The sequence below is a fragment of the Zingiber officinale genome, chromosome 10B (genome assembly GCF_018446385.1).
Source record: "Zingiber officinale cultivar Zhangliang chromosome 10B, Zo_v1.1, whole genome shotgun sequence".
Lineage (NCBI taxonomy): Eukaryota > Viridiplantae > Streptophyta > Magnoliopsida > Zingiberales > Zingiberaceae > Zingiber > Zingiber officinale.
In genome coordinates, this window is record NC_056005.1 from 53,639,894 (window position 1) to 53,711,982 (window position 72,089).

Genomic DNA, 72,089 nt, shown 5'->3' on the forward strand with positions numbered 1-72,089 from the left:
ATCCAATTGGTTCATCACATGAACCTAATCTCTATCCACTTGTTCTTTGTGTGTGACCCAATAGGTTCTTGTAACGTTGGCAATGTTTCTAAACTCCTTTAGAAACATAAGCAATGAGCGGCATCTAGCAATACATCATTGCTACCCAAGTTACAAGAATGTTGAGATCCAACATCACCTTGTGACTACTAATTGTGACTCCTCACAATATGTGACAAGTGTCCTTCTATCCTAGACATCTAGATTGATTAATGTGAGGCATAGACCGTGTCATCCTCTAATCAATCTAAATCTTGAACTCCAAGTAGACTCACTCGATCAAATGAGCTCAACATCTAATGTTGACTCATTTGGGCATGGCCATGCACTTCGTGGTCTCACTCTATCAAGAATAGCGATGTCGCTCCCGTCATATGGGAGGGATAGATCCCATCTACATCACTCACATCCTCTCCATAATTCGTTACATACCCGGTAATCACCTTTATAGTCCACCGATTACGGGTGACGTTTGACAACTAAAGTACATAACTCCTTATGTAGGGATCCATTGTGACTTCAGGTCTAAGGACTAATAGTCATACTAATAGCCACATGAGAAAGTATATGACACTCATATAACGATCCATGATACTTTCTCATGGCGGGTCATTCAGTATACATTCTCCAATGTATACCCATGTGTCAGCATGATATCTCTATATCCATGACTTGTGAGATCAAGTCATCGAGCTGACCTACATGCTAGTCTTATTGTATTAACATTGTCCCTGAATGTTAATACTCGACTAGGAATGATTTAGAGTAGTGTTCCCTATATCATCTCACTATCGATTCAACTAATCGATTGATATAGGTATGAACCTTCTACTCAAGGATGCTATTATACTTAGTCTATTTGGCACTAATACAAATAAGTATAATAACCAAACAAATGCCTTTATTAAGAATATGATATACATGAGTCCATACAATCATCAAATGATTGGCTCTAGTGCTCTAACTAACAATCTCCCACTAGCACTAGTGCCAATCAGTATAGGCTCTAAGGCCTAAAGACCTAGTGTGACCATCATGCTTCCTCTGTGCCAAAGCCTTGGTCAAGGGATCTGCGATGTTAGCCTCTGTAGGTACTCAGCAAATCTTCACATCTCCTCTATCGATAATCTCTCGAATGAGATGGAAGCGCCGTAGTATATGCTGGTGTGAGCGAGGTTCCTTCGCCTGTGCTATAGCTCCATTGTTGTCACAATAGAGCTCAATGGGGTCAGCAATGTTGGGAACCACCCCAAGTTCATGATGAACTGCGGATCCAAATCGCCTTCCTTGCGCCTCATGCGACAATGACTCGGCCTGTAGAATCACGCCATCCTGAACTCTTCGGTGACCCACCAATAATGCAAAATCTCGAACCCCTTGCGATCTATAGTCATCACCGATTCAAGCTAGCATCAGTAACCCTTACGCTTAGCTCATCATTGCCTCCATATATCAAGAAATATTCTTTAGTCCTTCTTAAGTACTTAAGAATATTCTTGACCTATCCGATGACTTTCACTGGATCCGGGAGTATCGATCGTCATGCTCAAAGCATACGAGCCATCAGTCGTGTACATAGCATGGCGTACATGATCGATCTCCTATGGCTGAGGCATAAGGGATCTGATCCATGCGGTCTCTCTCTCCTCTCTAGAAGAGGGATCTTCGAAAGACTCATGCCATGTGACATCGGCGAAATCCCTTCTTGGAGTTCTGCATGGCAAACCGAAGGAGTACCTTGTCAATGTATGTACTCGACTTAGGCCAAGCAATCTCTTAGATCTATCTCTATAGATCTGAATCCCTAGAATGCGGGATGCCTCATCTAAGTCCTTCATTGAGAAACAACTCCATAGCCAGGTCTTGACAAACTGAAGCAAAGGGATGTATTTCCTAATGAGTAGTATGTCATCCATACACAATATGAGGAAGACAATTATATCCCCTACAACCTTCTTGTAGACACAAGGCTCATCTTCGTTCTTGATAAAACCAAACTGTTTGATTGCATCATCAAATCGAAGATTCCAGCTCCGAGAAGCTTGCTTTAGTCCATAAATGGACCTATGCATACTCTACTAGTATGCTGTGGATCTACAAAACCCTCAGGTTGTGTCATGTACACATCCTCGAGCAGGTTTCCATTCAGAAATGCGGTTTTGACATCCATCTGCCATATCTCATAGTCATGGTAAGCTGCAATAGCAAGCATGATCCGAATGGACTTAAACATCGCTACTGGAGAAAAGGTTTCATCATAGTCAATACCATGAATCTGCTTGAAACCTTTAGCTACCGAGCGACCCTTATAGATAAATCCATCCATGTTAGTTTTTCTCTTAAAGACCCACTTACACCCAATGGGTTTTACCCCTTCAGGTGGATCAACCAAAGTCCATACTTGGTTGGTGTACATGGATTCCATTTCGGATCTCATGGCCTCTAGCCATTTCTCGGAATCTGGTCTCATCATAGCTTCCTGATAGGTGGTAGGCTCATCCTTTATGAGCACAATGTCATCATGGTCAGACAAGAGAAATGAGTATCTCTCAGACCTGCGAAGAGGTATGTCTACTTGAACTGGTTGTTGTTCCTCAACTCTTTGTGGAACAACATCATCCACAACACTTTGTGGTTCGGTTCAACTTCCATCGAGGCATCAGTGTTATTGTTTGCATCTTGAACTTCTTCAAGATCGACTACTAGTCTTTCTAGAAACAAAGTCCCTTTCTAGAAAGACCCCTTCCACCTGCAACTACCTTGTTGCTGGGAATGTAGAAGTAATATCCCTTAGTTTCCTTGGGATATCCGATGAAATAGCACTTGTCGATTTGGGTCCTAATTTGTGCGAGACTTGGCGTCGACGTAAGCCTCACAACCCCAAATCCTCATGAAAGACACCTGGGCATCTCTCCCAGTCCATATCCTATATGGTGTCTTTATCACGGCCTTGGATGGAACTTGGTTGAGAATGAAAGTTGCCGTGTCTAGAGCATATCCCCATAGATATGTCGGAAGATCTGTGTGACTCATCATAGATCGTACCATATCTAATAAGGTACGATTCCTCCTTTCGGATACACCATTCCACTGTGGTGTTCCAGGAGGAGTGAGTTGAGATAAAATCCCACACCCAGCTAAGTAGTCACGAAACTCATGGCTTAAGTATTCACCACCTCGATCTGATCGAAGTATCTTAATACTCTTGCCAAGCTGGTTCTGTACTTCATTCTTGAATTCTTTGAACTTTTCAAAGGATTCTGACTTATGTGTCATCAAGTACACATAACCATATCTACTGAAGTCATCAGTAAATGTGATGAAGTACCTATAACCGCCTCTAGCAGCGACATTGAAAGGGCCACATACATCACTATGTATAAGTCCTAACATATCAGTCGCTCTTTCGCTATGCCCACTAAAGGGAGTCTTGGTCATCTTGCCTCGTAGGCATGACTCGCATATCTCATATGATTCAAAATAAAATGAGCCCAGCAAACCATCCTTATGGAGCTGGGATAAGCGCTTGTCATTTATATGACCTAAGCGACAGTGCCAGAGGTAGGTTTGGTTCATATCGTTCGATTTGAACCTCTTGGTACTAACGTTATAGATAGGGCTCTCTAGATCTAGAATATAGAGTCCGTTTATCAGAGGTGCACTACAATAGAACATATCGTTTAAATAGACAGAACAACATTTGTTCTTTATTATAAACGAGAATCCTTTCTTGTCCAAACAAGAAACTGATATAATGTTCTTAGTCAATGCAGGCACATAACAACAATCGTCTAACTCTAGTATAAGCCCGGAGGGCGGAGATAGAAAATAAGTCCCTACAGAACAACAGCAACCCGTGCTCCATTGCCTACTCATAGGTCTATCTCCCCTTTGTCAATGCTCGCTATTTCCTGCTTGTACACTAGTACAAATGTCTTAAACATCCTGTATCTAACCCACGACGAAGAAATAGAGAGGTTGACTTCTATAACATTTATACCTGAAGTAGAAATCTTATTTCTCTTCTTGTTAAGATCTTCCATGTATCCTGTGAAGTTCCTCTTCCAGTGCCCTGCTTGTCCTTGATATAGTTGACAAAGATGTGCAACCATATCGTAAGCACCCATTAACTTATGTTGCTTCTGAAGCTCAGAGTTCATGGTCGCGAGCATTAGACATGACACATCTAATGCGTCATCTTGATGCTTCTTGTAAGCATCTTTGTCAGCTCGCGGGGCATTGGCAGGAGGAGCCTCCGGAATGGGCTGCTCCAGAACGTACAGTTTACGTTCCTGGGTTCCTGTACCAGTCCAGGAAATTTGCTCCGTTGAGCTTGTCCTTCTTAAGGACAGATCGCAGGGAGAAAATGTTCGTATTCGACGTCATGGCAATTCTACAACAGAAATAAATGCAGAAATAAGTATCATATTCTTTAAAATCATCTAATTAGGCCTTTAATTAAATGATGCTCCCACTGAATTCTATAATTCTTGTGGGACAAGATCCACATCATACTAACCCTTGAGTTAGCTTTGGCTAATACGCCCAAGGCTTAGTATGATCGGTAGGTAACTATTACCAATTACATCTCTATGCAACTCTTGTTTATAGAATCAATACCCGCATTTATATTAAAACTCGAGTTAGCTTTGGCTAATACGCCCGAGAGTTAATATAGATGTGATTTTGACCTATTCTTTTCCAACCGTTGGAATAATGCCTATAGTTGACTCGATCCAACCGAGTAACTAGGAATACTCAATCTAATTGAGTTTGTATTCATCTATGCGTTGATAGGCGGGACCAAGATTGTCCCTCCGTACCCTACCAAGATAATATGTATTGCTCTGCTTTGGCAGATTCAACAATACATGTGATCAAGATAGTGATAGGTATCACGACACGGTTAGGCATTTTGAGTTGGTTCGATCTAGATCTAATCTAATCGAGAAGGATGCATCTTGTGCATGACTTAGATCTAATCTAATCGCATGGGTGCATCATGTGCACGACTTAGATCTAATCTAATCGTAAGGCACTAATTAATTAATTACTTATTAAACATGCATCATATACATAAGCAATTAACTAATTAATATATTTGTGATTTAGTCATGGCCCTACTACGATCTTCTCAAGCCAATGAGAAGATCGAATGGTCAACCTAGGGTCAACAGCTTCTCCAAGCTCCTCCCTTTGACCACCTTGTGTTGCTCGTGCCCGCCTCGGAACTCCGTCTCGTGTGGACCCTCCACCGCTCCAATTTGTACATTACAATTTGAAACTCGAGTTACATTCGAGTCTAAATCTAATTTACAACAAGAAAATAAGAGAAGGCACGACGCGCAGGTCGCGAATATAATACAACAAACACATAACCGCACGCAGGCCGTATTATGAATTACAACACAACCAATCATATTGGGTTTTTGGGCCATGACTATCACAAAATTAATATATAATTCAAAATTATATATTTTCATAATTTTCTATAATTTTAAAATTAATTTTACAATTTTACGAGTAAAATTTCCGGTCCCGGTTTAGCGGTTTGAGGCAATCTCATGAGCGAATCCATGGGGCCAGGGCAGCGCCACGATCTAACCATCGTGAGGGTTCCTGCGATCCAACAGCGCCTAAACCCGCTGTCCCAAAACGATTTGGGCCGAGACATTGCCGCTTCGGAAAAATCTTCCGGGTTCGCTTTTAGCGATTTGGTGCAATCGAGCAATTTTGCGGGGTTAGGGGCATACCCTACCCACGATCTAACCATTGTGAGTTTCTCCTTTGAGATCTAATGGCACCCAAGCCCGCTGTTCCAAACGGATTTGGGAAAGCAAGCCGTTTTGGAAAAATCTTTCCGTGGGAAGCCTACAAGTGCCGAGACACTTGTGCTTCGCTTCTGGAAAAATTACCCATAAAACTATAAAATCATAATTTTATAGAAAATTACAGAGACTTTAGTTTTCATAAACCAAAAACAAACTCGTATTCGCTTGCACGTGGCTCGATACCCTAGTTTTTTCGGCCACGAAACGGATGGACCCCGAATCACCCAAAGCCGTAGATCCGTGCAAGGAAAAATTTCGAAAACACAAATACGAGTTTTATACTACAATATACAGTAGATCTACAAAGGAAAAACCATTTTACCTTCGATGCGTTCCCTTGCAAAATCCCGCTCGTCCAAGGTACTTGTCGGATCTCCAAAGTATCAAGGTAGATACTTCTCTAGTGATATCCACATGAACAAGGAGTGTCTCTCACACTCAAAGGATGGAGAAGAGAGCCCCAAGTGTGCTAGCACTTTCTAGAGCTCTCGGATAGGATTTAAATGGAGGGAAAAAGAAAGAAGAAAGGAAACTCTTACACTCAAGAAGTAGTCTCCTCTTTTGTGACCTTCACCCTTTCTTTCTTCTCTTGGAATACAACTCAACCACCTTCTCTCCCTTCATGGAACCCACGACCAAAAGAGAGGAGAAAGCAAGAGAGAGCTAAGGAGGAAGAAGATGGAATGAATGAGAATGAATTGCATTCACTCTCCTTCATGTGTGTGTAACCCCCTTCCCATTTAATGTGGCCATTAAAGAGGGGATTTGTAACCTCCATGAGGTGGCACACACATGTGCAACCATGATGATGTGGAGCATCATCAATGGTCCACCTTATGCCAACTCACAAATGAGGTGGCACAGTCAGAATGGGTCTCCGCTTCCTAGAGAGAGAAACTCCAACTTCTCTCTAGGATCTTCGGTCATCTTCCACACGGTGAGGTTCTCGGGTGGAGTCGGATGGTGCAGAGAAAATATCCTACTGGCTATATCGGGGTGTCTTCTCCGACATAGAGGTTATCTTTCACTAGTCTTACCGTGCTCGTTTCCGGTAAACCTGCTCCTATCCCCTCCTCCTCTACATCGGTTTTCTTTGGTTTTCTTTGGTTTTCTTCCTCTGACCCGGTGCCGAAGAAAGGTTGTGATATTTCAAAGGCTTATTATTTACACGTCATCGGAGGTTCGCCGGAAGTTCGTCGGAGTTTTCAAGCTTAGTTCAAGTTCCGGTTGTTCCATACAAGGAAGCTTTTGGGAAGATTATTCATCATTAATGACTAATTATTGGTTTACTCCTTATTTGGAAATTCTTGGTGGTATTCTTGGTGGCATCTAATTCTCTTTTGGCGTGGAGTAATTGAGCTTGGTTGGCACTTGGCGTCATTTATTTGATTTTCTCTTGAATTGGAACTATTAGATGGCACTTGGCGTGGAGTAATTGGGTCTTGTTTTGATTTGGAAAGCATTGGTGGACAATTAAGTTGGCGTGTACAGATTCAAAGCTTGCACACGGTTATCCATTTGGTGGCTTCTTGTCTTGATTTGGAAAGCATTGTTCGGCTTTTGAATTGTTTACTTGGTGACTTAATTGGTGACTTTTTCCTTTGACTTTGCTTCACCTTTTGTTGATTCACGTGGAGGACTCAAATGGGAAAGAAAAAGAAAGGATTCAAATATTCCCCTTTAAATTTACCAAGGGACCCACTTCCTATCTCATTTGAAGAGGATGAAGTTGTTATTATGGCAGATACTTCACATTTGGCAGAGCATGTTGAGGTGGCGGTTCAAGATGCTGAGGTGGTTAATGAGGTGGCATGTGATCCTCCAAGTCATCTTCTTTCTCTCCCTCAATCAGCTCCCTCACCTAACTTTGCCGAAGAAACTCACTCCGTCACTGCTGGAAATGTCGAAGCTGCTGCTGGACAAACTGATCAAGATCAAGTTCCATCTATTGATGAGAAGGCTACTCAAGCAACAGCTCCTCAAGGACAAAAGAAACATGTTTCCTGGGCCAACCTTTTCAAGGATAATCGTCGGACTAAGTTGGCGACTCAATTACAACAATCTCAACCAACCGGACAACGTTTGAATTTTGAGTATGGAGACATTGAAACTGTGGAAGATTCAATTGGTTTTTGTTTGGTTGGTTGTTTCATGGGAAGACATCCGGGAAAGAATGGTGTCTCCTTCATTGCTTCTAGATGGAAGGTGCCTTATGAATTTTACATGCACAAAAGTGGTTGGGTTGTATATCGTTTTGATACAATGCAAGATCGTGACAAAGTTCTACTTGGGGGACCATATTTTGCATATGGGATTCCTCTGTTCCTAAAGATTATGCCGCGTTGCTTTTTGTTCGATGAAGATGGAAGATACGTCCCCGCATGGGTTCAAATTCATGGCTTGCCACCAGATTGTTGGTCTCCCAAAGTTCTTGGACTCATTGGCTCAGAGATAGGAAGACCGATGTACACCGACAAATTGACCCGTACAAGGGAACGATTGACATATGCTCGGCTCTTGGTGGAGGTCTCAGTTCATGATGAAAGAATAAGAGAGGTCCCAATTACATTACCTACTGGTGCTCAACTTGATCTCAGGATCATTTATGAAGTCATGCCTGACTTTTGTGAAGATTGCCGAAGAATTGGACATTGTAAGAAGGATTGCATGATTTCTGGAAAACATCATCCCAATCGGCCACAACCTACAAGAGGTAGACAACAATTTCAATATCGGAAAAAACAATTGATTCCTCCTCAAGGGCCTTCACATGCCGTTGGTGAACAAGATCCTGTAGTGACTACAAAGGTTGTCGAAGAAATGGTCCCAAAGGAGATACAATCATCACCATTCCAAATGTACCCGATCCTCTTTCACAACCGGTTTTAATATCTCCTTCTTCATCAAAGAATAGTGTGACTTCATCATCAAAATCAACTAATTCTCAAGCCAAAGGTAAGGAGGTTGCTGCATATCAAGATCAAATTGATTCAAGTGAGGCTGCTTCTGTCACTCTAGGCACGGAGGACACTATCATTTCGGACAGCACCTTTATCCCTCATTTGATTCCGGGACCGATTGTGGAAGCGGAACCGCCCCCTACATCAACTCCAACTTCTACACATGCGGAGGTTCATCATAATGGGAGGATTTCACGGGTCAGAGCAGCCCGCCCATCTTGTGGTTGATGAAGATTGCATCTTGGAATATTAGGGGCTTCCATAAGCCTCTAAAACATGGGGGGGTCATTCATCTCCTCAAGCAAAAGGAAATTCAAGTCATAGCACTCATTGAAACTAAGCTTAATGAGGATTCCTTAGATGTTATCATGCGAAGAAAATTTTCAGGTATGGGGATGACAAATAATTTCATTTATTCTAATAGAAGTCGTATTTTGCTTCTATGGGATATGCACAGGGTCACCTTGGATGTCCTCGACACATCGGATCAATATATACATTGCCGTGTTCGTTGTTCTATTACGGCTCGGTCTTCTTTAGTGACATTCATATATGGCTTTCATTCTATTATGACAAGGAGACCCTTATGGAATTCTCTTACCCTCCTTGGTGAAACAATTGTTGAACCTTGGCTCATTATGGGAGATTATAACTCACCATTGGTGATTCAAGACAAAGAAGGTGGGGAACCGATTTCTAATTACGAAATACATGATTTGGAGTGCTTTGTTGATACTTGTGGTTTGGTTGATCTTCGCTCTATTGGGTGTCGTTTGACATGGACAAATGGACGGGTTTCTTGTAAGTTAGATCGTGCTATGGTGAACTCACAATGGCTTGCTTCGGACTATGAAAGTTATGTGGAATTTACACCCCCGGGTTGTTTATCGGATCACTCTTGTGCTATAGTTTCAACTTTTGCAAGAGAGGGAGTTTCAAATAGGCCTTTCAAATTCTATAATATGTGGGTGTTGCATGATGGATTCAAAGACTTGGTGGCAAATACATGGGAGGAGCCCGTATATGGCAATGCACAGTTTACTCTCAAGACAAAACTTACACGGTTGAAAGGCAAACTAAGGGAACTTGATAAGCTTCACTTTCAACATATCAAGGAGCAAGCATCAAGAGCAAAATCTGAGCTAGAGGTTGTTCAAAGAGCTCTTCTTGATGGTGGTGAGCCCCCAAGTGAATATGGCACAATAAGAAAGAAGGCGATTACACTAGCGGAGGCGGAAAGACTCTTTTATCAACAACGTGCCAAGAGTATTTATCTCAAGAATAGTGATCGATGCACCAAATTTTTTCATGACTTGGTGAAGAGAAACAACAAAAGAAATGCTATTACCACACTCATCAAACAATCCGGGGAACAAACAACTAGTTTGAATGAAGTCGCCATGGAGTTTGTGGAATATTTTCAAAGTCTCTTGGGTGAACCCGGTCAAAGCTCTCCAATTGATATTTCTTCTTTTCATGGGACTAAATTATCTCAAGCCCAAGCATCATCTCTTGAGGCTACAATCACGGAGGAAGAAATCAAGAAGGCTTTATTTAGTATAGGCGCCGATAAAGCTCCCAGTCCGGATGGTTACAATGCTAAAATTTTCACGGCGGCTTGGGACAATATAAAGGATGATTTCATCAAGGCGATTATGGAATTCTTCACTAATGGTCAACTCCTAAAACAATGGAATCATACTTTGATAGCTCTCATTCCTAAATCCGATCATGCACCAAGAGTTACGGATTTTAGGCCTATCTCTTGTTGTACGGTTTTCTACAAGGTTATCTCCAAAGTATTGGCGGCAAGATTGGCAAATGTTATGGGCATATTGTTGGATCCAGCTCAAGTGGCTTTCATCAAAGGCCGGTCCATAGGTGATAACATTCATATAGCTCAAGAATTATTGAGGAAGTATGCTCGTAAGCGGGTTTCTCCAAGGTGTATGCTCAAAGTTGATTTGCGCAAGGCTTTCGATATGGTTGATTGGAGTTTTCTTATGTCCACACTTGTTGGTTTTGGTTTTCCCCAACAATTTTGTGGATGGATAAAGGAGTGTATAAGAACGGTTTCTTATTCCATTAGTCTAAATGGTGGATTGCATGGTTTCTTTAGCGCAAGAAGAGGCTTGAGGCAAGGTGATCCTCTCTCTCCTTTGTTATTTGGTTTATGCTTAGAAGTCTTCTCACGTTCTATGAAAGTTGTTTCAAGATTAAGTGCATTTCATTATCATCCAAAGTGTAAAGAAGTGGAGCTTACACATATAGCATATGTCGATGACCTCTTGTTGTTTGCAAGAGCCGATGCTTCTACTCTTACTCTTATTATGGATTGTCTAACGGTTTTTGGTGATAAAGCGGGCCTTCGAGCAAATCCATCGAAATACAACTTATATATGGCCGGGGTTAGTGAACAACTACGAGAGGAGCTACTACACATAACCGGCTTTCAACAAGGCACATTTCCTTTCCGGTATCTTGGCATTCCTTTAGCTACGGAGAAATTGAGGATTGCAAATTATGGGGCTCTTCTTGACTCCATAAGGAAGAAGGTTGTCTCTTGGCCGAAGCACACACTTTCTCATGCCGGAAGGTTGGAACTTGTGCGATCGGTACTTCAAGGTGTGGAGTGCTTTTGGTTGTCTATTCTTCCAATACCAAGTGGTGTTATTGACAAGATTTATGGCATCTCACGTTCCTTTGTATGGTCAACAAAACATCCTCCAATCTCATGGGCTTCTATATGTCTACCCAAAGAAGAAGGTGGATATGGTTTACGTGATTTGCAAACATGGAATATGGCTCTATTATGTCAGAATCTATGGAATATTCAAAATCGACGTGAGTCTCTTTGGGTTCGATGGGTTCATCAACACTATCTCCGAAATATGGACTTTTGGCAATGGAGGAGTAAGCCTTTGGATTCTCCCCTTATTAAACGCTTACTTTTTATTCGTGATGAACTTGTACAGCGAACTACCTCTATTGGCGCCGCAAATATAAAAATGATAGAGTGGTTTGCGGGGGAAAATAAAGGGACAGCTTTGGCATATGAGTTTTTCCGTCCAAGAGCGGCTAAAGTGGATTGGTTTTCAGTGTTATGGAAGCTATATATTTTGCCCAAGCATAGGTTCACATCTTGGTTACTTGCTCATGGAAGACTAAGAACGGCGGACACCATCCCTTATGAGCCCAACAAATTATGTGCTTTATGCCACCAACAAGATGAATCCAATACTCATCTTTTCTTTGATGTGAGATTGTCAAGCCTCTACTTGATAAAGTCAAGACATGGATGGATATCACTTTTGACATCACCGATATGGCCTCTTATCTTGATACATTTCGACAACATTATAAAGGTAAAGGGCGACAAATGAAAGCAAGACATCTTGCCTTATCTTCCATGATTTATCTCATATGGAATGCACGTAACATGAGTCGATTTGAGAATGTGGTTCCTTGCTTTGAGAAGATATTCCACAAAGTCCAAGTTCATGTTTGGCGCTTTGTAGATATCAAGTGATTCTTTTGTAATGTGTGGTAATGCTTTGTGATATGCTCGGGTTTCATACAAAGTCCAAGTCATGTTTGGTACTTTGTAGACATTAGTGAGATGATGATGAGTGATGTTTGTGTAATGGTGTCATACAAAGTCATAAATCTCTTATGCACTTTGTAGTCATCATATGATTGTATTTTGTTCTTTTTGGGAGTATAATACATTTACCTTCCCCAAAAAAAAAAAAAAAAAAAAAAAAAAAAACAAATGAGGTGGCAAATGGTCAGGTCAAAATTGACCTTTGATCTTCCTTCTCAAATCAAGTCAAACTTGACCAAATCTCTCTCATGGTTGATCTAATCTAACCATTTGATTCAAGCCAACTTAATATAATGAATCTAATTCATTTAATTAAATTGATTCAATGAGTCAATATCCAAATTAGACTCATTTAACACATGAATCAACTTGAGTCCAACTCAATTAGCCCAATTTGGATTACTCTTAATCCAATTTGGTTCATCACATGAACCTAATCCAATTGGTTCATCACATGAACCTAATCTCTATCCACTTGTTCTTTGTGTGTGACCCAATAGGTTCTTGTAACGTTGGCAATGTTTCTAAACTCCTTTAGAAACATAAGCAATGAGCGGCATCTAGCAATACATCATTGCTACCCAAGTTACAAGAATGTTGAGATCCAACATCACCTTGTGACTACTAATTGTGACTCCTCACAATATGTGACAAGTGTCCTTCTATCCTAGACATCTAGATTGATTAATGTGAGGCATAGACCGTGTCATCCTCTAATCAATCTAAATCTTGAACTCAAGTAGACTCACTCGATCAAATGAGCTCAACATCTAATGTTGACTCATTTGGGCATGGCCTATGCACTGTGGTCTCACTCTATCAAGAATAGCGCGTCATATGGGAGGGATAGATCCCATCTACATCACTCATCCCTCTGCATAAATACCCAAGTAATCCTTGTCGCCTTTAGTCCACCGATACGGTGTTGTGAAAACTAAAGTACATAACTCCTATGTAGGATCCATGGTGACTTCAGGTCTAAGGACTAATAGTCATACTAATAGCCACATGAGAAAGTATATGACACTCATATAACGATCCATGATACTTTCTCATGGGCGTCATTCAAGACATTCATTCTCCAATGTACCCATGTCACGATGATATCTCTATATCCATGACTTGTGAGATCAAGTCATCGAGCCTCACATGCTAGTCTTATTGCATTAACATTGTCCCTAATACTCGACTAGGAATGATTTAGAGTAGTGTTCCCTATATCATCTCATCGATTCAACTAATCGATTGATATAGGTATGAACCTTCTCCAAGGACGCTATTATACTTAGTCTATTTGGCACTAATACAAATAAGTATAATAACCAAACAAATGCCTTTATTAAGAATATGATATACATGAGTCCATACAATCATCAAATGATTGGCTCTAGGGCTCTAACTAACACACCCGAGTTGATCTATTGCCGGTGCCCTAGCCACAGCCTACCCCTTCAAGTGGCGTCGACGCTGGCTCGCCACCATCTGAGTCTGGTAGCTCTCTAGTTGGACATCCATCGACCGACCATCTTTTCCTTTACTGTTGGATCCCTGTTCGTTCCCTCACCGGCACAGATCTGCTGCTGATATCTCAGCCACCGTCTATTTAGTCTTCGATGAAGGGAAGGTTGCCAACACAGATTTGGATCTGGTCGGATCGACACTAGCAGTGAACATCTGGTATAAACAAGGTAACAACTAAAGAGTTTGGATTTAGGGATTTTTCTTAGATTGTATTTGATCACTGGTTATAGTAATCTTTCAATCTGAGGTTGGGTCGCAAAATCCAATCAGTGCTGATTTTGGGTATTTGATGTAGGGATCAGTAATTCCAGGTAGTTGCGGCTAGAAATTTGGCAGTAGACTCCTCAGGAGTTGAGCAGCGCTGATGCATCAGAATTTGGGTAAGTTTCGTGTTGAGTTGTTATTGAACTAAATATTGAATTAGGTCTGGGGTAGAGGTAAGGTGTATAAATTTGCTCAGGTATTAAGTTTGTATTTGGAAGAGTTTAAGTTGATTTAGGTTTAGACCTAAATCAAATTGTATAGTGGAACGAATTAGGGTTCTAGTATAAAAGAAATTTCTTTACCTGTGTGACATATATGTAGCTAAATTAAATATGGCTATTACAGGATTTTTATTTGAGACGGTATCTCGACAAGGGATCTATTTCAGATTGGACCACTGCTATTTGAGGCTGGTACCTCTTGACTTATCTTTTATGATATTGTCAATTGGATATGCATAGTATTTTATAGCTACAAGCAATGATCATGTTTGCCTTTGGTATGTCACGGTTTGATACCCATAGCATGTTCTGTTTTGTCGTTTGTTATGGATCCATGTTTATACTTTGTGATTATTGCCATGAGTACCTTAGTTCCTAGAGTAACTGACATACCATGCTTTATTGATGTAGGACTAGATTCTGGATTTTTATTATCTGGCGTGTGTAACTTTATTTTTATATCATATCTAATATGTATACTTAAACCCTTTTGTTTTGATCCATGTACATTGTTGGTACATATTTTTGGAGGTGGATATGTTCCGGACCTAGGTTGTTATACCATAGAGGACCTGTATACCCTAGATCTGTGCATTCGACTTACTGGTACTAGGGTACACATTTTTATATATATATATGGATTGGTTCAGGATATGGTCATGCTTAGTATCATGCACCATTCATCTTTGCGTGATAATCGCTCCATTATTGTAGAGCATATCGTCGCATCCATTTATCGATGCAGGTGCCTTTAGTCAGCTCATGCGAAGCGTGTGTGTGCTCGATGGGTTTGATTTGACTTGGTCGCTCATGGGTAGTGTGATGATGGTGGTACGGGGATCCCTCCCGTCATAGTGTCTTAGGAGATGAGCATTGCTCCCCATTTATGATTTGGGGAGTAGAACCATATGTACTCAGAAATGACATCCATTCGATCACCTTCGAAGCGGTGGCGGGAGGTGCAGGTTGTCCTGACCCCTACCTCAGTCTCACCTTGTGTGTGGATACGACTAATGTCGGTGACATGTATCATTAGCGCAATGTTGCATTTGTTGTATGTTTAACACTTATATCGCATTTTGGTGGATCATTTGTTTTGACAGCATCTGGTTCGGGGCGTATTATTGTTTAACCCTTTTGTTGCGGATAGGGGTTGGTAGTGTAAAGCTTCCTCAGTCTTATCTTTCGAGTTTTGCATATCCTATATATGATTAGGAATACATATTCCATGTTTATTGCTGTTAGATATCTTACTAGGCATGTCTATTGGTATTCAGGTTGTTGAACTCACCCCGTGGACACTATCTTTAGTACCAGTTGTCTATATGGTAGAGTCTGAGTTTGATGTCCTTCTCACGTCCCCGGTCCCCACAACTCTATCGGTTCATGGTTGATTGTGTGTGTCGTGGTGGAGCTTTAGTTTGTGCTCTTCTGCTTTGTTCCGCGCCACCCTTGTTGCTGTGACATGTTTGATTGATTTGTTGGTGTATTTAGCTATGTGTCCAGGAAGTTTGCTGTGCTAAGAGAGTGTTGACGGTGGCTTGTGATTTTGTTTTAATGGTAGTAAGTTTTGCTGTTGGTCGCCATGTACATTTCATTTGACTTTTTGTGTGTTTTAAAGCGTAGATGGTAGTAGGTTGGTTGCATGTTTTTGGTTTAGATTGCATGGTCATCGATGATCAAGGAGGTTCGTGCGAGTATTCGTCTACATCCCATGTAATGATCTATCGTTCACGCTCCCAGGTAACATTTCATACTTTGATATGACAAGTGTATTGTCATGACCATGAGATTGACAGGGAGGTTGTTCGATCTTGAGAGGTGCGATTTGTGGACACAGTGATTCTTACATTGAGATACGGAGAGACCAATGTCTGGAGGACATGGAGGTAGGTTGTGTAGTTATGTTATCATGTTTTGTCAGATTTCATAATTTTTGCTGTTACTATAATGCTTGCAATAGCTGACATATTCAGTATATGGAGGTATGAATATATTATACTGTTGTGATACGTAAGATGATTGGATACTGTGAGACATGGATTTATATCCGCTTGTTTCGAGTGTTTGGTACATGGTCAAGCTAGTGGGTCAGTCACACAAAGGTGGTTTAAGTATCCTTCTTATGGCCCCCTCTATTAGTATTAGTTGTGTATCTCTCGTATCACAAGTATCAATCTAGGTAGTACCAAGTGAGTTATATTTCAATATTGTCGGTATCCTCTTGACTCGACGTGAATAATATTGGTTTATAAAATCGGTGATTATTTATATTGATACACTTGTGTGATATTGTGGGATTAGTGGTATGTGATATTTAGTTGCTAGGATTAAGGTGGATGATCTTGATTTGTAGAAGATGGTATGAGCTGTTGGTTCGAAATGGTCACCATCATCTCTATTAGAGGTTCGGTTCAAATTTTGATTATTTAGTTAGGTATCTGTTTGTAACTCCTCATCTGATGTTCTTGGAGGAGAAATGTGGAATATACTCAAAAGGCTTCGAGATATTATTGTTGATCAGGAATCATAGGACTATATTCATTCCATGTGGACTTTAATTTTTAGTTATGTATGTACCTAGTTGTTATGATTGCGTTTTCTGTATGATCTTTATGTTTGATTTTATTTAGTTTTACCCTAAACCATGAGTAGGTAGCATAGGGTTTGTGTGGTAGATTGGATTAAATATATTATACATACTGGTTATACACTTGATTATTATGTGTTGTAGGAGTTCATCGATTGAATCAAAATTGATAATCTAGTGAGATATGCTCGGTGTAATATTTGAGGTATCTTGTTCATTATATTTTGTGTACGTGTGTACACTCGTGTATTTTGATTTGTTGGAAGTATTCGTTGATTATACTCTTGACATAGTGTATATATATGTCATGTGAGTTGTTTGAGGTGTATTATCGAATATACCTATATTGATATGTGCTAGGGTTTGGTATGCATTGTTGGAGGTATCACGATGGTTTATACCTTTGTTGTGGTTTGGTGTGTAATTGGAGGATTATGTCGATCATACATATGTTGTTGTGCTACGTGTGCGGTGTATATGGTGGTAGCATCATGATGATTCTACCTATGTTGAATGTAGAATGTAGAATGTAGAATGTTGAATGTTTACATTATTATTACCACACTTCTCCTTAGTGGGTGGCCAGACCTACTAGGATGATGATAGAGTTGACTATGGATTTGATTTGCTTACTAGGTGGTTATACCTAGGCTACCCGTCATGGTAGAGATCTCGTCGATGGTCTGGATAGTTAGGTGCCTTGGGCACTTATGTTGTGGTGGGCGTTGCTCATATTACGATTATTTGGTGGAGTTTACTCCTCATATTGAGATTTCTGTAGAGGTTGCTCCCACATATGTGGTATTTCTTGTGATGGAGCGTTGCTCTCACACTGAAGGATTTATTCTTTGGTGATTTATGTTGTTGGTGATCAGATTTTCGACTTATTATCGGAGATCTTATGGTTAGGAATGTTTGATTTACGGACATTATAAGTTCTTGGTTTTACCATTTAGGGTTACAGTGCCCTAGATGGTTTCATGGACTCGATGATTTTGGTATATCTAGGATGTTTGGATTGATTTCCATTGTCTTTGTTGACAATGTTGTGATTTATTACGGATCCGAGGTGAGTCACGTACACCACATTTGCATAGTTCTAGAGATGATTCGATGGGAACATCTATATGCGAAGTTCAGTAGTGCGTATTTTGATTGTCTTACATGGATGTTTTACACGGTTGTTAGGGTCTAGTGGTTCAACAGAGATAGAGGTTATTCCGGGAGACGTTGGAAATGTCCAGGATGTCTTGGGGCTGGCAGGATATAGACCTTTTAAGTGGGGTTTCTGCTATAGCTATGTCATTGTCGCACGCGGGAAAGGCGTGTAGTTCACGGGTGGGACTCTGAGGACAGCGGATTAGGCGGGCGGAGTGTGTGCTCGATTTTGGTTTATAGGAGGCCGGTTGTCCTCTAGCGCATCTATTCGGTTAGGCGCTCTACGATGCAACGATGAGTAGTCTCTTTGTAGTCATTGAGGGCATAGGAAGCATGAGGAGAACTACTGCCATGATGCATGGAACATGTAAACACCTTGATGATTTGGCGACATCGGTTGAGATACCTTACTCGGATCATAAGAGTCTCAAATATTTTTCACTCGGAAGGAACTCACTTCAACAAGGAGATGGATCGAGTTCACGGAGGATTATGATTTTAGCTACCACGAGGAAAAGCTAATATGGTTGCTAATGCACTTAGTCGAAGTCGGAGGGAACTTAGCTTTCCATAGAGTTGTGTGTTGTTTCAAGAAAGGCTTGGCAGGGTTTTTTGAGGTGGTCGGTCTTGAGAGGTGGCTCGGTGGTGTGCATTCGTCGATCGATTGACGCGGAGGAGGCTCAGTTCAGGTGATAGACCGTCAGGGCGTGACGAGTGTTCATTACGAGTTCGAGAGGGTATTATCTTGGTTATCATATCTCGGTCTCATCCGGTCTTCTGAGAGCTACTTTAGGTGGCTCATCGCTCTCGTTTGGGATCCAGTACCAATGTATTCCGTATCCGCCGAGAAGATACATGCAGGCGAACCGTATCAGTGGATGTTCTAGTTCAACGACATCACTTATGAGGAAGTTCATATACGGATTCTGGACCGGAAAGAGCATTAGTTGAGGAACAAGACTATCCGGCTGGTTAAATTCGGATGACAGCATTGTTAGAGTGTATACTAAATGCCTAGCTTTTGGTATAAACATTTATTTAGTAATAAGAATCACATTGGTCAAATGTCTACATTTATGATAAATGTAGTTGCTCAATTAATTTATATTGTAGATAACATGGTGTGTGGTGTCACACACAGAAGATCATGTTATCGGTTCCTTATAAATTATAAACAGTAGCTCACGACTAAGATGGAAAGGAAAAACCATTGGAAGGTCGTAGTGTAATTAGGTGTTAGTTTATCTTAACTATATAATTACACTAGTACACTTAGAGTGTATTGAGTAGGACCATTTGAGGTCGTTCTTTTTATACTGACTTTATAAAGGAATAAAGACCTCAGTTATTATGGAAGTGTGTGCTCTTAATCCTAATATAATAACAAGCACATATATTTGATATTTATTTCTTTAATTTATCAATGGGTGAGATTTAGTTCGATGAATCAATAAGCCCGATAAGTTGGGAAATGATATCACTTATAGTGTGTGTTGTTGATTATAGAAGAAGCTGTCCTAGTGATACTAGGTTGATAATGTCCTCAAGAGGAGCTCATAAGGATTATCATGTTAAACCCTGCAGTGGTGGATCACGCATAATAAGGTTGAGGGTACTACTCTTGGACTAAGAAATTAATTAAATGAGTTGTCAGTAACTCACTTAATTAGTGGACATTCGATATCTTAAACACAGGGAGACTAACACACTCATAATAAGAAGGAGCCCAAAAATGTAATTTGGGATTGGTGCGGTAGTTCAATGATAGTTCTCTAGTGGAATGAATTATCATTGATAAAATTAAGTTGTGTTGGGCGAACATGGGATGCTTAATTTTATCGGAGACCAAAACCAATTCCTCCTCTAGTCCCTATCGTAGCCTCTTATTTATAGAGTACTATACCCATACATACACCTTCTATACCCACCTTCAAGCTGGTTGGGAACCAAGCTTAGGCTTTGTAATTGGTGTAGTGAGACAGCCAAGCTAGTAGGGGCCATAATTAATTAAAAGAAAATTTAATTTTAATGTTTATTATTATGTGAAGATTTAATTTAAAGAGAATTAAAATTAAAATATCTCTTGTAAAGATTACAAAGATTAAAGAAAGAGATTAGATCTCTTTCCTTATTTGTAGATTGGAGAGATGTTTTATTTTCTCTTAAAATTATTCACATGTTAATAAAATTAAAATTATAGATATTTCCTTTTATTAACCATGAAGAGATTTTAAAGAGAAATTTTATTTTAAAATTTCCGAAACAAATAAGGAAAGTTTTAATTGTTGATTGAAACTTGTCCAATTTGCTTCCTATTGATTTGGCTGGCCATCATTGTTTAATTGGGGAAATATTATTTTATTTTTCTCAATTAAATCATGTCAAGAAATTAAGGAAAATTTATTGTAATTAAATTTCCTAATTTACCTAGGCCAAGGAATATAAAAGAAGGGGTGAGGGTGCCTTCACAAGACACAACATCTATTATTCCTCTCCCTCTTTTGTTCCTTGGTGTGGCCGGCCATCATCTCCTTCTCTTCCTCTTGTGGTGGTCGAACCTCTCCCTCTCCCTTGGAGTTCTTGTGGTGGCCGGATACTACTCGGAGAAGAAGAAGAAGAAGGAGAGAAAGCTAGCATCTCTTGGAGCTTGGTTAGTATTTTGGTTTTTCTCCTTGGTAAAGCTTTTCTTTTGTTGCCGAACCTTGCTTGGAGGAGAAGAAGGTGGTTGGTGGTTTCTCATCTTGGAAGATCGTTGCCCACACAACGTCCGAGGTTAGAAGAGGAATACGGTAGAAGATCAAGAGGTGTTTTCTACAAGGTATAACTAGTAATTTCTATTTACGCATCATGCTAGTTATTTATGGAAATAATACCAAATACAAGAGGCTTACGTTCTAGTATTTCGAATATGTTTTTTCGAAGTTGTGTTCTTTTCTTTCTTTCTTTTCTTGTGATTTGATTGTTCTCTTTGGTTAACCTAAAGTTATTTTAGGAAATTAAATATTAGCTTTCTATTAAAGGTTTTGTCTAGTCGGTGGTGGTTGCTCCCATATTCAAGAAGGCCATGTGCCTCGCCACGCCGTCTTGGGATCCTTTTGGAAATTAATATTTAATGGAATTAATAAGTTAAGGAGACTTGGGTCGAACGTGTTAAGTTCCGCAAGATCCAAGTCAAAACCTAAAAGAACAAATAGATTAAGTTTGGATCAAACGTGTTAAGTTCATGAGCGATCCAAAATTTAATTTAAAAGAACACATGGTAGCTAGGAAAGGTTCAGATCTTTGTACAAAATTTTTATGGTGGAACCTATAGGTTTTAGTAGCAACCAACAATTGGTATCGAGCTAGGGTTTTGCCTCTGTATTTGGTATTAGTTTAATTATGCACATGTCATACATAATTTAGGTAGGATAATAGTAGGGATAGTGGATCCAACTATGGCTTATAGTTTTATGTGTGTGATTGGACCCAAGGGCATTTATATGTGTGCATGATTGTATTATTAAAAATATTATAGTTTATTTTTATTTTATTTTTGATCTAGATACATGTACATTCCTTTTATGGAATATAGGATCAAAATTGTAAAAATTCTATTTATGTCGGATCGAATCTTGCAAGCGTGGAACCTTCTAAGGACCAGTGCAACAAGGAGCAAGATGGATGCACTGGCTAGACGATGGCGGTGGCCAAATATGGCGCTTGGGATGACAACACCAGAGGACAACTAGAGATAAAAGCCATAATAGTTGAAAATTAGATTTTCTATTTATTGCTTTTATTGTCTATGTGTGCATGTTAGTTTACAAGTTTAGTAGGCTAGCATAGTTAAAATTCCTCATTAATAAATAACTAAGTGGGAGGGATTTTAAGTAAATCCCATGGTCTCCATTACTGGTTGTTGTGATCAAACAAGCATGTTGGCTCGAGTGCCTTCCTCCATAGCGGATGAGCTTGTTCGGATCACTAGACAGACTTCCATTTTGGATGACTATAGGAAGTTAATTAGAGCGTGTGATCTTCCCCAGCGGAAGGGGCATAATCTTATTAATGGACTTAGTGTCAAGTAATGGTATACACTTAGACACATCTAATAGTATCCTCCCCATCGGAGTCTTTGCTATTATTTGTGTGACCAAATGAAACCAACTATTAATTTGTCATAAAACTAGGTTGACAAGATAATAAAATTAAAGGGTTAAAACCCTCTTACAAATGATTGATTTTGTATACGTCCACACTAACGTGGCATACAAAATTAACGGTGTTTGAGATAATTTTATTTGTCATAAAGTTACGTTGACAAGATAGTTAATGGTAAAACCCTCCTCTTACAAATGTTGATTTTGTATACGTCCACACTAACGTGGCATGCAAAATTCACGGTGTTTTGAGGTGTTGGTAAATTTAAATAGTATTGTTAGAGGAATCAATATTATTTTAAATTTAGAGTCTTGACCAAATATTTGATTAAAGATAGACCAACTATTAATTATTCATAAAGTAAGGTTGACGAGATAATAAAATTAAATAAAATTTCCTATTTGAATTTGAAACGTGGCATACAAAATTCATGGGGATTTTAAGGAGTTGGTCTCAACCAAATATTTTGTGATTCTTAGGAAGATGGTCAATCCCTAGCTGATATACTTTAGGATAGACTTAGTGGTCCCAATTATAATTGATTGGAAATAGAATTTGGACATTAAGGTAAGAACAATATAGGTGTATTTTATTCATTAGTTGATACATGTTTAGTGGAGTTATCTACCGGTACCTGGTATGATCATTTCTGCAATTCATTGCGGGGTTCCGTGAAACCCGACAACTAAATGAAAATAAAAACACCGTCCACATGGGCACTACTGCAAAGTAGCAGCTGTTGCAATGGGAGAGGTTTATTCTCTAATAGGAATAAAATTTGGATTATTAGGAATTGTCTTTACATACTAAGTTTGATTTCAGTTTCTAAACTATTATAGAATAGATATTGTGTCTATTTTGATAACAAAGTTGTTATCAAAAAAAGTTATCTATTCTGGTATGTTGATTGACAATTTATAATCCAATAACTCCCATGATGCAACAAATGGAAATTAATAACACATCTTCTAACTTAAGAAAGCAACCTTCGAAAATAAACCAATTATATCTTTGACATCTAAGGCTAGGTTATATTAACTTAAGTAGGATTCATTGGTAGTGATGAACTTTGGGTTCATTAGTAGTGGAAATCTTTCCAACCTAAGTCTTACTTGGAAGGAAAATAACCAAGAAGCTTTTAAGTCCAAGGGTATGGAGTCAAAGATATGTTGAAATCGGTTCATTCGATTTATGTGATCCTATGACTATCCGGACAAGAGGTAGTATTGAATATTTCATCTATTTTATGACAACTATTCAAGATACAAATAAATTTACTTAATGTACCGCAAGACTAAGTACTTTGATTAGTTCAAAGAGTACAAGGCTGATGGGAGAAATGTTAAAGTAAATGTCACTATGGTAAGATCATAGTGGCAAGTACCTCTTGAGATTTTAGAGTCACTTATCAGAGTTGGATTTCAACCCCAACACTAACCGGTACCCCACACCCAACAAGGATGGTGTAGTAGAAGAAGGTAAAGACTCTTATGAAATAATTAGATAGATGATGAGTTATTCAGAAAATTACCAAATTTATTTTAAGGATAAACTCGATAACGAAAGTGAACATAGTACCTTCCAAGTTAGAACTCTCTACTCATATAGAATTGTGAATAGGTGAAAACCTATTTTGAAGCATATTCGGATTCGTAATCCATCACATATGTTAAAGAGAGACAATGATAAGTTGGATAGGAGTTCACTTGTTTGTAAGATATCCTAGATAAACAAAAGTAGGTTTATAGTCTTAAAATCAGAAGGTCATTGTTAGAATCAATGATAAAGAAATATAACTGAACCACGTGCTCATAAGTAAATTTGTTCTTAAGGAAATAATAAAGGACATGTCTAACCTAGTACCAACACAAGATGAGATACCACAAGAAACTGCAACACGTATCACAAATTGATACACAATTACAAAAAGTGTCTTGTTGTAGTGGGAGGGTTGACAACCTAAATAGGTTCATGTTTTGGGAGAGTTTTTGGACTCGATCCCTGGAGGACATGAACCTGATATGATGAAGCACTCCAAGATAAAGATGCGACATCTTGGCAAAGAGTAATGAATAAAAGAATTAGAATATATGTATTCTAATAAAATCTGAAGCTTGTAGAATCACCAAATGGTGTAAAAGTCGTTGGGTAAAAGGTCTATAATAGGAAAAGGGATAGACAGGAAGGTAGTAACTTTCAAAGAAGGCTTAAAAAGGAAACTTTTTCATTGGTAGTCATGCTTAAGTCTATCCGGATTCTTTATCTATTTGGCAAGTGGATGTCAAGACAAACATTCCTTAATGGAAGTCTTGAAGAAAACATCCATATAAAGCAAACGAAGGGTTCATTGCAAAGGCTAAGAGCATCTTGTGTGTAAGCTCAATCGATCCATGGTGAGGCAAAGCTTCAGGTCTTGGAATATCCGGTTTATCACAGTAATCCCGAACTATGGATTTAGTAAAAGGATAAGTCTTGTGTATACCCGAGATGTGATGGAAACGTGGTGGTATTTTTTCTACCATACTTAGCTCACATTTTTGGTAGTTGGAAACAATATCAAAATGTTGTCAAGTAAGGGTATGGTTGTCCAAACAATTCGATATAAAGGACTTGGGAGAATGTATATATTCTTGAGATCAAAGTAATAAGGGATCATGAAAAGAATATTTTACTTATCCCAAGCTTCATCAGAAAAATCCTTGTTCGCTTTAAGCATACAAAACTCCAAGAAAGGTTTCTTACCTTTTAGGATGGAGTAACTTTATCTAAAGATATGTCTCAAGACATCAAAGGAGATAAAGGAAATATAGGCAGTTCTTTATGCTACTACTGTTGAAAGCCTAATGCGAGATCAAATCTGTTTTGCCAAAGGCATAGTTAGAAGATATCAAAGTAACCTGGACAAGGACGGTGGACTGCAGAAAGCATATATTGTAGTACCTTAGATGCACTAGAGATTATATGCTAGCTTACAAGGCAATTAATTTAGTCCTTGTGGGTTGCATGGATTTTGACTTCCAATCGGATAGGGACAATAATAAGTCAACCTCGGGGTTTTGTGTTTACTTTAGGAGGTAAAGTCATAACTATGGAAGAGTGATAAGCATAGGTGTTTTTCTGGACTCCACCATAGAAGCTTAGTATATGGCAAGCCTCTGAGGTAGCCATAAAAGCTGAATGACTCAATAACCTCAAGATAGACTTAGATATGATTTCTAGTTTGTCCAAAGATTATTAAAATTTATTGTAATAATATTGGTGCAGTAGCAAACTATAAGAAACCATAAGTCTATAAAGGCAAGTAAACACAATAGAGCGCAAGTACCACCCAATACGAGAAATCGTATAAACGAGGAGAAGTTGTTGCTACCTAGATTGCATCAGGTCCTTCCGGCAAGAGCTTTTGATGGACATGTTGAAGGGTTAGGAATCAGATGTATGACAGGTATATAGCTTAGTCTTTTAGTATAAGTGGGAGATTGTTAGAGTGTATACTAAAAGCCTAGCTTTTTGTATAAACATTTATTTAGAAATAAGAATCACATTGGTCAAATGTCTACATTTATGCTAAGTGTAGTTGTTCAATTAATTTATATTGTAGATAACATGGTGTGTGGTGTCGCACATAGAAGATCATATTATCAGTTCCTTATAAATTATAAATAGTAGCTCACAACTAAAATAGATAGGAACAAACCATTGGAATAGTCGTAGTGTAATTTGGTATTAGTTTATCTTGACTATAAAATTACATTAGTACACTCTGAATGTATTGAGCAGGACCATTTAAGGTAGTTTCTTTTTATAATGACTGCATAAAAGACCAAGACCTTTATTATTATGAAAGTGTGTGCTCTTAATCCTGATATAATAACAAGCGCATATATTTAGTATTTATTTCTTTAATTTATCAGTGGGTGAGATTTAGTTCGATAAATCAAGAGGCCCGATAAGTTGGGAAATAATATTATTTATATTGTGTTGATTATAGAAGAAAACTGTGTCCTAGCAATCTAGGTTGATGATGTCCACAAGAGGAGCTCATAAGGATTGTAATGTAAACCCTGCAAGTGGATTTAGTCCGACATGACAATAAAGTTGAGTGGTACTATTCTTGGAGTTAGATATTAATTGAGTTGCCAATAACTCATTTAATTAGTGGGCATTCGATATCTTAAACACAGTGAGATTAACACACTCATGATAAGAAGGAGCCCATATAGTAATATGGGATTGGTGCGGTAGTTCAATGATAGTTCTCTAGTGGAATGAATTATCATTGATAAAATTAAGTTGTGTGTTCGGCGAACATGGGATGCTTAATTTTATCGGAGACCAAAACCAATTCCTCCTCTCGGTCCCTATCGTAGCCTCTTATTTATAGAGTACTATACCCACATATACCCACCTTCTATACCCACCTAAAGGGGCCGGCCAAGCTAGCTTGGGAACCAAGCTAGGGCCGCCTAAGCTTGAGTTTAAGGTGGCCGACCCTAGCTTGAACCCAAGCTAGTAGGGCCGGCCATAATTAATTAAAAAGAAAATTTAATTTTAATGTTTATTATTATGTGGAAGATTTAATTTAAAAGAGAATTAAAATTAAAATATCTCTCTTGTAAAAGATTTACAAAGATTAAAGAAAGAGATTAGATCTCTTTCCTTATTTGTAGATTGAGAGATGTTTTATTTGCTCTTTAAAATTATTCACATGTTAATAAAATTAAAATTATAGATATTTCCTTTTATTAACCATGAAGAGATTTTAAAGAGAAATTTTATTTTTTAAAATTTCCGGAAACAAATAAGGAAAGTTTTAATTGTTGATTGAAACTTGTCCAATTTGCTTCCTATTGATTTGGCCGGCCATCATTGTTTAATTGGGAAAATATTATTTTATTTTTCTCAATTAAATCATGTCAAGGAAATTAAGGAAAATTTATTGTAATTAAATTTCCTAATTTACCTAGGCCAAGGAATATAAAAGAAGGGGTGAGGGTGCCTTCATAAGACACAACATCTATTATTCCTCTCCCTCTTTTGTTCCTTGGTGTGGCCGGCCATCATCTCCTTCTCTTCCTCTTGTGGTGGCCGAACCTCCCTCTCCCTTGGAGTTCTTGTGGTGGCCGGATACTACTCGGAGAAGAAGAAGAAGAAGGAGAGAAAGCTAGCATCTCTTGGAGCTTGGTTAGTATTTTGGTTTTTCTCATTGGTAAAGCTTTTCTTTTGTGGCGGAACCTTGCTTGGAGGAGAAGAAGGTGGTTGGTGGTTTCTCATCTTGGAAGATCGTTGCCCACACAACGTCCGAGGTTAGAAGAGGAATACGGTAGAAGATCAAGAGGTGTTTTCTACAAGGTATAACTAGTAATTTCTATTTACGCATCATGCTAGTTATTTATGGAAATAATACCAAATACAAGAGGCTTACGATTCTAGTATTTTGAATATGTTTTTCGAAGTTGTGTTCTTTTGTTTTTTCTTTTCCTTGTGATTTGATTGTTCTTTTCGGTTAACCTAAAGTTATTTTAGGAAATTAAATATTAGCTTTCTATTAAAGGTTTTGTCTAGTCGGTGGTGGTTGCTCCCATATCCAAGAAGGCCATGTGCCTCGCCACGTCAGTACTGGGAACCTTTTATGGAAATTAATATTTAATGGAATTAATAAGTTAAGGAGACTTGGGTCGAACGTGTTAAGTTCCACAGGAGATCCAAGTCAAAACCTAAAAGAACAAATAGATTAAGTTTTGGATCAAACGTGTTAAGTTCCGCAGGCGATCCAAAATTTAATTTAAAAGAACACATGGTAGCTAGGAAAAGGTTCAGATCTTTGTACAAAATTTTTGTACAGTGGAACCTATAGGTTTTCCGAGTAGCAACCAACAAGCATCATATGGATGAGGAGGCTACTTGGGAGCTCGGGGATACTATCCGAGCTCGATACCCCATCTTTTCACTTGAGGAATGTGATTTAATTTACCATTCAACATTTATACTCTTTACTTGTGGTTAGTATTTGCTGATGGTAGATGACGAAATTTGGGGACCAAATTTTTATTAGTGGGGGAGAATTTAAAATACCGAAAATTGGCGAATAATAATAAGGGAATTTTCTTGAATTTTTAGAAATTTTTCGGTAATTTTTCAGAGCTCGTATGAACGAGTTTACGGGGATAAAAAAGGGCCCCTGAAAAAGCCTGTTTAGGCTTCCCACTTAAGCAAGGAAATGTTCATTTTCTTAATTTCCTTTTCTATTTTCTTTTCTTTATTTTATTTCTTCACTTCCTCGCCGAAACTGTGCGCGCCGAGTTCTTCTTCCTCGTGCTGAGTCGCCATCTCCTCCCGTGCCCTAACTGCCACTCGATAGTTCCCTACTTCCTCCTCGAGCCGATTTCCCCTCTTCTTCTTCCCTGGATTGCGCCACTCCTCCTCCGTCCGACTGTGCCCTAGTTCACCCTCTGCCCTCACGAAGAATTTGCCCTAGCCCACTACCACAATCCGATCGCTCACCGCCGGCCGAACCCTTCTTCTTCTTCCTTCCTCGCGTCTTCATCGCCGTCGGCGTCTAAGTATCACCTGAGCCTTCGCCTTTTCGGGTTGGGGATAGGAGCCGAGCACCCGAATTGATCTGTTGTCGGTGCCCTAGCCACTGCCTACCCCTTGAAGTGGCGTCGACGCCGGCTCACCACCATCTGAGTCTGGTAGCTCTCTAGTTGGACATCCATCGATCGACCATCTTTTCCTTTACTGTTGGATCCCTGTTCGTTCCCTCACCGACACAGATCTGCTGCTGATCTCTCAGCCACCGTCTATTTAGTCTTCGATGAAGGGAAGGTTTCCAACACAGATTTGGATCTGGTTGGATCGACACCAGCAGTGAACATCTGGTATAAACAAGGTAACAACTAAAGAGTTTGGATTTAGGGATTTTGCTTAGATTGTATTTGATCACTGGTTGTAGTAATCTTTCAATCTGAGGTTGGGTTACAAAATCCAATTAGTGCTGATTTTGGGTATTTGATGTAGGGATCAGTAATTCCAGGTAGTTGCGGCTAGAAATTTGGCAGTAGACTCCTCAGGATTTGAGCAGCGCTGAGGCATCAGAATTTGGGTAAGTTTCGTGTTGAGTTGTTATTGAACTAAATATTGAATTAGGTCTGGGTGTAGAGGTAAGGTGTATAAATTTGCTCTGGTATTAAGTTTGTATTTGGAAGAGTTCAAGTTGATTTAGGTTTAGACCTAAATCAAATTGTATAGTGGAACGAATTAGGGTTCTGGTAAATAAGAAATTTCTTTAGCTGTGTGATATATATGTAGCTAAATTAAATATGACAATTATAGGATTTTTATTCGTGACGGTATCTCGTCGAGGGATCTCTTTCAGATTGGACCATTACTATTTGAGGCGGGTACCTCTTGACTTATCTTTTATGATATTGTCAATTGGATATGCATAGTATTTTATAGCTACATCAATGATCATGTTTGCCTTTTGTATGTCACGGTTTGATACCCATAGCATGTTCTGTTTTGTCGTTTGTTATGGATCCATGTTTATACCTCGTGATTATTGCCATGTGTACCTTAGTTTCTAGAGTAAGTGACATACCATGCTTTACTGATGTAGGACTAGATTCTGGATTTTTATTATCTGGCGTGTGTACCTTTATTTTTATATCATATCTGATCTGTATACTTAGACCCTTTTGTTTTGATCCATGAACATTGTTGGTACATATTTTATGGAGGTGGATATGTTCCGGACCTAGGTTTTTATACCATAGAGGACCTGTATACCCTAGATCTGTGGATTCGACTTACTGGTACTAGGGTACACATTTATATATATATATATATATATATATATATATATATATATATATATATATATATAGATTGGTTCAGGATATGGTCATGCTTAGTGTCATGCACCATTCGCATATTGCATGCTGCGTGATAGTCTGCTCCATTATTGTAGAGCATATCTCCAGTTTCACGCTTCGCTGCTCGTTGGTGCTCATGGGTAGCGTGGCGTGCGTTAGCGTAACGCCGTTTTCTTTTCTCGTTGTCCGTGGTCCGCCATGGGTAGTGTAATGCATGGTAGGATCCCTCCCATCATGGTAGATGAGAGCATTGCCCCCATTTATTATTTGGGGTAGGAGTATGTGTGTACGACAACATCCTCCATTCATCACTCATCAAGAGCGAGATGACGCTAGAGTTAGTTGTCACAACCCTACCCACTCGGCCTCACCATTGTGTGTGAGATGGGTGACCATGTCATTGACATCATATGCATTTATTTGCTTGTGTTTGCTGCACTTATATGCTGCATTTTGGTGGATGTATTTGTTTGACATGCATACAAGAGGCGTATTGTGTATCTGGTTTGACGACCCTTTTGTTTTAGATAGGAGTTCCTGGTGAGTACAACTTCCTCAGTTACCTTTCAGTTTTGCATATTTCCTATATATGATTAGGAAGCTGTATTCCATGTTTATTGCTGTTAGATATATCTTACTAGACATGTCTATTGGTATTCGCTGAGTTGTTGAACTCACCCCCGTGGACACTATCTTTTTCAGGTACCAGGTTGGTTATGATGTCGCTTGGAGTATCCTGTCTGCTGGTCCCCACGTCACCTTAGAAGATCTATCGATTTCATTTATGTTTTGTTTGTTTTATGTGTCAGTGTGTTTAGTTTGTGCTCCGGTTTTGTTCTGGAGTGTTGAAGTTGTTATGTGATATTTTGTATTGGTTATTAGTTGTGTATGCCTAGCCAGCTATCAGTTTTGTGTTTAGTTTGTATTTGGTTTCTGTCATTTTCCGTTGTGTTTTGGTTTTTGGTACAACCGAGTGGGTTGCTTTACATATAATTGCTTGGTTGTGTGTATATTCCAGCTGCCTGTGGCTGATGTATATTGTGCATGTAGAAATGATTCAGATTGTCATCCGTACACGGGAGGCACTGCCGAAATTTTTTCGGACAGGGACTCCCTCGGGGCGTGACATATTGTAATTTCATACTTGTACTTATTCAAAATTGATAGTAAATTATCCAAAGAAAGTGATCGACGATCGCGGGTCTTGGTGTAGGAGTCATCACAGGGTCTGAACCAAGTAAAAGAAACTTGTTAACGATTTCTCTATTTTCTTTCTTTCTTTATACTGCGTTTTACTCGATTTTTTTTAAATAAACATGAAAACCTCAAGCGCTATTCACCCCCTCTAGCGCAATGATCTTACAAATTGTTTATGATAGTTATTTATTTCTTTCAGCCCTATCCATCTGACTGGCTCATTATTTCATACGAGAATTTATTATGAAGATTGCTTGACGAGAATTCATTTTACTCGGTGTTATTGACGCACCTAGCATTTTTTGTGGATTAACTCGGGAGAGTACTAAGCCGTGTGATACCACACAACCTGTGTGGTATCACACAGCCTAGTACTCTCCCAACTCTGTTTATGTCACACGGTTGTGTGAAGTCACACGACTTGCTCTGTAGAGTGTACAAGGGCTGAGTTTTCTCATTTTTAACTTCTCCAACACCTCCACACCCATGAGACAATCATGGATAGCTCGTGGAGGTGACTCACAACCTGAAAACAAAATAAAAAAACACTTAGATAAACAAACTAAGAGAAGAAAATTAAAAATTGAACTAACCAAAAAGAACCTTTGGGTTGTCTCCTAAGAAGTACTTGTTTTAGGTCTTTAGCTCGACCCCATCTCCGTTGATAAGGATTATACCCATGAAGGCACGACTTTCCCTCCTTGGGTTGGTGCTGCTGACTCTTCCTTCATTCTTGCCCTTGTAGGACATATGCACTTTTCATTATTTATTGGGGGGTCTTCTCCCAACTCTTGCTAGATCATGTGTTTCATCCTGTGGCCTCCCATGAGGATGAAAGTTTCATTCCTCAGTTTTATAAGCATCCACCCTGTTGCACATGCTTGCTAGAAAAGAAGAGACATCGTTAGGAAATTTAGATAGATCAAATTCTAACATTTCCTTACCAATATCCAAAGATAATCTATCATTCTTCACATTAATTATGGCTTTGACGGTCGCAAGGAAAGTCTTCCTAAAATAATTGGGATCTTTGGATCCTCTTCCATGTCCAAAACAACGAAATCTATGGGTATGGTACAACTACCCACCTCTACCTGCACGTCCTTGACGATACCCATAGGGTACCTGCATGAATGATCAGCTAACTGAAGTGATATAGTAGTAAGTTTAAAGTTTTTGTGACCTAACTTATTATAGACTAAATATGGAATGAGGCTAACACTTGCCTGCAAATCATAAAAAGCTTTCTCTATAAACTCAGTGCCTATTGTGCAAGGGATAGAGAAGATCCCATGGTCTTGAAGCTTTGGGGGAGTGATTTCCATGAATAGAGGGTTGCATTCTTCCATCAATGCTACGGTCTTGAATTCTCCTTTCTCCTGTTGGAAATGATATCCTTAAAAAATTTGGCAAACTTCGACATTTATTGAAGAATGTCAATCAGAGAGACTTCAATACAAATCTCCTTGACCTTTTCTAGAAATTTGCTGAACTCTTCATCCTTTTGTCTCATGCCTAGTCTTTGTGGAAAAGGGACTATTTGACTTTGTAGGGAAAGTAGAAGAGTCCCTTCAACCTTCTTGGTAATCTCCTTAGCTTCTTGGATTTGAACTGGGTTAGGTGTGGGAGGAGAGGGCTCTTCTTGAATGTCAATCCCTTTTGGAGTAGTCATTTGGGAATCTCCCAAGGTCTGTCCACTCCGGAGTTCTATTCTTTTACAATGTTCCACTAGATTTATATCAAGCTTGCCTGGGAATGCGCCTGGTATTCTTGAAGAAGATGAAACTATCTGGGCAATCTGGCTATCTTGAATCATTTGATGTTTTTTAGTGTTATCCATTCTTTGAGTAAGCTACTTGATTTCATTCTTCATTTCCTTTTACTCAGCAAGAACTTCCTCAAGCATCTTTTCTATCTTGGATAGTTGATTGCCTTATGATAGTTGTTGTTGATAGCATTGTTGTCCAGGTTGGTAACTTGGCCTTGCCCCTATGGATGCCCCTTGATCTTGGTTGTTCGTGTAAGAAAAGTTTGGATGATTCTTCCACCCAGGGTTATATGTGTTGGAATATAAATTGTTTTGTCTCTTATTATAACTCACTATTGCGTTACACTACTCAAGTTGATCTATTTGTGCAGAGATGGCTCCCAAAGGGTAATTATCTTGAGCGTGATCCGTATTTCCACATGTTTTAAATACTCATACAATTGCGAGCCGTATTAGTTCCCATGTTTTCAAGCTTTTTAGTCAGAGCATCTAATTTTACTGACATCAGAGTGATTGCATCCATATCAAATTTTCTTGATGCTTTGATAGGGTTTCCAGAGAATGAGCTTCTACATCTTTCAGAAGCCCACCAATGATGGTTTTGAGCTACACTTTCTATGATATCTTCGGCCTTATAGCTTTTGTTCATTAATGCCTCTCCAACTGCGCAATTAAGGAATCCTTCATGTGATAATTAATGTCATTATAAAAAGTGTAAAGAACTAACCATTTTCAAGTCCAAGATGTGGGCATTGCCTGAACATGTTTTTGAATATATCCCATGCCTCAAATAATGATTCTGAATTTGATTGTCTGAAACTTGCTATTACATTCCTCATATGGGCAGTTTTGCTGGGTGGATAGAATTTATCAAAAAATTATTACTTGCATTGTTCTCAAGATGTGATACTATTAGTATGTGAGGAATTAAGCCACTGCTTGGCTCTATTTCTTAAGGAAAATCCAAATAATAATAATCTTAATACTTCTCCTGGAACTCTATTAATCTTCATTGTGCTGCAAATTTCATAGAAAACTTCCAAATGTTGGTTCGGATCTTCATGAGGTCTGCCTCCAAATTGATTTTTATGAACCATTGTAATTATCGCCGGCTTAATCTCAAAATTATTAGCTTCAATGGGTGGTCTGGTGATGCCAGACCGAAGCCCACGTGCATATGGTGTTGCATAATCTTTGAGAGGTTTGTTCACCATTTCAAATGATTTTTGTTCTTCTTGATGTTTTTGCAGGTTCCTTCTTCTTCGGTATGTTCTATCAATTTCAGGATCGAGTGGTAACAAATCTCCTACAAAATTAGATCTTCGCATATAAGAATAAGGTTACAAATAGTCCAATCACAATTTCTAAATGCAAAAGAAACAAAATTTTTTAATTTTTGAAATATAATCAAAATGCTAGAAATTTAAAGTGCAGAATTTAAATTGCAAAAATGAGAGAAAATTGCATAATTAAAAGTAAGAAAATGCAAGATGCAATTAAGAAAAAGAAAAACAAGTTTAGACTAACTCAAATGATTGTCAACTAATGTTATAAGCGCAGTCCCCGATAACCGTGCCAAAAACTTATTATGTTCCCGCAAGTGCACGGTTACGTCGTCAGTAATACAAAAGATACTGATCTCACATGGACTGGTATAAGCACTAGTGACCTCTGATGTAGAATTAGCTAAACAATAGACATAAACAAGTTACGTGCTAAGTAAGAGAAGTGAGACTGAGAATAAGAAAGAGAGAGAAAAATTTAGTTTAGGAAATGTTCTAAGAGTTCAGTTTCATTGTGATGTTTATCAATGTAACATGGTTTACTAATTACCTATCCTCAATTCACATGCACTTGTAGGAAGTTACCGACTCTTCCCTGCAGTGGACAAAATGGCATGATATTTAGATTAACATCTCTTGCCATTAAATAGGAATGATTCCTATGAAGTCTATTAACGGGTTACCCTTGTCATTGGGGCTCCTTAGTCATACATCATAAGAACACACTCATACTCAATAACTATAAAGATGAGGATAACAATTACACATACAACTATCTACTTCTATGTGGGGAATTGTCTCTCCTTTTAAGGTGGTACCCTAGACATTTGTTAACGGGTTACGCTTGTCACTGGGGCCCCTCGGTCATACGATCTAGGACATCCCCCTATAGGATCAACAACTCTACACAACCATTTAATCAAACATGCGAATTAAGTTCAAACACATGCATTCACATAAGATCAAATAGATACAAAATATGATAATGTCATCTAGATAGAAAATTAGCATTGTAACATCCCAAATTTCACTATTTGGAGTCCTAAAATACCTTATTAAAATATAGAAATGTTTTATAAAAACTCTAGAGATTTTTAGAAATTTTTAGAATATTTTTATGTAATTTTTGGAGGTCGTTTGGTATTTTTACCAAAAGAAAGAAGTTTTGACAAAAAATGTCCAAGCCGAGGCTCGAACCGGCAACCCCTGACCCGAGCAAAACCCGGCTAACCAACTGGGCTAGCAGTTATTACTTGATCAAGTAAAGGAAGAATTTTATTTAAGTAATAGAAGTTAATAGCAAGAAATAATAGGAAGAAAATAGGTTGCAGCCGGGATTCGAACCTATGAGCCGGGCCTTAAGCAGAACGCAGCCCACCAACAGACCAACCGAACTTTTCTTAACTAAACTTATAACGAAATATAGTTAAGTTGTAATGAAACCCTAGTATAAGAAAAAGGATCTTAGGTATTATTCGGAACCATTCTCCTCACCTCTCGCGTGCGCCGTTTCTGCCCGAGCGAGAACGAAAACGAAGACCTAGCTTCGTCTCCGGCCAAAAGGGATCCTTCCGTGAGATCTTTTCGGATCCAAGCTCCCCTCATCAAGAAGAAGGCTGTGAGCACGAAGAGGAAGCCAAAATCGCAAGCCACCGGAACCCTAACAGCTCCTCCTTCTCGGTTTGAATCCAAGAACGTGCTGTAAGCGCTCTCACCTGCAGTAAGAATAGTTTTCAGATCTAGTTCTTTTTGAATTCGAAGAATAATGTGAGTTGGTTGATGGTAAGGGTCACGATTCGTTTCCTTCCGTGTTGTTGATGCTTCAAATTTCTGTATGACATCTGTTTGTTAAAATGCTTGACTGAGATGCATTCTAATTCGGTACCATTGTGTAAGTTGTGCGGTTTCTTCTTGTTGAACTGAGTTTCAGAACGGGTTTTGGCGATGACGTTGTTGTTTCCTCTGTTTTCCCCTCGGACGAAGGCTTTGGTTCAATTTCTTCATTAGATAGTTAGGTTTGATTGGTACTGCTCTTATTCTCTGTATTATTTCCTAAATTTTGAACAGATAGGTGGGTTTGATTTGTTCCGGTTCTTTTCTGGCACATGGAGATTCCGGTCAGATTGTGGTAGATGTTTCCAGTCTTGATCGAATTCTGCTTTAGGTTACTAGCGCAGCTGGTTGTGAATTTTATTTGTTGACAATGGAATTCATTGAGTGTGTTGTAACTTGTGGATTGGGTTTGATTTGCAGGTTGTGTTTTATGATGCAATGGGTTTGAACACGTTTTATATAGGTTTCAAGCTTTAGCAGGTTTTGGTTTTTAATGGCTATGTCTAGCTTTTTGGTTTCTTTTAAGTTCCAGCAAGTTTTGGCCTTTGTTTGTGCTATGTATGAGATAGGAACAGCCTCATTTGAAGCTTAGAACAACCTAGTCCTCTTGTGCTTTACGATGAACAAGAACAGCCTCCCTTGGAGCTTGTTGCAGTCCGGATTTTAATGGTTTCAATTTATGTTGCTGATTCCATGAATTTCATGCTGTTAGCTTTGTAGTATTAGTATTTTATCTCACTGCCATGTATGAGAATGGATTTTATTAATGAATAATGCAGTAAGGTAGTTGTGCCTATTAGTCTTTTGTCTAAAGGACTTATAGGAATGAACAATCCGGTTATGTGAATTTTGATTTGCTTTAGAGATTATAGTGCAGAAATTTATTAGCTAAGAATGCAGAATTCCGAGTAGCATGTTATGTAGATTCTTAGTTAAGCTTTGTATTAGCAGTAGGCTTGTATCATATTCATGTAGCAGTGCAGATTTTTCAAATTCGTAGTAGAGCAAATTTTTGTTTTGTAGCATGCAGATTGTTGTTAGTTATATATGCAGATTTCTATTTAAGCTTCAAGGCAGGTTCTGTTAAAGCTTATAGTATGCAGAATTTTGTAGCATAATATGCAGAACTTTAGTGCAGTTTAGATCTCTTGGTTGTACAGTTTAGTACTTCAATGTTAGAAATTATTTTAAACATTTCAGTGTCTTTTTAAGAAGCATTCTTTTATGAGAAGTATTAACAAGTATAAGAAAGATAAAGAAAAGAAAGAAAAAGGCCAAGGCCTTAAGTAGATCCCAAAGTCAAGATTAGGGATTTTGGCACACAAGGTGCTAAAGAAAATGCCGAGGCATTATATAAAAGTATTAAAAGATAACAAGTATTTTACTTTTATCAGTGGCACTGTGCTGGACTCTCAGTCGTCCTTGGGTTGGGCTCCCATAGTCGTCCCTAGGTTTAGATAACCTAGTAGTAACGGAACGGCCGACGGTCGACGACCCGAGGGTCGCCAAATGGGCCGCCAAATGGGTCGGGTCGTTACAAAAGTAAAAGCATAGTTGCCGAGCCCAAAAGAAGTTGATTACTATTTTGAAGTATTATAAGTATAAGTTTTTGAACAAGTAAAGCAAGTTTTACATAAGTATAAAGTATAAAAGAATAAGTTTAGAACAAATGAATTAAGTTTCACTTTGTTTTAAAATCTGCAAGTTTAGATTCCTTTTATGCTAGCATGGTATTTAGATTAGCTTACTGTTCTTTGCTATTATAAGAGCATGAGTAGCTTTACATGTTTAGCACTTCAGTATGTTTGCTTATTTACTAGTAGATGAGCATGAGTAGTTTTCCTTTTGAGCATTCAGTTTTAGTTTTCAGTATATTCACATGCATATCGAGTTTTTGTGAGTTAGATAGCGCTTACTAAGCATTTTGCTTATAGATTGCATTTCCTCTTACTGTAGATACAGGAAAGGAAAAGATATGGAACGGAAGGCGACAAGGAGGTGCGGATGGATGTGTGATGCCAAGACTATGGAAGCCTTGGGACTAGGAAAGAAGTTTTAATTTTAGTTTCCGCATTTTAGCTATTGTAAACATTTGAGTTGTATTTTAAGTTCATGTCATTCGAGATTATTCTGTTTAGATTGCATGTAGGACGAGTTCAGTTTAGTAAGTAGATATTTGTGTGTTTGATACTTATTTAACTGCGTGGTTGATTGATATGTGTTCCAGCTGCTTGTGGCTGAGTATATATTGCATGTATTGTTGAATATGGTCACCGGTACAGGGGAGACTCTGCCGAAATTTTTCGGTAGGGTTTCTATGTGATTTTTAATCATACCAGTTAAGTAGAGTTAGTAGTTAAGTAACGGTCATCCTTAGAGAGTAGTAGTAGTAAGAAGGGTGGTTGTTACAAGCATATCTATGAGTTCTTACATCAATCCATACTACAACTACTCCCTTAATCCTTGAACAAATGATCTACTCCATAGTAAGAAGAAAGAGATCTAAAGACATGAATTGCAAGCATCCAAACCCAACAAGAGAGAAAAATGAAGACATGCTTATCCAATGTTGTAGAGTGATCTTCGAATCCAATCCCAAGCTTCTGGAGTTAATGGGATGATGGAAACTACTTTGGATCATCAAACAGAGACCAGAGAAGATGGAGATTGACACCAAGATGGCACTCCCAAAGGGAGAACCTTCCTTCCTTTGGAAAGGGGAAGAGATCCCCTTTTATAGGGCAGGGCACGAGCTTGGTATGGCCCGTGCCATGGCTATGTGGCATCCACATGGACGATGTCTTCTAGGCTTTAGCTAAGGTCACATGACCAAGTGGACTGACATGGCCTTGTATTGTTTGCTTTCTGGATGAGTGGCATGACCGTGTGGGATCACACGGCTGTGTTCTGCTTGTTTGTTAGATGAATGACACGACTATGTGGGATTACACAGCCGTGTCTTGCTCCTCCTCTGGTTGGGCAACATAGCCATGTGGATTCACATAGTTGTGGCCATCTTCCCTTTTTCTCTTTTGACACGGCCATGTGGGATCACATGGCTAGTGTCATTTGCGTTCGTATGCTCTCTGGATCGTCAATGAATGTCATTTTTGCTCCAAAATGGCTCCTATCAACATAAAAATACACAAATAACATATCTCTAACATAGAAGAGTAATTATACTGAAAGTAATACCAGAGGTATAAAAATATATGAATCAAGCATAAGTAAAGTACGTGAATGTGCGTCAAAACATGCATAAGAGTGTATATAATCTATGCACATCAAAAGGGTCTTTAGATATTTAAAAGGCACAACCAATGTAGAAAATTGTAGTGTCCGAAACCACTTAATTAATTAATGAGATTTATTGGTTTAAATTATAATTTAATTAGAATTTGAATTTATCTAATTAAGGAGATTTATTGGATTAATTGTAATTTAATTAGATTTTGAAGTTATTTAATTAAGGATATTTATTTGAGTAATTGAAATTTAATTAGAATTCATATTTTATTAAGAATTATAAATTTAAATAGATGAGTTAGTTAGGATTAATCAAGTTAATCTTTAATTATGGAATTTGGATGAATCAAAGTAAGAAAATAATAGGATATATTAAATATAATATAGAATATATAATTAAACAAGAATTAAAAAATAAATACAAGACTAAAATTTTATGTACTTTGTATTGTATATAGAAAGAAAGTATAAATAATATAAACCCTATAATATATATATATATATATATATATATATATATATATATATATATATATATATATATATATATATATATATATATAAGATTAATATATTATGTAGGTAACGTGTAACAAATATAGTGTAAATAATGATTAAGAAATTTTAATCATATAATATATGAATTATATATCAATATTATATATATGGATATCTATATAAAATTATATTAAATTGACGACTTAGTTTTTATATAAAAATCTGTATAACCATGGATATATATAGGAAATATAAAGTATATAGTATAAATAAAGGAAATAGGAAAATTATAAGATATATATAGGAGATTTTAATTGAAGATCTGGATATATTTTCAATGTGAAATTATATATATATATATATATATATATATATATATATATATATATATATATATATATATATATATATATATATATATATATATATATATATATATATATATATATATATATATAGGAAATTTGATATCAAATTAATGACTAATTTAAATAATATTATATATATATATATATATATATATATAGAAATATATAATTTGATTCAATATCAAATTAATGATTATTAAGAAACTATATATGAATTAAATATTTTACCATATATATGTGATATATACATGGATATTTATATATATGAAATTAGTATATGGAAATATATAATTTGATTCAAAAATCAAATTAATGACTTAGTATTAAGAAACTATAATATGAATTAAATATATTACCATATATATGTGATATATATATGGATATATGTAAATATGAAATTAGTATATGGATATAAATATGTATAAAATTAATGTAATTAATGACTTAGTATATAAGAAGGAAGACAAGGTCCTAAGCTCTCACCTCTATTTAAACCTTACCCTCAAAAGCCTCACCTTGGATGTTGCCACCGGCCTAAGAAGGTTTCCTACCCCTTTTTTGTTTCTCCACCGGTGCTAGAGCTTCAATGGAAGACAAGGATTTAGGAGCTAAATACTTATGGCATGTTCCCTAACTTGTAATGCTTTAGTTAGTTTCTATGGTTTGTGACTTCGGGTACCATGGGTTGAGGTAGGATGCTCTAGTTTAAATTCTCTTCTTATGTTTTTAAAGGTCTGCGTAGATGGAGTATTTTGGATTTCTGGAGGAGGTTAGTTCCCTCACTAAATTGTAATGGTTACCTATCATGATCTCGCTTTAGGAAGGTTGTGCATGTTCTTCCCATCTTATGAATTTATTGGTTCCTATAAACTATAGATATTAGGTTCCTAGGTAGGTGTATTGAACTGGGGTTTGGTTAGTTACCATTATATTCCTCCTTGATAATATTAGATTCCATGTACTAGATTGAGTTTAAGATGTTATGACCATACCATGTTTTGAATTGCTCTATGGTGTATGCTAGGTTCGGTTTAAGATGTTAGGACCATAACCATGTTTAGGATTTCTTTTTTGTATACGTTAATCTAATTTTGGTTTAGGATGCATGAAACGAAATATGCTTAGATAACTTCATGGTAAAAATAGGCTTCGGATTACAAGGTTTAAATTGCTATGAAATCAATTATGTATGACACCAATTATACGGACATGAATGTTTCATAACTATGCATGTAATGGATTAAAAAAATTATAAATAAATAAAGACCAGTATACACATCTCACAAACTCTAGCACACCAATTATATGGAACTCTAGCACACCAATTATATGGATGGATGTGTTTTATGACCTTACATGTTATGGATTTTTATGGAAAAATTATCTACAGGTATCAGGTTAAATCGGTTCATAAAGTTGGTGTGGACATGGACATTAAGGTTCCAAGTTACTGTTTAGATATTAGGGGTGGACGTGTTAATAGAATGGTTAGGGGCGAGATAGGTTTATAAACTTTAGCACACACTGATTATATATTTTTGGATAACCATGATTATTCATGCCTTGTATGAGGGGGATTGGTTTACATTACAAAGTGCTATTGGCATGCATGAGGCTTATGAAATATTTAATATGAAACACAACTTAATGGTAGACAATTTATGCTCATGTATGGTTAAGTTCAGCCTTGCTTAATTGGGTTCATATGTTAGGAATTTTGTTGTATAATAATGCCACGTGTATATAACTATATGAGTATAAGTAATTGATGTTCAAGTAAGGGATGATGAATATGGATAACCGTGTTTTGGGTTCGTGTTCACATTTATACTCAAGATCAGGTTTAAGTTTATCTTCATGTCTATGCCCATGATAATGTTTAAGTGTATGTTCTTTTCTTGGAATTTGCTCTAGTAGGTTTGTGGATAGGCTTATGTTTTCTTCCCATCATGATAATTTAAGTGTTCATGAAATGAACCTGTTTACGTTTATGTACAAAAATATATTTATGTTCCATGCTTGAGTAGTAATCATGGCTATACTTATGCACATGTTCAAGTGTATTAAGGTATGATCCGGGGACCTAAGCCCGGGAAGCTTACCAAGTTATGATCCGGGGACCAAAGCTCGGGAAGCTTACTGAGTTATGATCCGGGGACCAAAGCCCGGGGAGCTTACCAAGTTATGATCCGGGGACCTAAGCTTAGGGAGCTTATGAAGTTATGATCCGGGGATCTAAGGCCGGTGAACTTACCAAGTTATGATCCGGGGACCTAAGCCTGGGGAGCTTGTCAAATCTCATTATGGTTTAAGTTATGAACTGGGGACCTAAGCCTGGGAAGCTCACCCAATCTACGTGGCTGAGTGTGATCGGTGTCTTTAGCCCGGGAGCTCGCCAATCATACGTGGTAGAGTGTGATCGGTGTCCTTAGCCCGGGAGCTCACCAAATCTACGTGGCCGAGTGTGACCGATATCCTCAGCCTGGGAGCTCGCCAATCTTATGTGGTAGAGTGTGACCGGTGTCCTTCGCCCGGGAGCTCACCAAACTATGTAGTTGAGTGTGACCGGTGCCCTTACCCCGAGAGCTCACTAATTCTATGAGATTATGATCTTTTCCATGTTTAGCTTATTTACATGCTTATGCTTCTGTTCATCCATAGTATATACGTTTATGCCAGCTAGTATGCTTATGCCTATGTTTATATACATGCTCATGATTATATCTATTTCATGCTTAGTTTAATTACATGCTTATGCTTATGCTTCTATTCATCCATAGTATGTACGTTTATGCTAGCTAGTATGCTTATGCCTATGTTTATTTACAAGCTCCTGGTTGTGTCTATTATATACTTAGTTTACGTACATGCTTAGTCTTATGTTTATGCTTGTATGCCTAAGTAGACGTCTATGCTCATGTCCATGATGTGTCAGTAAGTAAGACCTAAGTTACCTTTGATGTGGTTTCCCTTGGTACACTAGATTATAGATGCTAAATAATGCATAACATTGTTTTGAACATGCTGAATCTCTCGACTCACAATTTATATCTCTTTTTTTTTAGACAATGAGATGAATGAGATAGGAGGCATTGACTAGTGAGCCAGCTCAAAACAAGGGCAGTACAACTCGAAGGCCTTTTAGATTAATTCTGCATGTAGTTATGTTTTCTTTCGAATCATTTATGTAATTCTATTTGAAGTAAGGAACCATTATGGAAGTATGAGAAGTGACGCCGCAGGTTATGCATTATATATATGTTTTTTTTAAAAAAAACTTGGGTTGTTACAAATTTGGTACCTTAGAACAACTATTTTTGAACTTATAGGATTTTTTGACTCTGATTATGCTAGTTGTAAATTAGATAAAAAAAGTACAAGTGTTAGATATCAACTACTTAGACGATCACTTCTCAGCTGGTTTAGTAGAAAATAATATTGTGTTTCTTTATCTACTACTGAAGAAGAATATATTGTTAGTATTAGCCCTAGTACTAATTATGAGATGATTGTAAAGAGCTCATTTTGTATCATATATCATTATTAATAAAAGGCAAAGTTGGTTATTATATTTATTTTAGTTTAGTGCCGATTGAATAAGTATAATAATGTCCTTGGATAGTAGGTTCTTATCTACAGTATATCAATTGATTGAATTGATAGTGAGATATTGTAGATATACATAAAACACTACTCTTAACTATTCCTAGTTTAGCATTAATATACAAGGACAATATTAATGTATTGAGACTAGCATGTAGGTCAACAGATGACTTAATCTCACAAGTTATGGATATGAGATATCAGGTTGACACATGGGTATATATTAGAGAATATATACTGAATGACCCGCCATGAGAATGTTTCATGGATCATTATATGAGTGCCATAAATATTCTCATGTGACTATTGGTATGAATAGTCCTTAGACCTGAAGTCGCTACGATTCCCTACATAAGGAGTTGTGTACTTTGGTATCGGTAAACGTCACTTGTAACAAGGTGGACAATAAAGTCGATCACTGCGTATGTAATGAATTATGTGGAGGGATGTGAGTGATGTAGATAGGATCTATCCCTTCCATATAACGGAAGCAATATCTGTGGGCCCCTTGATTAGTAGGACACAAGAAAGCATGGTCATGCACAATAAGTTAATATGAGATATTGAGATTATTTGATTGAGTGTGTCTACTTATATATCAAGAAAAGCAAAGGTTGATAAGAGGATGACACGGTCTATGCCTCATTGATCAATCTAGATATTAAGGATAGAGGGACAAAGTCATACAAGATAATAGCCACGGACAAGTTATGTCAGATCTCGACTTTCTCATCACTTGGGTAGCAATGATGCCTTGCTAGATACCACTCATTGCTTATGTATCTAAATGTTGATTTAGGTACATTACCAACATTATGAGACCCAATTGGGTCACACACGAAGAACAAGTAGATTTGGAGATGGGTTCATTATTGGTGCAACGAGGCCGGCAAGAGGGGGTGAATTGCCTGAAAAATAAAACTATACCCTCCTCGTGCTTTCAACTCAAAAATGCAATAAAAATAATAAAGTAACTGAAATAAATAAACAAAAATAAAATAGTGACTCAACAGTTAACCTGGCTACAACCAAGAAGGTTGTTAATCCATGGCGTAGAAAAACACACTAGAAAAAGTCTCCTTTATTGAAGGTGGAGAAGCCTTTTACACTTTAACAACACAGAACTATTGCTAGGAAATGAATATAGAGTTGATTGAACAATTGATGAATATTTCCTAGCTCCAGGGGCCTTTATATAGCTCCTGGAAAGTCTATCCCGAGGGTCCAAGGTGCCTCCAACAAGGTTTAAGGTGCCTCTAACCAAGTCAGTGGATAAAACTTTATCTGATAGCTCAACGACCACTTTGGCCAGGTCCGAGGCGCCTCCAACAAGCATTGAAGGAGCCTTCAAGATGAAGGCTCCTTCAAGCTTCGATGAAGGTGCCTTGAGCTGGAATTCCAGCTCACTTTTTCCTTCGCTTTGACTTCCGAAGCTCCGTTCTTTTGGGTGATTCCAGCCAACCGAAATAGGGTTCACCCGGACCCAATTTTCGGCCTTCTCCTCGAGCTGGGTTCTATCCCGTCTTTATGTCCCTCGAATGTCACGCACGTTCTTCTTGCCCACCGGTATACTCTTCTGCAGCTCACTCGTCCTTCGGATGCACCAAACCCGTCGGCTCCCTTCCCGTGCCGTCCTTCTCGCTAGCTGCGTCTTCCGCTCGACTTCCTGCCCTCCTAAGCTCCTACACACTTAGACACATGGATCAAATAACAACAGGACCTAACCGAAACTTGGTTGATCACATCAAAATAACCACAGGGTCCAACATTCATATGATGAATCATTAAATTAAATCGAATCCGAATTGGACTTATTGAGTAAGACTCAATTGGATCTAATTATTAGATTAAGTCCAATTCAAACTAGACTCAAGGAGTCAATTTGAATTAATGAAATAGTGATTCATTGAATTTGAATTGTATGAGATTAATTGAGTAAGACTCGATTGAATTAGACTTGAGTTAGACTCAAGTGAGGCTTAATGGAGAAATTCATTGAATTTCTAATTCAATGAATCATTTAATTTAATTTTTTGAAATTTAATTTAAAATGAGAGGTTTCAAATGTGGTCCTTAATGGAGAGTGAATGATCATTAAAGCTCATTAATGGAATTAAAGCACATTAAGTGTTTTCATTGGATGAAAATACTTAAGCCATTTTTCCTCTCATTTTTGTAACTTCTTCATTGTCTCCTTCCTCTCTCCTCTCCTCTTGGCCGAAACCTTCTCTAGGTTGCTAGCACAAGCTTAGGTGGTTTCATCTCCACTTTGTGAGTTTGTGAGACAAACGAACACTTGTTCGTGTGGATACCGAAAGAGGCACGGACGCTTGATCGTGCTGAGATCCGAGCTATCGGGAGATCGTACGCACACACCAAAGGTATACTATCATGTTAGAAAACTTAGTATATGTAGTAATTTTTATTTCCCTACGCATGGATCTTCTGGAGGAACTAGTGTTTTTCTGCTGCGCGTTTGCATGTTTTGTGCATCTAGTTCCTTACATATATAACAATGGGCGAGTGTGTATCACAGTTATTATTGATGATGTACACATTAAAAAACTTTAACTTAGAACATAAAAATGTAAAAATCTTTATTGATAATATAAGTTCGATTAACTTAACAAAAAATCTAGTGCATCATTCAAGAACAAAACATATTAAAATTAAGTATCACTTTATTAGAGACCACGTCACCAGAGGAGACATTGAACTCAACTATCTTGAGTCTAAATCAAATCTGGCTGACATCTTCACTAAACCATTATCAGAATCTGAGTTTAGTAATCTAAGGAGATAATTAGGAATGTGTATGATAGATTAGGATTTATTTTATTAAAAATTCATGTCTTTCAAAACTTATGTTTTTTTTAAAAAAATATTTATCTTTTACAAAACTTATTAAGTTATGTTTTTAAAATTTTATGGATTTAGCTTAGGTTTTCCCATAGAAAGCATGCACATATAGTTTTAGGCAACCAGCATCTCACAAGCACATTAATATGACCTTACTTATGTATTCAAAAACTTAAAATGATATGAGATGCATAGGGTTGTGCCTGGACTTCAATTGCTTATATTAGTACCTCAGTATAAGTCTGGATGAAAAATACCATAATACATTGATCAAATTCAGTAATCCTTCCTAGTAAACAAGTAGTTGGACAATATTACTTAACTTGACAAACCAAGTGAACATTATTATCTTCTAATAGCTAGTTAGTAACTAAACGCTAGATATTTACTTAAGGACTTTGTTTTTAGATGATTAATTTTAAAAACTATTTATTATTATTATTTTTAATTTTTAACTTAAATTTAAAACTTAGTTAAAATCTAAAGTTTAATCTAGTTAAAACTTAGCTAACTAAAACTTAATTAAAATTTAACACTTAGTTTTAACTATAAACTTAATCAAAATTTAAACTTATTTAAACTTAATTAAAATCCAACTTAATTAAACTTAATCAAAATTTCAACTTAATCAAAATTTAAACTTAATTAAAACTTCCTTAAACTTAATCAAAATTTCAAGTTAATTAAACTTAATTCAAATTTAAACTTAATTAAAACTTTTTAAACTTAATAAAAATTTAAAATTAGTTAAACTTAATTAAAATTCTAACTTAATTAAATTTGCTCAAAATTTCAACTTGATCAGACTTAATTCAAATTTGAACTTAATTAAAACTTTAAACTTAAACATTTAATTAAAACTTAAAAATTAAGAATCTAATTAAAGCTCAATTTAAGAATTTAATGTTTAATTAACATTTAAGATAAGAATTTAATTAAACTTAAACAATTAATTAAAAATATATTTTAAAAACAAAAACCACCTAGGGGCCTTCTTCACCTAATCACAAGTGCCTTGACCTTAACTTCACGCCCGGCACCATTTCAGAAAAATCAGCCCATGGTTTTGTTGAAACCACCCACAGTATTAGACTCCGAGTGCTTGGACCTAGTTTGGGTGCCTTACATCGCCATTGTACAAGCGCATGTACATAGTCCAATCACCTAGATTTTCCTATATAAGATACCCATGGCTGAAGTTCAGGCGCATGCACATGAGAGTTTGCTAAGTGAACTCTCAAAATAATTTTTTTTCCTCAGTTTAAACTTTTTCCTCCCGATTCTCAAGTTTATGTGGATAAGGAATGTTAGGGTCGATTTGTCGCTAGTGTTAGCTAGAGCCCTAGAGCCAATAATTTGATGATTGTATTTTGGACTTATTGTATCATATTCTATATAAATAAAGGCATTTTGATTTTGGTTATTATACTTACTTGTATTGGTGCCAAATAAACTAAGTATAATAATGTCCTTGAGTAGACGGTTCTCATCTATATCAATCGGTTAGTTGAACCGATAGTGAGATGATATAGGAAACACTACTCTTAATCATTCCAAGTCGAGTTTTAACATTCAGGGACAATGTTAATGCAATAAGACTAGCATGTAGGTCAACTCGATGACTTGATCTCACAAGTCATGAATATAGAGATATCAAGTTGACACATTAGAGAATGTATACTGAATGACCCGCCATGAGAAAGTATCATGGATCGTTATATGAGTGTCATATACTTTCTCATGTGGCTATTAGTATGACTACTAGTCCTTAGACCTGAAGTTACCATAGATCCCTACATAAGGAGTTATGTACTTTGGTTTCGTCAAACGTCACCCGTAACTGGGTGGACTATAAAGGCGATTACTGGGTATATAACAAATTATGCAGAGGGATGTGAGTGATGTAGATGGGATCTATCCCTCCTATATGACGGGAGAGACATCGGTATTCTTGATAGAGTGAGACCACGAAGTGCATGGCCATGCCCAAATGAGTCAATATAGGATATTGAGCTCATTTGATTTAGTGAGTCTACTTGGAGTTCAAGATTTAGATTGGTCAGAGGATGACACGGTCTATGCCTCACGTTGACCAATCTAGATGTCTAGGATAGAAGGACACTTGTCATATATTGTGAAGAGTCACAATTAGTAGTCACAAGGTGATGTTGGATCTCGACATTCTTGTAATTTGGGTAGTAATGATGTGTTGCTAGATACCGCTCATTACTTATGCTCCTAAATGGGTTTAGTACATTGCCAACGTTACAAGAACCTATAGGGTCACACACTTAGGACAATTAGATGGAGATTAGGTTCATATGATGAACCAAGAGGATTAGATTCATTTGATGAATCAAATTGGATTAAGAGTAATCCTAATTGGGCTAACTTGAGTTCGACTCAAGTTGATTCATGTGTTCAATGAGTCTAATTTAGATTTTGACTTATTGAATCAATTTTAATTAAATGAATTAGATTCATTATATTAAGTTGGCTTGAATCAAATGGTTGGATTCGATCAACCATGGAAGAGATTTGGTCAAGTTTGACTTGACTTGAGAGGAAGATTAAAAGTCAAGTTTGACTTGACTTTATGCCACCTCATTGGTGAGTTGGCATTGATGTGGACTAATGATGTTACTCCACATCATCATTGGGTGCAACCTCATGGAAGTTACAAAGCCATTCTCTTTAATGGCTTCACATTAATGACACTTAATGCATTAATGTGGAGAGTTACACACATGATGGTGGCCAGCCACTTGAATGAGTAGAATGACTTTCATTTTGAAAATATTCTCTCATTCATTCCTTCTTCTTCCTCCTTGAGTTCTTCTTGCTCTCTCCCTCTCCTCTTCTTGCCGTGACCTATCAAGGTGCTAGCACACCTTTGTTTAGGTCTTCTCCACCTAAGTTGTCCGTGTGGATACTTCTAGAGGACCGTACGCTTGAGATCCGACATTTTGGACGAGCGGGATTCGCGTAGGGCGCGCTTCGAAGGTATAATTCTTCTTCATGTAGATCTAGGAGTAGATCTAAGTTGTAAACTCGTACTCATATCGTTTTTGAAAAGTTTTCTTCGCACGAGATCCAGTGGCATGGGAGATTCGGGGTTTCCGCGTTTTCGCGGCCCGAAAAACCCAACAGTGGTATCAGAGCCACGTGCGAAGCTTGTACGAGTTTAATTTGATTTTTATGAAAAATTAAAGCTACTGTACATTTCTGTAAATTTATGATTTTTATAGTTTTAAGAGTAATATTTCTCGTAGAAGCGAAGCACAAGTGTTTATACACTTGTAGGCTTCGACTACCGAGAAGTTTTTCCCAAAACGGCATCGTTTCGACCCAAATCTTTTTGGGACTGCGGGATAAGGTGCTCTTGGATCGCTTAGGAGCAACTCGCGATGGTTAGATCGCGGGTATGGGTACTGTCCCTAACCCCGCAAGGAGATTTGCTCCGCGATTGCGTCCGAAATCGGTAATCGGGACTGCCGGGAAAAATTTACTCATAAAATCTGTAAAATTATGAAAAATTACAAAAAAATTACAGAAATATATAATTTTGAATTATATATTAATTTTGTGATAGTCATTGCCCAAAGACCCAATTTGATTGGACAATTGTGTTGTAATTCATAATACGGCCTGTGTGCCGTTATGTGATGTGCGTGCTTGTATTTTATTTTTATTTTATTTTTCACGACCAGCGCGTCGTGCCTTTCTTTTATTCTGGTTGTAAATTAGATTTAGACTCGAATGTAACTCGAGTTTCAAAAATTGTAATGTACAAAAATTGGAGCTGTGGAAGGTCCACTCGAGACGGAGTTACGAGGAAGGAGCGAGCAACACAAGGTGGTCAAAAGGAAGGCGCTTGAGAAGTTGACCTTAGGTTGACCATCCGGTCTTCTCATTGGCTTGAGAAGATCGTAGTAGGGTCATGACTAATCACAAAACTTAGTTAATTACTTGTGTATATGATGAATGTTTAATTAAGTAATTAATTAGTGCCTAGCGATTAAGATTAGATCTAAATCGTGCACAAGATGCACCCTTACGATTAGATTAGATCTACATCGTGTACAAGATGCACTCTATCGATTAGATTAGATCTATTTCGTGTATATGATACAACATCATTTAGATTAGATCTAAATCACGACAACTCAAAATGCCTACCATGCCGTGATACCTACCACTACCTCGATCGCATGATGTTGTTGAATCGGCCAAAGCAGAGCAACACATACTATCTTGGTAGGGTACGGAGGGACAATCTTGGTCCCGCCTATCAACGCATGGGCGAGTTCAAACTCAATTAGATTGAGTATTCCTAGTTTACTCGGTTGGATCGAGTACAACTATAGGCATTTGTCCAATGGTTGGAAAGGTAGGACAAAATCACGTTTATATTAATTCTCAGGCGTATTAGCCAAAGCTAACTCAAGTTTTAATATAAATGCGGATTTCATCCTATAAACAAGAGTTGCATAGAGATGTAATTGGTAATCGTTACCTACCGATCATACTAAGTCTTGGGCGTATTAGCCAAAGCTAACTCAAGGGTTAGTATGATGTGGATCTTGTCCCACATGAATTATAGAATTCAATGGGAGCATCATTTAGTTAAAGGCCTAATTAAATGATTAAGAATATGATATTTATTTCTGTTGTAGATAACCATGACGTCAAATACGAACACCTTCTCCCTGCGATCTGTCCTTGAGAAGGACAAGCTCAACAGAGCAAACTTCCTAGACTGGTACAGGAACTTGAGAATAGTTCTCACTCAGGAACGTAAACTTTACGTTCTGGAGGCTCCTCCTGCCACTGCCCCGCGAGCTGACCGAGATGCTTTCAAGAAGCATCAAGATGACGCATTAGATGTGTCCTGTCTAATGCTCGCGACCATGAACTCTGAGCTTCAGAAGCAACACGAGTTAATGGGCGCTTACGATATGGTTGAACATCTTCGTCAACTGTATCAAGGTCAAGCGAGGCATGACACTGTTTCAGTGCAAGATGTCAGACGGGGCTCCTGTAGGCCCATATGTACTCAAAATGATTGGGTACATAGAGAACCTACAAAGGTTGGGGTTCCCACTTGGCCAAGAGCTGGCCACTGACCTGATCATGCAATCCTTGCCGGATAGCTACAGTCAATTCGTTCTAAACTACAAGCCACTGCCCGAGCTGCTTAGCATGTTAAGAACTGCTGAGCTAAACCTTAAGAAGGCTAAGCCCAACACTGTTCTGATGGTTCAGAAACATAAGGGCAAGGGCAAGCCCAAAGGCAAGGGAAAGTCCCAAGCCAAGGGCAAAGGCAAGGCACTGAAGCCGAAAGGAGGGGTCGCCAAGGAAGCTACCTGCTTCCACTGCGGTCAGATCGGGCACTGGAAGAGGAACTGCAAGGTATACTTGGAGGATCTTAAGAAGAAGCGAAGTAAGACTTCCACTTCAGGTATATATGTTATAGAAGTCAATCTATCTATTTCTACATCATGGGTATTAGATACTGGATGTGCTTCTCACATTTGTACTGATGTGCAGGCGCTGAGAAATAGCAGAGTACGAGTAGGCAATGGAGCACGGGTTGCTGTTGTTGTTATAGGGACTTACTTTTTATCTCTGCCCTCTGGGCTTGTACTAGAGTTAGACGATTGTTGTTATGTGTCTGCATTAACTAAGAACATTATTTCAGTTTCTTGTTTGGACAAGAAAGGTTTCTCGTTTACTATAAAGAACAAATGTTGTTCTGTTTATTTAAACGATATGTTCTATTGTAGTGCACCTCTGTTAAACGGACTCTATATTCTAGATCTTGAGAGCCCTATCTATAACGTAAATACCAAGAGGTTCAAGTCAAATGAAATGAACCAAACTTACCTTTGGCACTGTCGCTTAGGTCATATAAATGACAAGCGCTTATCCCAACTCCATAAGGATGGTTTGTTGGACTCATTTGATTTTGAATCATATGAGATATGCGAGTCATGCCTACGAGGCAAGATGACCAAGACTCCCTTTAGTGGGCACAGTGAGAGAGCAACTGATTTGTTAGGACTCATACATAGTGATGTATGTGACCCTTTCAATGTTGCTGCTAGAGGTGGTTATAGGTACTTCATCTCATTTACTAATGATTTCAGTAGATATGATTATGTGTACTTGATGACACATAAGTATGAATCCTTTGAAAAGTTCAAAGAATTCAAGAATGAAGTACAGAACTAGCTTGGCAATAGTATTAAGATACTTCGATCAGATCGAGGTGGAGAATACCATAGCCATGAGTTTCGTGACTACCTAGCTGAGTGTGAGATTCTATCCCAACTCACTCCTCCTGGAATGGTGTATCCGAAAGGAGGAATCGTACCCTATTAGATATGGTACGATCTATGATGAGTCACACTGATCTTCCGACATACCTTTGGGGCTATGCTCTAAACACGGCAGCTTTTATACTCAACCGAGTTCCATCCAAGGCCGTGATTAAGACACCATATAGGATATGGACTGGGAGAGATGCCCAGGTGTCTTTCATTAGGATTTGGGGTTGTGAGGCTTACGTACGACGTCAAGTCTCAGACAAATTAGGACCCAAATCGGACAAGTGCTATTTCATTGGATATCCCAAGGAAACTAAGGGATATTACTTCACAAGGTAGTTGTGGCAAAGACTGGGGTCTTTCTAGAAAGGGACTTTGTTTCTAGAAAGACTAGTGGGAGCGTGTTCGATCTTGAAGAAGTTCAAGATGCGAACAATAGCACTGATGCCTCGATGGAAATTGAACTGGAACAACAAAGTGTTGTGGTTGATGTTCCACAAGGAGTTGAGGAACAATAACCAGTTCAAGTAGACATTCCTCTTCGCAAGTCTGATAGTGTACGTCGTCAGCCTGAGAGATACTCATTTCTCTTGTCTGACCATGATGACGTTGTGCTCATAGAGGATGAGCGTACCACCTATCAGGAAGCTGTGATGAGACCAGATTCTGAGAAATGGCTAGAGGCCATGAGATCCGAGATGGAATCCATGTACACCAACCAAGTTTGGACTTTGGTTGATCCACCTGAAGGGGTAAAACCCATAGGGTGCAAGTGGTTTTTAAGAGAAATACTGACATGGATGGACTTATTTATAAGGGTCGCTTGGTAGCTAAAAGTTTCAAGTAGATTCATGGTATTGAATATGATGAGACCTTTTCTCCAGTAGCGATGTTTAAGTCCATTCGGATCATGCTTGCTATTGCAGCCTACCATGACTATGAGATATGGCAGATGGATGTCAAAATCGCGTTTCTGAATGGAAACCTGCTCGAGGATGTGTACATGACACAACCTGAGGGTTTTGTAGATCCACATCATACTAGTAGAGTATGCAAGCTGCATAGGTCCATTTATGGACTAAAGCAAGCTTCTCGGAGCTGGAATCTTCGATTCGATGATGCAATCAAATAGTTTGGTTTCATCAAGAACGAAGATGAACCTTGTGTCTACAAGAAGGTTGTAGGGGATATAGTTGTCTTCCTCATATTGTATGTGGATGACATACTACTCATTGGGAAGGACATCCCTATGCTTCAATCTATCAAGACTTGGCTAGGGAAGGACTTAGGTGAGGCATCTCGTATTCTAGGGATACAGATCTATAGAGATAGATCTAAGAGATTGCTTGGCCTAAGTCAGAGTACATACATTGACAAGGTACTCCTTCGGTTTGCCATGCAGAACTCCAAGAAGGGATTTCTGCCGATGTCACATGGCGTGGGTCTTTCGAAGACTCAAGGTCCCTCTTCTAGAGAGGAGAGAGACCGCATGGATCAAATCCCTTATGCCTCAGCCATTGGATCGATCATGTACGCCATGCTATGTACTCGACCTGATGTCTCGTTTGCTTTGAGCATGACGAGCAGATACCAGTCAGATCCAGGTGAAAGTCACTGGATAGCGGTCAAGAATATTCTTAAGTACTTAAGAAGGACTATAGAATATTTCTTGATATATGGAGGCAATGATGAGCTAGCTGTAAAGGGTTACAGTGATGCTAGCTTCCAGACCGACCAGGATGACTATAGATCGCAGTCGGGGTTCGTATTTTGCATTAATGGTGGTGCCACACCGAAGAGTTCAAGGGATACTGAGTGATTCTACAACAGTACATTGCTCGCATCGAGGCAAAGGAGGCATGATCCGCAAGTTCATCATCGAACTTGGGGTGGTTCCTAGCATTGTTGACCCCATTGAGCTCTATTGTGACAACAATGGAGCTATAGCACAGGCGAAGGAACCGCGGACCAAACACATACTACGGCGCTTCCATCTCATTCGAGAGATTATCGAGAGAGGAGATGTGAAGATTTGCAGAGTACCTACAGAGGCTAACATCGCAGATCCCATGACCAAGGCTTTGGCACAGAAGAAGCATGATGGTCACACTAGGTCATTTAGGCTTAGAGCCTACACTGATTGGCATTAGTGCTAGTGGGAGATTGTTAGCTAGAGCCCTAGAGCCAATCATTTGATGATTGTATTTTAGACTTATTGTATCATATTCTAAATAAATAAAGGCATTTGGATTTTGGTTATTTTACTTACTTGTATTGGTGCCAAATAAACTAAGTATAATAATGTCCTTGAGTAGACGGTTCTCACCTATATCAATCGGTTAGTTGTACCGATAGTGAGATGATATAGGTAACACTACTCTTAATCATTCCTAGTCGAGTATTAACATTCAGGGACAATGTTAATGTAATAAGACTAGCATGTAGGTCAACTCGATGACTTGATCTCACAACTCATGGATATAGAGATATCAAGTTGACACATTAGAGAATGTATACTGAATGACCCGCCATGAGAAAGTATCATGGATCGTTATATGAGTATCATATACTTTCTCATGTGACTATTAGTATGACTACTAGTCCTTAGACCTGATGTCACCATAGATCCCTACATAAGGAGTTATGTACTTTGGTTTCGTTAAACGTCACCCGTAACTGGGTGGACTATAAAGGCGATTACTGGGTATATAACAAATTATGCAGAGGGATGTGAGTGATGTAGATGGGATCTATCCCTCCTATATGACGGGAGAGACATCGGTATTCTTGATAGAGTGAGACCACGAAGTGCATGGCCATGCCTAAATGAGTCAATATAGGATATTGAGCTCATTTGATTTATTGAGTCTACTTGGAGTTCAAGATTTAGATTGGTCAGAGGATGACACGGTCTATGCCTCACGTTGACCAATCTTGATGTCTAGGATAGAAGGACACTTGTCATATATTGTGAGGAGTCACAATTAGTAGTCACAAGGTGATGTTGGATCTCGACATTCTTGTAACTTGGGTAGTAATGATGTGTTGCTAGATACCGCTCATTACTTATGCTCCTTAATGGGTTTAGTACATTGCCAACGTTACAAGAACCTATAGGGTCACACACTTAGGACAATTAGATGGAGATTAGGTTCATATGATGAACCAAGAGGATTAGATTCATTTGATGAATCAAATTGGATTAAGAGTAATCCTAATTGGGCTAACTTGAGTTCGACTCAAGTTGATTCATGTGTTCAATGAGTCTAATTTAGATTTTGACTCATTGAATTAATTTTAATTAAATGAATTAGATTCATTATATTAAGTTGGCTTGAATCAAATGGTTGGATTCGATCAACCATGGAAGAGATTTGGTCAAGTTTGACTTGACTTGAGAGGAAGATTAAAAGTCAAGTTTGACTTGACTTTATGCCACCTCATTGGTGAGTTGGCATTGATGTGGACTAATAATGTTACTCCACATCATCATTGGGTGCCACCTCATGGAAGTTACAAAGCCATTCTCTTTAATGGCTTCACATTAATGACACTTAATGCATTAATGTGGAGAGTTACACACATGATGGTGGCCGGCCACTTGAATGAGTAGAATGACTTTCATTTTGAAAATATTCTCTCATTCATTCCTTCTTCTTCCTCCTTGAGTTCTTCTTGCTCTCTCCCTCTCCTCTTCTTGCCGTGACCTATCAAGGTGCTAGCACACCTTTGTTTAGGTCTTCTCCACCTAAGTTGTCCGTGTAGATACTTCTAGAGGACCGTATGCTTGACGGTCTAGAGATCCGGCATTTTGGACGAGCGGGATTCGCGTAGGGCGCGCTTCGAAGGTATAATTCTTCTTCATGTAGATCTAGGAGTAGATCTAAGTTGTAAACTCGTACTCGTATCGTTTTTGAAAAGTTTTCTTCGCACGAGATCTAGTGGCATGGGAGATTCGGGGTTTCCGCGATGCGAAAAAGCGGTTTTCGCGGCCCGAAAAACCCAACAGCTAGAGGGAGGTGGGGGGGGGGCGAATAGCTCGTTGTACTTCATTGCTTGCTCCTGATGATGATATACAACGAAATGTAACTGAAGCAATGCTAACACTAGGATTTACTTGGTATCCACCTCAAGATGAGGTGACTAATCCAAGAATCCACACACACGAGCACTCTCCACTAAGAAAATACTCCTTCTTGGTAACTACCGGAGGTGGAGAAATCTTGTACAAAACTCACACAACAAGATAAACTCAAACAAGAAGAAAATACACAAGTGTATAAATAAAAATCTTCTCTTGCTTGATCTTGTTGATGTAGATCACCTCTGGACCCTTTGGAAAGTGCAACATCACTTCTCTTCTAAGCTCATAGTTCGGCGGTGATTGTAGGAGAGAATCGTAGTAAGATCGGGAAGACGCATTTTGAAGAAGAAGCTCGTCAACGGCTATATACTTCACGCTTTTAGGGCTCCCAATCGATTGCCACGTCAGATCAGCGCCATCCCAACCGTCTATCACTCGCTACCTGTGCAACGGTCACATACCAATTAATCGACTGATCGATTGAGCCTTCTTCTATGCTCTCGCGCCCGCGCGAGAAAACTTACCCCAATCGATTGACCAATCTATTGGGGAGCCCAATCGATCAGCCGATCGATTGGGGAGCATTCTGTGCTCACGATTTCACTTCCCAATTGATCGGTCGATCGATTGGGACAGCCACCTTCTTCACAGTACACCTTCGATTGGTTGATCGATTGACTTCCCTTTGACTTGCTTAACTCAAGTCTAGGGTCCCCAATTCCAACATTGGTCAATCATGACATATTGGAACTTCTCGTGCCTAGCATCCAATCAACCTTGACCTGCTGGGACTTCTTCACCAAGTGTCCCGTCAATCCTTTGACCCACTTGGTCTTTTCTCCTCATGTCAAGTGTTCGATCAACCTTGACCCACTTGGACTTACCATCTCATGCCAAGTGTCCGGTCCTCCATGACCCACTTGGACTTCCACCAGATATACAATCACCCTTGACCCATTTGGATTTCCTCGTGCCAAGATTCCGATTAGTCCTTTGACCTACTTGTGCTTCCCAACACCAAGTGTCCAGTCAACCTTGACTCACCTAAATCTCTACATGCCTGATTTCACTCACCAGGTCTTTCCATCTGCCTAGCTTCAATCACTAGAACTTTCCATCTGCCTAGCTTCACTCACCAGGACTTTCCATCTACTTGGCTTCACTCACCAGGACTTTTACCTAGCTTGACTCACTAGGCTTTTCACCTGGCTTCACTCACCAAGATTTCCCACTGCCCAGCTTCACTCACTGGGACTTTCACCTATCTAGCTTCACTCACTGGGTCTTTCACCTGGCTTCACTCATCAGGATTTTTCCTTGCCTAACCTCCAGTTAGGACTTTCCTAGTCATGTATCTAGTCAACCTTAACCTACTTGACTCTTCTTCACATCAACCTGGTCAACCTGGATGATTACATATGTAATCTCCATGTATTGTCAAACATCGAAACCTAAATATCAAAACTCAAGCTTGAGCCAACTCAAGCTTAATCATCCTGGTCAACCTGTCCCAGGGGATATTGCATCAACAAAGAAAAATCGAGCTCATCATTTCTATTATAAATATTCAAAATGCCTCAGTAATATCTTTAACTCAAATTTGTTTGGTTAATATTAGTTTATAATTTCATTTTTTTAGAATTTTTTTCAATAGGAAAAAATAGAATACTGGTGCTAGTCCTTCTCAGACTCCTAGTATTGATGGTAGGTTTCCTATAGAGGAGCTTAGAATTAAATTTTTATCCCATTCCTACATTTCCTTACATTCTATATATTTATATAGGACTTTTTTATGAGGTCATGCATACCAACTATTGAGATCCTTGACTATTATAGGCTGCATAAAATAGTTTATTGTTCTAGTTTGGTTAACATAGGATTGTGCATAAAATAATTTAGTTAAAGTCAATGATCTTACATACACTACTAGATATCTCCTACTGTCATTAGAGGCCATTGATGTGTGGAAAATTCATAAGTACACGGAGATGCCATCAAATAATAAAAGATATTGATCTCATGAGGACTATGAATTAAGTACTAGCCAAATTGGTAAAATAGGTTATCTAGATGATCGTGAGTGTGTGTGGTTACAAGAACAAGTGAGAAAGAGAGAAGGAAAGTTGAGAGAGTTGAGAGAGTGAGAGAGCTAAGAATGAGAGAATTAAGGGAGAGGCAGAGAAGAGAGTCGAGTCAGAGGAGTGAGTGAAGGGTGAAGTGATTTTAGGACTTTGGTTCCACCCAATTGATCATAAACACCTAATCTATGTTTGGTTTCCTATCTTCAATGGATATTTATGTAAGTAGACCATCCTATGGTATATGATGTGAACTTTTACTTTCTATAATGGCATATTAACCCTAATCATTGTCTACAACAAATTATATTTGATCCATTAAGCACTATAATGGCCTAGGGCTTCTAGCAACAAACTTGGTTGCACTTTCATATCCGACTCTGTTTCTCAGTTTTCTACGGGTTAGAGGGTCGGGTTCTCCTTTTGGTTCATCCCCAATCCCTTGTGGGATATAAATTTCATGCTTTTAGCATCGAGATTATGTTAATATGATAGATTCGAACCATCAACACACATTTCATCGAACAAGAAACATGCAAATATATAGATTACTTGAAAAGATATTCACATAACAAAAGAGCTACTCCCTACATCATAGAATCATGAGATCTACTCTATAATAAAGGGATTGCAATCCAAAGATACTAATGAAAGCATTCACACAAATCAAAATAGAGAATAGAGATAAGAAATGCTTAGGGAGAAGATTACTAGTGCCTTTGGTGTGGTTCCCTTGCGTTAAAGGTGGGCGGATTGCTAGAGGTGATGAAGATGATGCCTCTAGGGTTTCTCCAAGAGGGGAAACCCTCTCCTAAGGAGATGACAAAGTCCTATGGTCCAACCCCCCAAACTGATATAATCAAATCCCCTTTTATATGTGTTAGGGTTGGTCTCGTGACACGATCTGTGCCGTTGGACATGGGCGGCCATGTCATGCGAGAAAGCTCAGATCTAGCGGTTATGACCCATGGTGCTGGCCATGGGCGCCCATGGTGTGGTGTCTAAGCCTACCACAGCCCGTGGTGCTTGCCAAGGGCAAGCCAAGGCATGGCGATAGAGCCTGTCACATGCCGTGGTGCTGGCCATTGATAGGATCGAGTAGCGCGATAGAGGGGGGGGGGGTGAATATTGCTTCTTTTTAAAACTATTCTTTTCTTTTTAAGTCAGAATCGTGCAGCGGAAAATAAGAAAGGAGACACAATCGTTTACTTCGTTCGGAGCCTAGCTCGACTCCTACTCAAAGGCCCGTGGTCCTTGACCGCACCGATGGGCAAAACACTATAATCCTTCTTTCCGAACTCCTCGGAAAGAAGTGAATCGTACAAGTACAGATATGTAAGATAGTAAAACTTCTACAATCTTACAGAATTAAAGTGCAGTACAAAAATAAAGCTATACCGACAATTGCAGAATTTAAGTCGTAGCTCGGTCGGTAATCGGATGAAGTCGCTTGCAAATTTGATGAAGACTTGTAGCGTGGACAGATTGCAAACGAGCACAAGAGTTGATCAGAAAAGTTATTTTTGCCTCTGTCTTCAAGCCTGGTTTTATAGGAGTACTGAGGGTTCGGTCGACCGATCCCCTGTTCGGTCGACAGAACCAGCTTCATCACCTCCAGCTGGCAATCTGATGCTGGCTCGTAATTGTGCTTTAATTTGCCTTCAATGGTTCGGTCGACCGAATCCTTTTATCGGTCGACCGAACAAGGTTTTTCCTTGTTCGCTGAAATCTTCCGAGATCACCCTTTAATGCTGATTAAATGTTGATTGGATCGGTCGACCGATCCTCTTGTTCGGTCGACCGATCAGCCCTTCTTTCCTTTGCTTGCTGATTCGGTGCTGATGAACTGGCATGCTAAGTCAACAGGTTCGGTCGACCGATCTTACTTTTCGGTCGACCGATCAGGCTTTGACCGGACTCTGGCTCAGTTCTGATCTGGACTGACTTCTGTGCTGATCTTACTTGGTTCGGTCGACCGATCCGCCTAGACCTGCAAAACAGTGTTAGAACAAAAAACACCCTGCAACACAGATGTTAGCATAACAGTATAATAATGCATGAGTAATAAAAGAACAGTAGAACTGTTCTTGATCTCAACTTGGAAACCTTCCCGGTTTCTTCAATTGGATCAGCGACCTATGGTTGTTCTCTCCGGGAACCCGACCTCACTGTCGCTCCTCCAGTTTGCTTACCTCAACCTACCTGCCAAACTTTGATCCTCCAGATCAAGTTTGGACTTCTCACTCAGCCTTGATCGGCTCCCCAGGACTTTTCCTTTGATCTTCAGTCCTTCAGACCTCTCGATCACACTGCCAAGCTTCCTCTCCCCTCGACCTTCTTGGACTTTCACCTGGGTTCCACGATCTGCTAAGATTTCTCCTGCCTAGCCTCCAACTAGGTCTTTCCCGATTGATTAAACATTCTGCACACTCAGTAAACTTGTTAGATCACCACAAGACTTAACTTGAACCTTTGACAACATCAAAACTTAGGTTTGATTCTGGTGCAGCTTGCACCAACAGCCATGACTGCCTATAGTGCTGGGCATGGCCACTTGTGGTAGGGTGGCAGAGCCTACCATGAGCCATGGTGTTGGCCACGATTGCTCATGGAAGAGTGGCAGAGCCTGCCACAGGCCGTGGCACTGGACACAATCACCCGTGGCAGGGTAAAGCTTTTAGCTTGTTCTTTTCTCTCCTCATTTCACTCCAATCTTCACTTCTGTCATCCAAAATACACAATAGAAGTATCTAGGAATAATAAAATATGAAAATCAAGTATAAAATCAAGTTATATCAAATTATGCATACAAAAGTAGGTCGAATGTAGTGTGAAAATATAATGAAAACCCTATATATTTCACATTTATCAAATTCCCCCAGACTAAACCGTTGCTTGTCCTCAAACAAACATCAATATCAAGAATGTGAGTGCATTAAACCCAAGTTTGATTGGGTATAATCATGGTTTTGATATGTGTGTAAAAGAGTTTAAGTTAGGCCTCATATATGTTTGATATGTGTATTTAAGTCATGCAGGACTTGGTGAACCACATATGAGAAACTTGGTATAGTCCTTGAGATCAGTGAAGGATGATGGGGAAGGCATCTGAGGGACCGTCGGACTTGGAACAATAGAGTGGAGCCAAGGGAAACAGGCTTTAAAGCAATGTGAAAGATGGCACAGAGAAGAGCCATGGGCTCAAGTGCATCTGAGGAACAGAGGCTGAGGAATAGGGCTTTGAGGGAAACTATAGAAAGGATGAGAGACCAGTCGACTGATGATGTTGCTAGTCGACTAAGGCAAGATTGCGAGGGCATAGAAGGTTCTGTGCTCGACGGCTGTGAAGGCGAGTCGACTAGCTAGTCGACTGGTAGAGAGTCGTTGGCAAAATCCCAGATTTGGTGGAGTACTACTGTTGGTTGTATCCAATAGTTGCATTAGTCGACTGATGGTGTTTCCAGTTTATTGGTGCAAATGAAATGAGTTGACGCAGGATCAATTCTTTCCAATTTATTTAAAGGAAGCTTGGGATATGAAGAAGTGGATTGATTATTGTTATATACTCTTAAGTGTTTTACCTTAAGCTTCCAATTCTACTACTCTTCTTCCTAAACCTCATTTTCAATCTTGTAAAGAAGAAGAGTGCTTTGTGTGAGGTTTGCTCCACCGAGAAGGAGTACACATTAGCCGAAGATTGTTGGGGACTAATCCACCGATTAATTGAGAGATCATGCACCTTAAGGATAAATCATGGAGTAGAAGCTTTATCTCTGAACCACATTAAACAACCTTATTGTAGTTTGTCACCTTATCTTGTTTATTTTCATTATTTCTCTATGTACTAACAAGTTGTAGGTAGAGAAGGGATTCAGTGAACGCCTATTCAACCCCCTTCTAGCTAGACTATGATCTATAAAATGTGGTATCAGAGCAAGGTTCACCCTTCACCGGACTATCAAATGGAATATCAAGTGTAGGTGAGACACTTTCAAATCGGCATGTGATGATGAAAGCCATCAATGCCTTCCTAAGAACCTCCACATGGATGCCAATAGTAGATTCTTTTTACATTTCAAAGAATCTAGAACTATTGACTCCAAATGAATTCTTTTCAACCATGGAGCTTCACAAAACTCATGTTGAAGGATTAGATAGAGAAGTTCATAGATCAAGGGGATTAATACTTGTGGCTAACAAGGAGTCAATCGGAATCGGTAGAATTGCCACCTTCGGATCTAGTTTTTTTATAATCGAAATTTTTCTCGAAGTTGGTGCAACACCACTCGTGTTTATGTTTTAATTTTTTAATCCTGCACTACTAATCCAAGACTAAGTCTTGGAATAAGTTCTCTATTTTTGTAACACCCCGGCTCGGGCGAGCCCCACCCGGACCGAACCTGGAACGCCACCAGAATTGCCCATCAGGTTGACGACTAGCTCCATAAACCACCGGAGGTCCTTTCAGTGTGCTTTGTCCTCACTCGCACTCACCCGGGAAAACTTCCCAGAAGCTCACCCATCCTCAGATTACTCAAAGGCAAGCATGCTTAACTTTGGTGTTCTTAAGTTTGTGCTTCTGAAAAGGAAGGTGCACCTTGGTGATATGGATTGTACCATCTAACATTTTAAGCCATACTTAACCAGAACCTCAGAACCGGGGTATTACAATCACACCCACTTAAAGACACAAAGTCCTCGTTGTGTAACCACGAATCACACCACAGACAAATCCCAGAATCTCCCTCGCTGGGTGGTGCCCTGGGTGCTCCTACCACAGGCGCACTCACGGTCGCAAGGTCGCTCTGATACCATCTATATTGTCACGTCCCTAGAGGAGTCCCTACGATAAAATTTTGACAGCATCTCCCCTGTACCAGTGATAATATGAAGTAATATATATGCACACAACATATAACATATTCAACAACCCACATGACTTGATATAAACACAACCACATAATATAATAAGCCCACACGACTGAAAGTAAACACACAACCACGCAGTATAATAACAACCCACACGACTAGAAGTAAACACAATGGAAAATTAAAAAGAAATACAAATATGAGACTAACCAAGTCACTAACTAAAATACTTGCAACCACTAGACTAGACTCCAAAATCCATATCGACTTCTTTAAAAGCAAAATACGCAAAATTAATATACCACCCAAATAGTATCAAAACTAAAAGGAAAACTATCCTCGAGTGTGACGTGGGACTGGCGGCTGGGACTCTCCAAGCATCCATGACTCATCTATCTGCTACCCGGAGAAAGAAAAACCATTTTGTGGGGTGGTGAGTACTGGGACTCAGCGGGTAAAGGAAAGATAGTGCATGAACGTAACATACTATATAAATAGAGAGTGAGCTAAAGATATACAGTCTCATAAAAGAAATAGTAGATACTAAAACAAAATCACAATAAATGCTCATATCTGAAACCATATCCTAGGCTAGTAATAGAAGGTCAGAAGCAGTACTAATCTGCTACCATACTGCTCATAACTACAGAGGTAACATGTAAGGTATACAAACATTTTTTGGATCAAGACCGCGCTAGAGGGGGGTGTTGGGGCAATTTTCCTAGGTCAAGTTTGACCAGTTTGACTAAGCTTGAGTTGAGTCAAGCTTGAGTCTAGATTTGAGTTTTGATGTTTGACAATATATGGAGATTGGTAGGGCAATCGTCCGATTGTGGAGATGGTCAAAGGGTTGACCAGGTTGAGAAGAAGACAAGTCAAGTAGGTCAGGGATGATAGGAGACTTGACTGAGTAAGTCCTAACTGGAGTTTAGGCAATTTGGAAAGTCCTACCTGGAGTTTAGGCAATTGGGAAAGTCCTAACTGGAGTTTAGGCAATTGGGAAAGTCCTAACTGGAGTTTAGGCAATTGTGAAAGTCCAAACTGGAGTTTAGGCAATTAGAAAAGTCCTAACTGGAGTTTAGGCAATTGGGAAAGTCCTAGCTAGAGTTTAGGAAATTGTGAAAGTCCTAACTAGAGTTGAGGCATGTGGAAAGTCATGGTGAGGAGCCAGACATTTGGAAAGTCCAAGTGTGATCTTGGCACAGGTTGAAAGTCCAAGTCTGATCTTGGCAAAGGAGAAAGCCGTGGTAAGGAGTCAGGCAATTGGAAAGTCCAAGCATGTGGTCTTGGCAAGGTAAGTCCTAGTGTGACTTGTTAAGGAGAACTCGATAACTAGGATGAGGCTGAAGGAAGTTCCTGAAGGCAAGGCGTGAAGGATGGGTAGATATCCGAGGGGCGCAAGGCTGATGTTGGAGGCTAGAAGGCTAGTTCGAGGTTGATCGAGTGTGGTATATAATCTGACAACTAGGATGAGGCCGAAGGAAGATCCTGAAGGCAAGGCGTGAAGGATGGGAGATATCCGAAGGACGCAAGGCTAATGGAGGAGGCTAGAAGGCTAGTTCGAGGTTGGTCGAATGTGGCCAAATGCTAGGCATGGAGACCCAACAAGTCACGGTTGACCTGGAATTGGGTTGGGGGCTTTGGACTTGAGTTTGAGTCAAGTCCAGGCAGTTCAATCGATTGGGCAATCGATTGAACCGGGCTCCAGTCGATCGGTCGATCGATTGGAGTATGCTGCGAGTGTGGGTTGGCTCCAATCGATCGGGTGATCGATTGGGAGCATTACTCACGAGCACAAAAGTCATCCCAATCGATCGGTTGATTGATTGGGAGCTACCAATCGATCGGTCGATCGATTGGGGAGAGAAGCTCTCGTGCGTACGCGAGAGCACAAAACGATTCTGAATCGATCGACCGATTGATTCAGATGGTCCCAATCGATCGGTCGATCGATTGGGAAGTGACCGTTGGGCAGGAAACGAGCAACGGACTGCTGGGATGAAGCGGTACTGACGTGGCAATCGATTGGGGATGGATTGGATCGATTGGGAGCGCTGTTTAAAGCTTTGGCGGAGCGTTTTCTCCGCAGTTCTTTGCGAACTTCATCTGTGACTTTTCTGCGATTCTTCATGCGAGCTTTCAGATCTTCACTGCCAGTTCTTTAAGGCACTTGGAGGTGTTTCTCCAAGGTTCAAGAGGCAACAACGAGCAACAAGTAAGCAAGAAGAAGTTTATTTCACTTGTATTTCTGTATTCTCTTCCTGTAGTGGTGTTGTGTTGTTGTGTGAGTTTGTACGAGGCTTCTCCGTCTCCGGCTATGACCGAGATGGAGGTTTGCATAGTGGTGATTGTGTCGTGTGTGTGGATCCTTGGATTAGTCACCTCTTCTTGAGGTGGATACCAAGTAAACCCTAGGTGTTAGCGTTGTGAGTATTTTGTTTTGTTTTGTCTTTGTATTCCGCTGCACATTATCAAGACGAAGCAAACGACGCAAGGAGTGCGAAGAAATGCTATTCACCCCCCCCTCTAGCGGACATCAAGGTCCCAACAATTGGTATCAGAGTGAGGCCGCTCTTCTGAGGACTAATCGCCAAGAGAGCAAGAAGCTAGAGGAAGAAGATGGACTTGGGAGGTCCACTTGGATGGGACATCCAGATTCCACCGCCGTACGACAAAGAAGAATTCAGTTTTTGGAGGAATCGGTTGGAGACTTGGTTCCAAATAGATTGGAACCAATGGGTTGTCTTGGGAGACCCATTTGAAGCTCCAACAGACAAGAAGGGTAAACGCCTCCGTCCTCGACATTGGACCGAGGAACAAAAGGAGCTAGCGGAGGCGGATAAGGAGGTAACGAAAATATTGCTTAATTTATTACCTTCTAACATTATATTGAGTGTAGGTGAATACACTAGTGCAAGTGATCTTTGGAAAAAGATCATTGCCTATCATGAGAACCCCATACAATTCCAAGGAGTTGATGAGCCCAAGGAGAAGGGCTCATTGGTCCAAGAAGAGAAGGACCAATTCGATGTTGACACAAGGTCAACATTCGAGGAGAAGGAAGAAGATGAGAGATCCTCTACATCTTCAAGAGAGGAAGAGGTGGAAGCATCCACGACCTCGAGAGTTGAAGAGGTGGAAGCACCCACACCTCCAAGTAGAGAAGAAGAATTAGAAGATGATGCTACCTCCACAACTCAAGCTACATCAAATGGAGAATCAAGCATCAACCCTACAAGCAAAAGTATAAAGAATTCAATAGTGAATAATAAAAATCATATCATTTTCTTTGAATGTAGGGAACATGGACACTATAAGAGCAAGTGTCCAAAATTGACCAAGAAGAAGGGCTAATTGACAATCAAGGCTAAGGAGAAGCCTAAAGTGGTTGGTCCCACGGAACACAAGAGCAAGGAGCATATTGTATGCTTTTCATGCAATCAAAAAGGACATTACCGAAGTCAATGTCCTAACGGGAAGAAGCCAACGAAGGTTAAAGGAGGAAGCACAGGTCTAGGGGGAGCTTTTAAGAGCAACCCCAAGGTAACCTTTAAGAGTACAATTCCTCCTAGTCATGATAAAATGCATGTTAGAAATAACTCTCATCTTTTTAATACTAATTGTCATGACAATAGGAAGCATGATAGAATTAATGCAAAATATATACCTCCTCATGCTAGATCTACCACACCTAAGGTTAGGAAGGTAGAAAATCATTTAGAATATAACTCTAGGAATTTTTGATACAACCCTAAGAATATAAATGCTCATAGGAGTCAAGAAAAATCTAAGTTTATGGATTCAATGACGGAAAATCAAGTCTTGAGGTCAAGACTTGATAACTTAGAAAGAACCCTAGCTAGGATGGAAAACATGCTCAGGGGTCAAAATGAGCATAACCTAGGAAAAGCTAGACAACATCCATCCAATGTCTATAGAGGTTTGGGATACAAACCTAAAGTTAAGAAGGATGTGACTTCCTATCATAGAGTTTTATATAGCTATGAAACCAAACGTAGGTCTAGGGGTCAAGCCAAAAATACTAGGGAAGTCATCCCTAAGAGTACTTTTGTCAAGACCAAGGTGACTAAGGCTCCAAAAACACCAAATAAAGTCACAAAGAAGGTTACACGGGAAGTTATCCCTAGGAGTGACCTAGTAGAAGTGACCAAGGCTTCTAAGAAGCCTAGAAAGGTCCTTAGGAAAGTATCTAGGGAAGTTGTTCCTAGGGAGTACCTAGAGCACCCAAGGAGCACCAATAGGTTTTCGGTTCCTAGGAGCATATTCTCTACACCCTAGATGGGTTTAGAGAGTGTCAACTCCAATTGGAGAGGTAGTTAACCTAACCTTGGTGAAGTTGACACTTGGGAGCATTTTCAAGGGTATTGTTAACCTTTGAAAATGAAAAGGGTTAATGGGTTACTCTTTGAAAGAGTAATATATGTGGAAAATTTTGAAGAGTTGAACTTAATCTAAATTGGCACACTTAAGAAAAGTATAAGAAAAATTATTTAAAATCTTGATACTTTCTTAAGGAATTAAAAGAAAACCCATACTTTAATTAAATGTGATTAAGCCTTGAGGGGCAAAAAGATACCAAGTGTCGAGGATTTGAAATTAATTTTAATTGACACACTTGAGAGAAGTAAAAGTAATGCTAAATTTGGAATTCAGCATTTTCTTATGGAATTAAGGAAAATGTAAACCTTAATCCAAAATTGTCACTCTTGGAAAGAGTAACATGTGCCAAATCTTAAGGAATTATGTTTAATTTAACTTGGCACAATTGGGAAAACATAAGAAATACCAAATTGAGGTGCTAGTATTGTCTTAGGATAATTAAAGGAAAATCTAGGTCCTAATGTAAGATGTTCACTCTTTGGAAGAGTAAAATGTGTCAAACTTTGAGGACTTAAACTTAAGTTAAATGGACACATTTATAAAAGGATAAGAAATGCCAAGTTGGGGGTTTTGACATTTTTCTTAGAAGGCTAAAGGCGAATCTAAGCCTTAATTTGATTTCATTTACTCTTTGAAAGAGTAAAATGTGTCATACTTTGGGGAATTTGTTTAATTTAAAATGACACAAATTTAGAAAGGGAAAAAGAAATGTCAAAATTGGGTTTGGCACACTCTTGATGAAATTGGGCAATCAAGGATTTAATTTTAAGGTTTAACTAAAAATTAAGGATACTTAGATAGATTATCTAGGTATATTTTGTCTATGCTAAAATGCCATGATTGTTGGCCCATCATATGTCATGACATCATATTTATTTTTGCATTCATGATTATTATGAAAAATACAAAAATACCATGTCATGTCATACATACATCATGTAGCTATAGCATATTTTTCTTTTGAAAATTACTTATTTTGATGTATACCATTGATCATCATGCATTATGTTAATTTCCTTATAATTAAGGACAAAAAACATTTATTAAGAATGGTAAATATCCCAACAACTGGGATTATACCAAATGACATCCTAGGTGGATGATCATAAGTCTCTTAATGCATAAATAGATATGCATGATTCCTTAGTTTAGGGCAAAACCAAATATACATCTCACAAAAAATCATAAGGTGACTTGTATGTGTTTTTGTACACATTAGATACAAGTGAGATGTTAGGATGCCGAACAAAACTCAAGATGTTGATTAAGTGCATCTTGTTGAGTTTTAGGTTCATCAAAACACATAGTTATGTGTCTTCCAATCATTGGGAAAGATAATGTACAAGTCATGTGCATTGATCCCTAAAACATGGTTGGATATTGGTTTTGAAAATCTTTTAAAATGCTTTTATAAAACCTTGGTGAAGACTATCTTTTGATAGTAATCATCATTGAATAGTTGAACATAAACTTGGAAGAAAACACTAGAGTTTTTACAAGTTTCAAAGTTTGTATCAATCTTTGAAAATAGGAAGTATTTTCATAGAAAACTATTTTTCCTTGATAGTATATACCCTGAGTAGTGTCTACATGAATTTTCATGATTTTTAGATTTTTGTAGAATTTTTGGAGAATTTCTGAATTTCGCTGAAATTGAATTTCAGGAAATCAGAAACCCAATCGATCAGCCGATCGATTGGGAAGCCAATTCTCGCGTCCAGAGGGCAATTGAATCGATCAGCCGATCGATTAACCCAGTCTGGATTGATCAGTCGATCGATTTAGAGGGAATTTCTGCGAGCAGTAACTTGTGGAATCGATCAATGGATCGATTGAAGTGATTTCAATCGATTGAGTCCCAACTTCAATCAATTGGGAAGTCTGATTTTAGCTGGAGAAGCCTGATTTCAACACTTCAAGTCACTATGAGTCTCATTAACCATTCCAAACCCCTTGGAATACATTTGTATACATTTCGGGGGAGTTTTCATGTGAAAACAAGTATAGATTGGTTAAGAAATACCAAAGTGAAGTTTAGGATAAGGTTTAGTTTCAATTCTGAATTTTGGAACCTTAAAACTTCAAGTTTTGGTTTTCAAGGGTCATTAACCATTCCTAACCCTTTAGAATACATTTGTATACACTTAGGGGGAGTTTTCATGATGAAAACAAGCATGGTTTGGTTAATGTCGACTTAGGTGAAGTTTAGGTTGAGGTTAGTTTCATTATTGAATTTTGAACCTCAAAACTTCGAGTTTTGGTTTTCCTAATTATTTAGGAACCCCAAGTCATTGTTGGTACAATGATAGAAGTTTGACCATGTTTTTAGGGGGAGTTACTGTAACGACCCAAATTTCCTCATTTTGAGCCCCAAAAATAATTTAAAAATATTTAGAAATGCTATAGAAAAATTCTAGAGATTTTTAGAGTATTTTTATGCAATTTTTGGAGTTCGTTTGGTATTTTTACCAAGGAGAATAAGTTTTAAAAATAAACTAAAATAAAAAAAAAAAGGGTTGTAGAAGCTGGGTTTCAAGCAAAACCGACCCAACCAACCGAGCTGCGCTCGATTTGTTAATCATATATGGAGCGATATATATTTAAGTAGTAGTTAGGAACAGTAAAATAAATTGGAAATAAAAGTGCGCGGCTGAGGAATCGAAGCCAAGATCTCAGACTTGGATAAAGCCAGGCTGACCAAGTGTGCTAGCGATCGTTTGTTATTAAAGAAGAAGAAAAATTCTATTTAAGAAGTAGTTAGGAAACAGAGAATAAAAAGGAAATAAAATGATTGCAGCCGAGACTCGAACCCACGAACCACGTTTTAAGCGGAACTCAGCCAACCAACCGGTCTGCAAGAGTTTTGTTAATAAATTATGGAATAAAATGTATATAAGCTATAGTTGAAAACGAAAATAACCTTAAGTATAAGATTTAAATCTTTTTCCTAAAACCTAAAAATTTCTCTCAAAATTCCTCCTCTCGCGACGGCGCGCGACGTTTCTGTTCGGGCGAAAACGAAGACAACGAAGCCGCAACTAGGGCTTGTCTCCGGCGGCCGGTCAAGGACCTAATCCGAGAGGGTTCTCTACCATCGTGATCATCTTGTCGAGGAGAACAAGTGGAGGTGAAGGAGTTGCTGAGAGCTTGAGTCCTCTGCAAGCCCTAGAAGTATTGGAAGCCACCTTTTCCGGCTGTAAGTCCAAGAACACGAGGGGTAAGTTGCTACTCACCTGCAGTGGGACAGCTCCGATTATTCCTTTCTTTTTCTGAAAGCTTTGGGATAAATTGTAGGTGGTTTGTGCTTTTGATCGGATTCTATGTTACATAGTTGCATCTGTGCCGACCACTACAGAACCTAGTTTTTAAGCATATAGTAATTTCTGTAATAACCTTGAAACTATGAATTGAGACAGACAAGGTTAGGTGAGTTGCTAATAGGTTTCAAGCAATAGCAATATGGTG

General features: G+C 38.7%; 1 non-coding gene across 1 annotated transcript; it reads left to right on the top strand.

The window, feature by feature from the left end:
- The first annotated feature begins 33,908 nt into the window (after window positions 1-33,908).
- Window positions 33,909-34,015, top strand: LOC122030678. Its single transcript, XR_006125541.1, has one exon. It is a non-coding gene; the product is annotated as a small nucleolar RNA R71 (small nucleolar RNA).
- The last annotated feature ends 38,074 nt before the right edge of the window (window positions 34,016-72,089 follow it).